The following is a 72,089-nucleotide window of genomic DNA, read 5'->3' on the forward strand; positions in this document are numbered from 1 at the left end:
CTGTGCCAGCCTGATCAGGTCTTATAAAAGACGATTATTAGCTGTAATTGCAAACAAGGGTTATTCCACAAAATATTAAACCTAGGGGTTGAATAATAATTGACCCACACTTTTATGTTGAAAATTTATTAAAATTTAACTGAGCAACATAACTTGTTGGTTTGTAAGATTTATGCATCTGTTAATAAATCCTTCTCTTGTTTGAAGTTTGCAGGCTCTAACTTATTGCATCTTATCAAACCTGCTAAATCTGCAGGGGGTTGAATACTACTTGTAGGCACTGTATGATGACTAACTCCAAGGGCTGAGAGAGTGACAGAGGAAGCATCTAGGAAGCTCTGGACTTTTAGACTATCACTGTTGTTTGTTCCAGTTGAGCGAGACCAGCCAACCTGCATGAGATTGATGCCTTTACTGTGCCAGAGGGTGAGGATTGCCAATTTTTTTAGTAGATTATAGTAGATTATATGATAAAATGACATTAAAAAATAAAACTCGACTTCCAAAAATCATGCGCTCATGTAGATACAGTACAGACCAAAAGTTTGGACACACCTTCTCATTCAAAGAGTTTTCTTTATTTTCATGACTCTGAAAATTATAGATTCACATTGAAGGCATCAAAACTATGAATTAACACATCTGGAATGAAATACTTAACAAAAAGTGTGAAACAACTGAAAATATGTCTTATATTCTAGGTTCTTCAAAGTAGCCACCTTTTGCTTTGCTTACTGCTTTGCACATTCTTGGCATTCTCTTGATGAGTTTCATGAGGTAGTCACCGGAAATGGTCTTCCAACAGTCTTGAAGGAGTTCCCAGAGATGCTTAGCGCTTGTTGGCCCTTTTGCCTTCACTCTGCGGTCCAGCTCACCCTAACCATTTCAATTGGGTTCAGGTCTAGTGACTGTGGAGGCCAGGTCATCTGGCGTAGCACCCCATCACTCTCCTTCTTAGTCAAATAGCCCTTACATAGCCTGAAGGTGTGTTTGGGGTCATTGCCCTGTTGAAAACTAAATGATGGTCCAACTAAACGCAAACCGGATGGAATAGCACGCCGCTGCAAGATGCTGTGGTAGCCATGCTGGTTCAGTATGCCTTCAATTTTGAATAAATCCCCAACAGTGTCACCAGCAAAGCACCCCCACACCATCACACCTCCTTCTCAATGCTTCACGGTGGGAACCAGCCATGTAGAGTCCATCTGTTCACCTTTTCTGCGTCGCACAAACACACGGTGGTTGGATCCAAAGATCTCAAATTTCGACTCATCAGACCAAAGCACAGATTTCCACTGGTCTAATGTCCATTCCTTGTGTTATTTAGCCAAAACAAGTCTCTTCTGCTTGTTGCCTCTCCTTAGCAGTGGTTTCCTAGCAGCTATTTTACCATGAAGGCCTGCTGCACAAAGTCTCCTCTTAACAGTTGTTCTAGAGATGTGTCTGCTGCTAGAACTCTGTGTGGCATTAATCTGGTCTCTAATCTGAGCTGCTGTTAACCTGCGATTTTTGAGGCTGGTGACTCGGATAAACTTATCCTCCGCAGCAGAGGTGACTCTTGGTCTTGGTCTTCCTTTCCTGGGGTGTCCTCATGTGAGCCAGTTTCTTTGTAGTGTTTGATGGTTTTTGCCACTGCACTTGGAGACACTTTCAAAGTTTTCCCAATTTTTCGGACTGATTGACCTTCATTTCTTAAAGTATTGATGGCCACTTGTTTTTCTTTACTTAGCTGCTTTTTTCTTGCCATAATACAAATTCTACCAGTCTACTCAGTAGGACTATCAGCTGTGTATCCACCAGACGTCTGCACAACACAACTGATGGTCCCAACCCCATTTATAAGATAAGAAATCCCACTTATTAAACCTGACAGGGCACACCTGGAGAAGTGAAAACCATTTCTGGTGTCTACCTCTTGAAGCTCAGCAAGAGAATGTGCCAAGAGTGTGCAAAGCAGTAATCAAGGCAAAAAGTGGCTACTTTGAAGAACCTAGAATATAAGACTTAGGCGGGCTTTGCACGTTGCGACATCGCAAGCCGATGCTGCGATGTCAAACGCGATAGTCCCCGCCCCGTCGCAGGTACGATATCGTGTGATAGCTGGCGTAGCGAAAATTATCGCTACGCCAGCTTCACATGCACTCACCTGCCCTGCGACCGTCGCTCTGGCCGGCGACCCGCCTCCTTCCTAAGGGGGCGGGTCGTACGGCGTCATAGCGACCTCACACGGCAGGCGGCCAATAGCGGCGGAGGGGCAGAGATGAGCAGGATGTAAACACCCCACCCACCTCCTTCCTTCCGTAGAGCCGCCGGCGGCAGGTAAGGTGAAGTTCCTCGCTCCTGCGGCGTAACACACAGCATCGTACCATCACTGCAGCACAATTATGGAAAAGTCGGAGCTTGCAACGATGATACGATAACGACGCTTTTGCGCTCATTTATCGTATCATCTAGGATTTACACACTACGACATCGCAAGTGACGCCGGATGTGCGTCACTTTCGATTTGACCCCACCGACATCGCACCTGCGATGTCGTAGTGTGCAAAGCCGCCCATAGTTTTAGTTGTTTCTCAATTTTTTGTTAAGTATTTCATTCCACATGTGTTCATTCATAGTTTTGATGCCTTCAATGTGAATCTACAATTTTCAGAGTCCTGAAAATAAAGAAAACTCTTTGAATGAGAAGGTGTGTCAAAACGTTTGGTCTGTACTGTACATACAGTTGACCAAAAAATAAAAAGCTATGGCTCTTGGAAAAATAAAAAAAAATATTAAAGCAAAAAAAAAAACAACCCAAAAAATGTCTTTAAAGGGTTAAGTGACGTACTAGCCACTAAGATCAAGTTTCTTGCCTCTTCGCCGATATATCAAACTTCCAACCCTAAACTCTAAGATCTTGTACAGTGACAGAAGAAATCAGCACAAGGTGGATATCTAAAAGCTGCACTATAAAGCTGCGCCCCATCTTACTTTCCACATTGACAGCAATATAATCTTATTGTAAAGAACATCTTTAGGTTCAGATATAAGGAAATGTTATTCAGAAGCAACAAAAGACTTGTAAAACTCAAAGGCCAGAGGCTTAGAATTAGGAAACAATAACTCGTGCCAAGTTCGCTGGTTTTAAACTGTCTCCATTTGCGACACCAAGTAGTTTTCACTTAATAGCACCTTTGAAATAATAGGATGAGTGGAGCAGCTACTGTGCCAATTCACAGTTATTATGACTGGGATTTTTTTTAGATTTTTTTTCAGTAACAATTACTTAAATACAGATTCTTGTTCTACTTTTAAACATTATGTACTATTCAATCGTGTCTTTTTTTCACCCTGTACCTTAGCTCAACACATCTTGAGATGTGCGTCAGAAAACGAGCAACTTTCAAAACAACAAGCCTTTGTGATGTTCTGTCCTGAGAGATCCATGCAATTTTTTCTTTTTGTGGTCCCCCAGTGGTTGTGATGTGAGTTGAAACCAACCAGCATGTCAAGATATTGTATTGAATTTTGTTTTGTGAGAAGTTGAAGCCTTTAAAGGGGTTCTTCAACAATGTGACATACTTCAAACTGCAGCCCATCCTATACATGTACTAACCAAAAGGAGACAGCCGCCCTTTAGTGTTGTTGACACGCCCGCCCCAGGGTCGGGGGACTCAGAACCGGGCTGGACTTGTCCGGGGATGTCAGCTGTGGTGGGGTCCGGTTCCGTGACCCTAGCAGTGTCTTTCGGAGTAAATAAAGGGTGGTTTTAAATTAAAGAATATAAAATAAAAAGAGTTTTTGTCGACTACGCCACTTGAGGTGTGCGGCCAGGTTATTTGGGGCCACCGCTACAGGTTTCAACTGGGGCTGATGGAGTGATGTAGCCTGGATGGTTAGAGCCCTCCGCAAGCAGGGACGGGCCCCAGCAGTGGATGATGGGGGTTGTAGTGGGGAACAGACTATGTAGGTGCGTGCCGTCAAGGAAGCAGCCCCCACCAATATTGTAGTCTAACTTGCCTTGTTTACTTTGCTGTGGTGGTACCTGAACCCGCGGGTGCCGGTCCCAGGTGTATCCGCTCCCCTTGTTCTCTGTCCCAGCTGTGACCTGGGATTGCTGTCCTCCATGCACACTTGTTGTTGATGGGCTCCCGTGGCCAAAAGCTGCTTAGGAACCTCTCTGTTTCTCTTGGTCCTATTGCAGGCAGCCTGGACTATTTAAGGGGTTCAGTCTCCAGTCCCCTCTTTGCTGCTGATGCTTCAGATTCTTTTGGTGGTGAAGAACCCTGGAGATTCCTTCACCTGGCAGAATTGACAATGTCCATAAAGGCTCTCACTGTCCTAGGGATCTGCACCCTGCCTTGTGCTGAGGTCTGTGAGCTCAGTTCCGTCCTTCCATGGACACGCTGCGGTTCCTGGAGTCTAGTACTTCCACAGGGGGCCAACAGGTCCTGGAGTTACCGGTTCCTCACCTCACGGTCCTCTCTCCTTTTCACAGCACTCCGTTCTCACTGCAGGTCTTTTTCTGTCTTTTCACTTTCTACTCCTTCTGACTACTACTCCTCTCCTCCTCTACTTCACTTCCTTCTTTCACCTCATTCTGTGACTGACTTTCACAGACTCTCTCCTCAGACTCTCGTGACAGAGACTGCTTCCTTCAACTCTCCCTAACAGACTGCACAAACTTCCTCCCGCCTTTTCCAAATGACCACTGGCCCCTCCCCCTCACTGGGTTTTTCTCTACAGGCTGGGTGGTGCTATCCAATCAGTGCCCTCCTCTTTTACCTGTTACTAGGCAGTCTCCCAGGTTGGTGTTTTGGTTGTGTGTGTGGCCTGAAGGTGCTGGTGTACTTACTCTAGCATGGATATTCAGGGGTTTGGATTTCCATGGGTTACATTTGTGGCACCTGATACCTCAGGGGTGCTACACTAAGATATGTGTAACAATAAATATGGGAATATAGAAATGCAATACTGCTATGAAAAACATGTAAAAATTGGAGTATTTAGCACAAAAAATGGCCAATTTTATGTGAGTCCAACAGCCAGCGGCAAGGCGACCTCTTTTTGTTTGGTCCCTATCAAACTACTGTCTCTCCTTGGGTTAAAAAAAACTACAATTTATGGGCGGATAGGAACCTGCAATTTAGAATTAAAATAGCCTAAGCCTGAAGAGCAGGAGTGCTCAATCAGAAGGCATAACCCTGTAATCTAAGAAAAAGACTGAAGGCACATCCCATCTTTATTGTGAACAGGTGCAAACTGAACATGAAACATAGTAACTAAAATGAGACAGTTGTACTCTGCAGTGCAAAGGCATGGAACAATGAATATGGGACATGCATTACTGCTATGAAAAAATTTAAAAATTGAGATACTTAGCACACAAAAATGGCCAGTTTTGTGTGAGCCCAACAGCCAACTGCTGACCTCTTTTTGTTGCGCTCCTATCAAACTTATGCCTCTCTTTGGGTTAAGAAAACCTACAATTTATGGATGGATAGCATACATCCTATATCCTAGATAACATACATTCTTACATCCTACACACTTGCCAGGACAGTAAAGGCTAAAGAGTGAAGAAACAAAGCTCCCTGTCAGGGGAGTAATATCTAAAACCCACAAACATCACTCAACCAAGGAGCAGGTCTGTGTCATGAGATGAAATAAAACATTTTGCTGACTGAGGACAAGGAACATTTTTTCTCCACACTCATTCTTCTTATTATTTATTATTATAGTGCCATTTATTCCATGGCTCTTTACGTGTAAAAAGGGCTAGACATAATACCATATTTTTCCAAAATAAAAGAAAAAGAGGGTGCGCTCCTGTGTAAAATCTAATGATAACTTATTACGTGTGCAGTGTGATGGTCACACTCACCTGATCCTGTTGTACATCAGGTACAACACTGGGGAGACAGCCGAAGGGAGGTCCACGGTGTACCGCTATGGCATCAGCGGGGATCTCGTCCTTTCCAGCCCGCAGTATTTCCAGCTCAGGCCGCCGCTCACGCGATCGATATCCCACATGGAGAGCACAGCCGTCAGACCAGCGCTGAGCTGCAGCTCCTCCTTTGTGGTGGACGGACCCGTAGAAATGATGCCGGTGACTCACCGGCCCTTCAGAGGCTTGATGTGATTCAGGCAGAGTCTTGGAACAGCTGCAGCAGCCCCGTGCACTCCAGGAAGGAGAATGAGAATGGATTTGGGGATGATGAAAAAACCACGGTGTTGGCTGCGCTGCTATTAAAGTTCATAAAGATGATGGTATTGTTCCAAAAAACTTTTTTTATTGCAAGATTATAAGCCACAACGCGTTTCGGGGTTAAATGTTCCCCCTTCCTCAGGTAGCAACAATCATATGAAGTGGTATGCCTTATATATACATAAATATGTAGGTCCCCACACCCCTTGATTAATTCAACATATGGATCATAATGATCAATCAGCAGGGTTTTCAGGGACCTCGCCTCACAAAAATCAATTGTACATATTCACATTTAACAGCGATGTTCAAGAAACCACAAATATATTTTATCTCAAGTATATTGTGATACCCTCATCATTAAAAAAATCTTTTGAAATATATTTAAAAATTAATAAACATGAATAAAAAACTCATCAAGGAAATTACTTTAAAAACAAGAAAGTATGAAATTTAGATTTTGAGATTTAAAATTTACAAATAGAGGGTGAAAATGGATTAAATTAAATATAAATTAAAAAAAAAAAAACAAAAACAAAAACAAAAAAAAAAAAAAAAGAAACAAGAAAAATTTAACTATACAGTTCTAATACAGGGCTAAAATATTAATTGTTAAAAGTGAGAGTGATAGCTCTAAAAATCCATAGAAAGGATCGCTAACTAAAACAGGTCATAATCCATAATTTATAGTGTTTGACATATGAAAAATACATTTGCTGAAAAGTAACTGCCTATATAGTAATTAAACAATATTTTAACCTCAATTTTATTTTATTTATGGTGCTAGTGAAAATTATGCTCTATTTGATCTGCTCAGTCATTATATTGAGGCCTTCTGGATTCAAAGTGGCTAATTTAAATATCCAGAAGGATTCGCGTTCCACCAACCTCCAATACCTAGCTGTAACATCAGCCATAACCTGCTCAATAATCACCATTTTGACATTGTCTCTGTCTTTATCATGTTCCAATAAAAAATGCCTGGAGAGACTGTGGGTTACTATACCATGGCGAATATTGTATCTATGACCATTTAGTCTATTGTGTACCATTTGCGTTGTGCGGCCTACATATTGTAGGCCGCACGGACATTCTAATAGATAAATGACATAGGAGCTGGTGCAACAGAGATGTTGCTTTATTAAGAATTCCTCTCCTGTTATATTTGATTTGAAGGATTGTACGCCATGTTTTAATGTTCTGCAGCATAAACATCGGATTTGTCCACAATGGAAATTCCCGACTGGTTTGTTAATATCTAATCCATTTTGAGGCAACTGAGTTTTTTTTTAAAATTGTTGTTTTGCTAGGTGCGATTAAATTTTTGAGGTTTTTACTTCTCCTAAAAATAACCTGAGGTTTATCGGGTAAACAACCCGAAAGGATCCTGTCCCCTTTTAAAATATGCCAGTGTCTCCCTACAAGCTCCTTTACTTTACCATACGAATCACTAAAGGTAGTCACTAAACAGCTTTCGAAGGTGGTTTCATTTCCCTGTACTCCTATATTTGTCTTTTTCCCTTCAATAATATCCAAACATTTATCTTGATCCAATAGGAGGCTTCTTTTGTAAGCATCAGTCAATATTTTTTTCGGATAGCCTTTACTACTGAAGCGACTTTGCAATATTCTAGCTTCAGCTTTGAAAGAAGCAATATTGGTACAGTTCTTCCTGATGCGCCAATATTGCCCATACGGTATATTTTTTATCCATGTAGGGAGATGGCTGCTTGAAAATTCAAGATAACTATTGACATCCACCCTTTTAAAAAAGGTGGAAGTTTCAATAGTGTCCTCCTCATTGAATTTGATATTAAGATCCAGGAACTGGATAGATTTCCGGGACATTGTGGCCGTAAATCTTAGCCCCCATTCATTCAGATTGAGTGACTTTACGAAATTTTGAGCACTTTCCTCAGAACCTGACCAGACAAAGAACAGGTCATCTATGAATCTACGATAAAATACCATGTTCTCCAGCGCTAGGGGGGACTGTGCAATATGAAGGGACTCGAAGCACCCCATATACAGATTTGCAAAACTGGGGGCAAATCTCGTCCCCATTGCACAGCCCTTCAATTGTCGGTAGGTCCTTTCCTCAAAAGTAAAGACATTGTGATGTAAAATAAACTCAATGGATTGCAAAATAAATTCCCTCTGAGAGGTTGGAAGTGAGTCATCCATTGCCAGATAGGATTCCACACTTTTCAACCCCAACTGATGATCAATGTTTGAATATAACGCAGCTACATCCAATGTAATAAAAAGACCATTCGGAATGGCAGGTAGTTTTCTCAGTAGCCTAATAAGGTGTGAGGAGTCTCTTAAATGTGAATCTAGTTTGCCGACATATTTTTGCAAAAAAAGGTCAACATAATGTGACAAATTAGCCGTAATAGAATTGATTCCAGAATGATTGGTCTTCCCGGCGGGTTGGTAAGGCTTTTGTGGATTTTCGGGAGAAAATAATAAAAAGGTACTGAATAATGCTTAATGTCCAGATACTGTCTCTCCCTTTTATTCAGTATCATGTCCTCACCCGCCTTTTTAATCATAGTTTTATACACAATGAAGTACTCAGGGGATGGGTCTTCTATTAGGGTCTCATAATATTCCAGATCTCCTAGTTGTTTCAAACCCTCCTCCACATACCATTCCCTGTTCATCAACACCACCCCTCCCCCTTTATCCGCAAGTACAAGTGAAAGGCAACAAGAATTTTTATCCCCACCACCATAGGGGAAATAATATTGAAACTTTTCACCAACTTCTGCTTAAGGATATCAGAGAATTCCGGTGTAAATTTAAAAATGATAATCTAACAAGGGAAGAGAGGCGTGCAATATATTCTCTCAAAAATAATCATGGATTGATAATAAGAAGTGCGGATAAAGGGGGAGGGGTGGTGTTGATGAACAGGGAATGGTATGTGGAGGAGGGTTTGAAACAACTAGGAGATCTGGAATATTATGAGACCCTAATAGAAGACCCATCCCCTGAGTACTTCATTGTGTATAAAACTATGATTAAAAAGGCGGGTGAGGACATGATACTGAATAAAAGGGAGAGACAGTATCTGGACATTAAGCATTATTCAGTACCTTTTTATTATTTTCTCCCGAAAATCCACAAAAGCCTTACCAACCCGCCGGGAAGACCAATCATTTCTGGAATCAATTCTATTACGGCTAATTTGTCACATTATGTTGACCTTTTTTTGCAAAAATATGTCGGCAAACTAGATTCACATTTAAGAGACTCCTCACACCTTATTAGGCTACTGAGAAAACTACCTGCCATTCCGAATGGTCTTTTTATTACATTGGATGTAGCTGCGTTATATTCAAACATTGATCATCAGTTGGGGTTGAAAAGTGTGGAATCCTATCTGGCAATGGATGACTCACTTCCAACCTCTCAGAGGGAATTTATTTTGCAATCCATTGAGTTTATTTTACATCACAATGTCTTTACTTTTGAGGAAAGGACCTACCGACAATTGAAGGGCTGTGCAATGGGGACGAGATTTGCCCCCAGTTTTGCAAATCTGTATATGGGGTGCTTCGAGTCCCTTCATATTGCACAGTCCCCCCTAGCGCTGGAGAACATGGTATTTTATCGTAGATTCATAGATGACCTGTTCTTTGTCTGGTCAGGTTCTGAGGAAAGTGCTCAAAATTTCGTAAAGTCACTCAATCTGAATGAATGGGGGCTAAGATTTACGGCCACAATGTCCCGGAAATCTATCCAGTTCCTGGATCTTAATATCAAATTCAATGAGGAGGACACTATTGAAACATCCACCTTTTTTAAAAGGGTGGATGTCAATAGTTATCTTGAATTTTCAAGCAGCCATCTCCCTACATGGATAAAAAATATACCGTATGGGCAATATTGGCGCATCAGGAAGAACTGTACCAATATTGCTTCTTTCAAAGCTGAAGCTAGAATATTGCAAAGTCGCTTCAGTAGTAAAGGCTATCCGAAAAAAATATTGACTGATGCTTACAAAAGAAGCCTCCTATTGGATCAAGATAAATGTTTGGATATTATTGAAGGGAAAAGACAAATATAGGAGTACAGGGAAATGAAACCACCTTCGAAAGCTGTTTAGTGACTACCTTTAGTGATTCGTATGGTAAAGTAAAGGAGCTTGTAGGGAGACACTGGCATATTTTAAAAGGGGACAGGATCCTTTCGGGTTGTTTACCCGATAAACCTCAGGTTATTTTTAGGAGAAGTAAAAACCTCAAAAATTTAATCGCACCTAGCAAAACAACAATTTTAAAAAAAACTCAGTTGCCTCAAAATGGATTAGATATTAACAAACCAGTCGGGAATTTCCATTGTGGACAAATCCGATGTTTATGCTGCAGAACATTAAAACATGGCGTACAATCCTTCAAATCAAATATAACAGGAGAGGAATTCTTAAAAAAGCAACATCTCTGTTGCACCAGCTCCTATGTCATTTATCTATTAGAATGTCCGTGCGGCCTACAATATGTAGGCCGCACAACGCAAATGGTACACAATAGACTAAATGGTCATAGATACAATATTCGCCATGGTATAGTAACCCACAGTCTCTCCAGGCATTTTTTATTGGAACATGATAAAGACAGAGACAATGTCAAAATGGTGATTATTGAGCAGGTTATGGCTGATGTTACAGCTAGGTATTGGAGGTTGGTGGAACGCGAATCCTTCTGGATATTTAAATTAGCCACTTTGAATCCAGAAGGCCTCAATATAATGACTGAGCAGATCAAATAGAGCATAATTTTCACTAGCACCATAAATAAAATAAAATTGAGGTTAAAATATTGTTTAATTACTATATAGGCAGTTACTTTTCAGCAAATGTATTTTTCATATGTCAAACACTATAAATTATGGATTATGACCTGTTTTAGTTAGCGATCCTTTCTATGGATTTTTAGAGCTATCACTCTCACTTTTAACAATTAATATTTTAGCCCTGTATTAGAACTGTATAGTTAAATTTTTCTTGTTTCTTTTTCTTTTTTTTTTTTTTTTTTGTTTTTGTTTTGTTTTTTTTTTTTTTTTTTCTTCAGAAAATTTTTATTTTTTTTTTTTTTTTTCAGAAATTTTTTTTTTTTTTTTTTAATTTATATTTAATTTAATCCATTTTCACCCTCTATTTGTAAATTTTAAATCTCAAAATCTAAATTTCATACTTTCTTGTTTTTAAAGTAATTTCCTTGATGAGTTTTTTATTCATGTTTATTAATTTTTAAATATATTTCAAAAGATTTTTTTAATGATGAGGGTATCACAATATACTTGAGATAAAATATATTTGTGGTTTCTTGAACATCGCTGTTAAATGTGAATATGTACAATTGATTTTTGTGAGGCGAGGTCCCTGAAAACCCTGCTGATTGATCATTATGATCCATATGTTGAATTAATCAAGGGGTGTGGGGACCTACATATTTATGTATATATAAGGCATACCACTTCATATGATTGTTGCTACCTGAGGAAGGGGGAACATTTAACCCCGAAACGCGTTGTGGCTTATAATCTTGCAATAAAAAAAGTTTTTTGGAACAATACCATCATCTTTATGAACTTTAATAGCAGCGCAGCCAACACCGTGGTTTTTTCATCATCCCCAAATCCATATTTTTCCAAAAATAAGACACTGTCTTACTTTTTTTACCCCCCAAAATAGCACTAGGGCTTATTATTGGAGGAGGTCTTATTTTTGGAGAAACTTGGTTGAGGGGTAAGTTTATCCCCCCCAAAAAGCAGACACCCCACTTCCCAGGAGACTCATACTTACCAGACCCGGACGTCTGCGTGCCTCCCAGGTCCTCCTGTGGTCTCTGGTGGGTGCTGCACGCCGTCCTCCCCTGCTTCTGGCTGACGCTGACTGACACTGACACACACACTCATTATAACCAGCGTTACAGAATACGTCCGGCTGCTGGGCATGATGGGAGGAAGTCACGTGTGTCCGCAGGTCCTGTTGCAGCAGGTCCTTGCGCTCCACTGCACAATCTCTCAGGATTCTGTCAGCCAGAAGAAATCAGCGTCGCTGGATGTGGTGAGTATGTGTGCGATCTGATGTTTATGTGTGCGATCTGATTGTGTGCGCTCGGATGTTTGTGTGTGTGAGAGCTGATGTGTGCGGATGTGTGATCACGGCTGGTCCTCCCGCTCGGAGTCTAGTGAGTGTGATTGCGGGGTGCCCGATGTCTGTAATGATGTGTCCTGCAGTATCTTTAACTTTTTTATCTGCACGGACACTTCATTATTGATCTGCGGCTAGGGCTTATTTTCGGGCGAGGGCTTTTATTTAAGCCTTGCTCCGAAAATGCTGAAAATCCCTGGTAGGGCTTATTTTTGGAGGAGGTCTTATTTTTGAAAAAACAATTACAATGATCATGAATAATACAAGGCACAGACAGATACAGGAGGAGAGAGAAGCCTATCCGTGAGGGCTCACAGTCTACAAGGGATGGGTGAAGATACAGTAAGTGAGGGTAGAGATGATCGTGAGGCGCTATAGTGGATTGAAGAGGATGAGTGAGGATACAGTAGGTGAGGGTAGACCTGGTCATGCAGCGGCATTGTGGAATGAAGGGGATAGGTGATGATACAGTTGGTGAGGGCAGAGCTGGTCATGCAGCAGTATAGTGAATGAAGGGCATGAGTGAGGATACAGTAAGTGAGTGTAGAGCTGGTCATGCAGCAGTACAGTGGACTGAGGGTTACTGAAGGTTGTAGGCTTGTCGGAAGAGGTGGCTCTTTAGGTTTCTTTCGAAGGTTTCCATGGTAGACGAGTGTTACGAGGGGGACCCGGGGAAGCGTGCCAAGATGGGAAATGGACTGCTTCCGCCGGTCAAGGTCCACTGTGCGGTGTAAGGGACCGCCGCTATGGTGGGTGAAGAGTGAGCGGGTTGCTGCTAGCGATCGTCTGGAATGTCACAGACGATCTATGTACACCGATCTGCCCTAACCCGTGAGGGTTGTATGGCACAGATCTCACGGCTCGGTGTACCTGTTGCACGGGGAAGCACAGAGGTGCCCACGCACATGTGCCAGTGGAAGTCACGAGAATATGGCACGAGGGTAGCACAGAGGTGCCCACGCACGTGTGCTTTCAATAACCAGGTGAGTCCAATGGAGACTTGAGGAGCTCACCTGGGACAGGAACACAGCCTGTTGACGGGGGTACTGCCGGAGCAGCAAGGCAGGAACACGGCCTGCAAACGAGGTACTGCCGGAGCAGCAAGGGCCAAGCCCACAAGAGACAGTAATGCCTGAGCAGTGGCGTGGCAGCACGCTGCCAGACATCCAAACATAGAAGGACGGTAGCGCGCCGCCATGATGGCAGGGGGAGCTTTTAAGGAGGTGCAGCTCCACCCGAGGGCGGGCGCGAGGCGGAGATGACGGACTTGACCCAATCAGGGTCCACGACGTCCCAGCCTGGCCAGTCAGGATTCACCACGTCACCAGCCTTGTCATCAAGCCGTGTGACGTCAGTGAGCGAATCAGGACCCACCACGCATTGCACATGCTCACCCTCCTGCCTCTGGGAAATAGAGGCGGGATCCTCGGTCTCACAATGTGCAGAGATAACGGGAATCTCACTGCTTCCCTGAGCAGTAAACCTCTGCACATTGCGCAGCCTCGCAGACCTTCGGGGCCGCTGAGCAGGAGAGTCTGCGGCAGGCCAGGAATGGGAGACCGCTTCACTCCTTGTAACAGGAGAACCACTAGGTGTCACCCTTCTGCTGCCTCTCTGAGAAGGTATCTCCTGCACACTGCGCAGTCTGGCAGACCTTTGGCACTGCTGAGCAGGAGTGCTCGTGGCAGGCAAGGAATGGGAGACTGCCTCAGTCCTTGCCTCAGGAGAGCCACGAGATGTAACAGACAAGAGTCTGATATGTTGGGGTAGATAGTTCCATAGTAAAAGAGGCAGTGGAGAAATCTTGTATGTGATAGTGAAAAGAGGAGATAAAAGAGGACTGAATGAGATCTTGTGAGGATCGAAGATTGCGTGCAGGTAGGTATCATATCTCCATGCTCAGTCCTGCTATATAGCTGTCAGTATGACAGTGGAGCAGGTATATAAATAATTGTGGAGGAGGATTAAACTGGAGAAGAAATCCTTTGTACTCATTCAGCATGAAGAAGATTTTTTTTTTTTCATGTCACAGCCCTACCCTGACTTAAGGCTGCTTTACACACAACGATATTGCTAGCGATCTCGTTAGCGATGTGACGCACCCAGATCGTTGTTACGATTTGCCGAGATCGCTCATAGGTCGTTTTTTAGCGGTCACACGTACACATCTCACAAACGACGCTACATCATTCAGCCATATATTGTTTGACAAAGGCGGTCGTGTGGATGTTGTTCGTCATTTGCAGGGTGTCAAACGTAGCAATATGTCTGCTGCGTTCCAAACGACAAACAATATTTTTAAACTGAACGACGTGTCAACGATCAACGATTTTCACCCTATTTGCAATTGTTCGCACGTAGGTGTCACACGCAACAACGTCGCTAAAGATGACGAAAGTGCGTCATGAAAACCGTGACCCCGATGACATATCGTCAGATAAATCGTAGCGTGTAAAGCGTCCTTTAAGGGGGTGTTACATGCAGCAGGTGAAAGCACCCGCCCCCGTCGTTTGTTCGTCACGGCAAATCGCTGCCCGTAGCGCACAAAATCATTCGGAGCCGTCACACGTACTTACCTGCCTAGCGATGTCGCTGTTGCCGGCGAACCACCTCCTTTCTAAGGGTGCGGTTCGTGCGGCGTCACAGTGGCGTCACTAAGCGGCCTCCCAATAGAAGCGAAGGGGTGGAGATGAGCGGGACGTAACATCCCGCCCACCTCCTTTCTAAGGGGGCGGTTCGTGCGGCGTCACAGCGGCGTCACTAAGCGGCCTCCCAATAGAAGCAAAGGGGCGGAGATGAGCGGGACGTAACATCCCGCCCACCTCCTTTCTTCCGCATTGCCGGCGGCCGCATGTAAGCTACAGTTCCTCGTTCCGAGGTGTCACACATAGCGATGTGTGCTGCCTGAGGAACGACGAACAACCTGCAAGCTCAACAATCAACGATTTTTTAAAAAGGAATGACGTGTCAACGATGGACAATAAGGTGAGTATTTTCCATCATTAACAGTCGCTCATTGCTGTCACACGCAACGACGTCGCTAACGATGCCGGATGTGCGTCACGGAATCCGTGACCCCGGTGATATATCGTTAGATACGTCGCTGCGTGTGACGGGGCCTTTAGGCTACAATATTGTTACCCTGACACATTAAACACAGGTCTCTGAAGCTGTGTGTGTTCAGTTTTCTGGCTATCATGATGACACATAAAAATTGAAATCTTGTAATTTTCACACTGGCCACTGGGCCTTTTAAGAAGTCTAATTTTCAGGAAATAACAAAAGTGCATAATCACAATAGTCAGGCCCTGACCCTATCTTTTGTATTAAAGTGTCAAATGAGCATTTGTAAAGGTTATTGTGCAGGGGAGAGCAGGGTCAGTTGTAACATCGCCTACTGTGATAAGTGGACACTGTGTTATCAGCTGTGTATAGAGGCAGTCAGTGTCACCAGCTATTGTAATCCTGCCTCTGTAGATTAGAAGCTTGCTGAAAACCTTTCCTCAAAGCGCAGGAAATGAAAAAAAGTCTAGTGGCCACTGTGAAAAATTCTAAATTATATATATATGTATATATATATATATATATATATATATATATATATATATATATATATATATATATATATATATACTGTATATACAGCACAGACCAAAAGTTTGGACACACCTTCACCACCAAAAAAGTTTTCTTTATTTTTAGGACTCTGAAAATTGTAGATTCACATTGAAGGCATCAAAACTATGAATTAAAACATGTGGAATGAAATACTTAAAAAAGTGTGAAACAACTGAAAATATGTCTTATATTCTAGGTTCTTCAAAGTAGCCACCTTTTGCTTTGATTACTGCTTTGCACACTCTTGGCATTCTCTTGATGAGCTTCAAGAGGTAGTCACCGGAAATGGTTTTCCAACAGTCTTGAAGGAGTTCCCAGAGATGCTTAGCAGTTGTTGGTTCTTTTGCCTTCACTCTGCAGTCCAGCTCACCCCAAACCATCTCAATTGGGTTCAGGTCTGGTGACTGTGGAGGCCAGGTCATCTGGCGTAGGACCCCATCACTCTCCTTAGTCAAAAACCCTTACACTGGAGGTGTGTTTGGTGTCATTGCCCTGTTGAAAAAAAAATGATGGTCCAACTAAACGCAAACCGGATGGAATAGCACGCTGCTGGAAGATGCTGTGGTAGGCATGCTGGTTCTGTATGCCTTCAATTTTGAATAAATCCCCAACAGTGTCACCAGCAAAGCCCCCCCACACCATCACACCTCCTCCTCCATGCTTCACGGTGGGAACCAGCCATGTAGAGTCCATCCGTTCACCTCTTCTACAAAAACACGGTGGTTGGATCCAAAGATCTCAAATTTTGACTCATCAGACCAAAGCACAGATTTCCACTGGTCTAATGTCCGTTCCTTGTGTTCTTTAGCCCAAACAAGTCTCTATTGATTGTTGCCTATCCTTAGCAGTGGTTTCCTAGCAGCTATTTTACCATGAAGGCTGCTGCACAAAGTCTCCTCTTAATAGTTGTTCTAGAGATGAGAAGGTGTGTCCAAACTTTTGGTCTGCACTGTATATATATATATATATATATATATATATATATATATATATATTTATATATACAGTGTGGCCACCCATATCCTGTCCACCGCCATTAGCTTGAGAACGGCGGCAGCTATAGGCATAGAAGTGGTGTCTAGGTATAGTAAAGTAGCCATGCGATACGCAATGAAACCACCTATAGCGCCAACTGGTGGAAAACAACGGAGTTAGCATTTTTATCTTGAAAACGGAACAAAATAGAGAAAAAAAAGTGAATTAAAAAATTGTAGGGCATCATCAATTCAATACGAATCGACACCTTGCATACAGAAATGTTTTGATATGAAACACATGACCCCCCAAAACATTGAATGCTGGTCACGCATATGGTACTTATTTAACTTTGATGCACAAAGTGGCCCCCGTCAGCTGCAATGCACATCTGGACTCTGCACAGCATACTGTATCTCGCTACACGTTGTGTAATATGGTAGGTGACACGTTTGCACAAGCATCTGTGATACGTTGTCGTCGTAGGTCCTGCAATGTTGGTGGAGGGGTCGCATACACCTGCTGTGTGATGTGACCTCACAGAATGAAGTCCAGTGGGGTCAGGTCAGGTGAAGGTGGAGGCCACTCCACACAGCCACCATACCCAATGACTTGTAGGAAGGTCTCCATGAGGTTTCGCTTCACGTCCGCAGCCTTGTGAGTTTTACATGTTCTAATCATAGCATTTCTGTATGCAAGGTGTCGATTCCTATTGAATTGATGATGCCCTACAACTTTGTAATTCACTTTTTTCTCTATCTCGTTCTGTTTTCGAGATAAAAATGCTAACTCCGTTATTTTCCACCAGGTGGCGCTATAGGTGGTTTCATTGTGTAGCGCATGGCTACTTTACTATACCTAGACACCACTTCTATAGCTATAGCTGCCGCCGATCTCAAGTTAATGGCGGTGGACAGGATATGGGTTGGACATACTGTATATATATATGCAGCATATATATATATATATATATATATATATATAGTATATATATAAATAAATATATATATATATATATATATATATATATATATATATTTTATATATATATATATATATATATATATATATATACATAGATTTATATGTAATTTGTTTATTTATTTTCAATAAAGATTCTACTATAAAAGAACACTGTCTAACTTTTTTATGAACATGTATCTGAAACAAAAAACCTAATTTAAATAATGATTAATTTTCTTATGATAGCTTCTCTCTAATGAAATACTTCAGAATGAAATAAAAATATATCCCTTTAATTTCTAAAGTAAAATGGGTGCATTAAAGCAGAGTTTTACACTCTATACTGGTGCGGTATTATCTCACATCATCCCCCCCCCACTCTGACTTCCCTGAATTCTACAGCATCTGCTGTGTGGCTGGAAATAAGTCAACGTGAGTCTCATAGATGCGTTAAAATTAAATATGGATCCATCCGAAGTTTGCGGTAGCTGCGCTTTGCTGAAGCCGTGCCAGTTTGTAGCAGATTTTATGCCTTGCAGCAGGATCAACATTGAGATTACTCATATGCTGAGTACAGTGATATGATATATGTATTTACAGCATATGACTATATACAAAAACAGAGAGGACTTGAGTGGACAATTAGATCATCAGTGGTCGTGGAATAAAAATGGAAAAAATGCAAAAACAGAACAAAAAATCATGCAACGAAGACTACACTACTCAAAATCTAATTGTAACCATACTACTAAAATGGAGCGTGGTTCTGTAATATATGGAGGACAAGGTATTGCAACAGTCAGTTACCTCATAGGGACCGTAGTGATAGCGAGGAATTGGGTACTATACTTTGTCAATATTAGAGATGAGCGAACCAGCCGTGGTTCGGCTCGAGTTCGGTTCGTCGAACGGAGGTCTCGTTCGAGTTCAGTTCGGCGAACGTTCGACGAACCGAACTCGAACCTATAGGATATAATGGGAGGCAATCACAAACACATAAAAACGCATTATAAATGTACACAAACAGTTAATAAACATTGCCATAACACTTACCGGTCTCCGCGATCCCTCCTGCACTCTGTCTCCTGCCGCTATTCCATCCGATGATCGCTGAATCCTCCCGGTGACCAGCACTGCCAGCAGTGATGCAGGACCTATCGTGACGTCAAAATAGCCATGTGACCAGTCACGTGGCTATTATCTCATTGGCTACAGACTGGTCACATGACTATGACGCGTCATGTAGGACCTGCGAATGCATCTCTCCGGTACACGGTGCACATTTGTGTATCGCCGTGTACCGGCGACATGCTCTAGCACACGGTCGACTCCCCGTTCCGTTAGGGACCGGCTGACACAGCCGGTCATTAACGGAGATCACCGTTGCCATAGCAACGCAGTTAGCGGTGACGTCACCGCTAACCGCTGCTCCGGGAGCACCGTTGCTATGGTAATGCGTCTGTCAGCGTTACCGCTGTTACCGCTGACAGCCAGCAGCACTGATCACTCATGGAGTGAAGGCTGCACGGGAAGCAGCGTCTTCCCCCATGCAGCAGTGATGGAGCAGAGCTGCATTTGTTGAACGAGAAAGACAGAAGACCATGGATCGTGGAGGGCTGACAAGGGGTAATAAAGATGGAGTCTCTAATGTGTCTGTGTATTTATTTCTATTAAAGTATTTTTTCTCTATGTGGTGTCTTTTTTTTAACCCTTTATTGGAGATTCTTAATGGCCGGGTCAAACGTGCCTGACATTAAGAATCTCTGACTTAATACTAGCTAGTAAAACAAAGCTAGTATTAACTCATTATTACCCAACAAGCCACCCGGCTCCAGGGCTGTTGGAAGAGTTGGATACAGCGCCAGATGATGGCGCTTCTATGAGAGCGCCATTTTCTGGGGCGGCTGCGGACTGCAATTCGCAGCAGAGGCGCCCAGAAACCTCGGGCTAACCTGTGCTGCAGATTCCAATACCCAGCTGCTTAGTTGTACCCGGCTGGACACAAAAATGAGGCGAAGCCCACGTCATTTGTTTTTTAATTATTTCATGAAATAAGTGAAATAATTAAAAAAAACGGGCTTCCCTATATTTTTGGTTCCCAGCCGGGTACAAATAGGCAACTGGGGGTTGGAGGCAGCCCGTGGCTGCCTGCTGTACCTGGCTAGCATACAAAAATATGGCGAAGCCCACGTCATTTTTTTGGTGGGCAAAAAACTTCTGCATACAGTCCTGGATGGAGTATACTGAGCCTTGTAGTTCTGCAGCTGCTGTCTGCTTTTCTCCAGACAGACAGCAGCTGCAGAACTACAAGGCTCAGCATACTCCATCCAGGACTGTATGCAGCAGTTTTTTGCCCCCTGAAAAAATTATGTGGGCTTCGCCATATTTTTGTATGCTAGCCAGGTACAGCAGGCAGGTACGGCTGCCCCCAACCGCGGAAATGTACAACAGAGCTCGCTGTTTAGATGTATTTTCTTGTGGCGTATAACAGACTCTCATGTTTGGTAGTCGTTCAGCAGGGAAACTATAAAAGCAAATCCCTCCATTTGGAAATGTAGTATATAGCTCTCCTGATCAATTATGTTCCTTACCTCATGAGCAGGATGTTGCAGTAATAATAATAATTTATTAATTTATATAGCGTTATTAATTCCACAGTGCTGTATGTCTTTGGAGTGTGGGAGGAAACCGGAGTAGCCGGAGGAAACCCACGCAAACACGGGGAGAACATAAAAACTCCTTGCAGATGGTGTCCTTGGTGAGAATTGAACCCAGGACCTCAGCGCTGCAAGACTGCAGTGCTAACCACTGAGCCACCATGCCGCTCATTTAGCTTACTGATGCATAACCACCACTCACTGTGTCTGAACACAGGAAGCTGAGCTGACAGCCGCTCTGTGCATGCGGCAGCATCTATTGTGAAGGAGAGGGCCGTGGGGGGATCAACGCTGCACAGGTACCGTGGGACACCGGGGAACACCGGTGGGGTTATAGGGGGTGACTTGGCAGGGCCTGGGGATGAGTTTTCTGTAGCATGTGTCGCACATGTGACAGAAATCAGAGGAGTAGGGTGAATGCGGCGGGCGCGCTGCTGTGCGCGTGGCCATCTTGGATTTCTGGGAGGACATCAGGGGGGGCACTTTAGTGACACCGGGGGACCGGAGGGGACCGGGGAGGAGATTTATCATGTTTGTTCATGCCAGATGGGAGATAAATAATTTTTTACCGGCGCTGTCATTTACTGTAGCGTGATCATCGGTGTACGGTGTATACCTGTGATCACGTGAGCGGGGACCAGAAAAACCGTCCTGAATCATGATCTCCAGGGTCTCAGCTAGCCCTGAAACCCCGGAGATTTTCTGACGCTGGGGGGGCGTTATTCACTTATTTCTGCCTGCTGTTTATAAATGGCAGATCAGAATAAGGCTACATTAACACGACCGATCCATTTTTGCGGTCTGCAAAAAGCAGTCCGCTTTTTTCACGGGTGCATCCGTGTGGCATCAGTTTCCGTTCCGTAGATGGTCCGTATGTCATCTGTTTGTCATCCGTGTGCCTTCCGTTTTTTTTGTGTACTGCAAAAAAACTGAAGGAGGGAAAATACATAAATTTACCCAGGATCCATAGCTTCATCCTACATGAGACGGTCACATGTTCCCTCCAGTGCCATTTTCTACTGGGTTTCACAGCGTAGAGCGCTCTGGTGATTTTCCTGTGCTTGTACACTTCATATCAGTCTTTTCTGTCATTATAATGGCAGAAAGACACATAATGTCCCACTCTCCTGCATTTTGTAATTTTGCAGCCTTTGGTGCCTTTCATGTGGCACTAAGGGGTGTTTAGCTTTGTATTTAGCCAAAAAAAAAGAAAAAAAAAATGACGTAGGGTTCCCCCTATTTTTGTAGCCAGCTAGGGTAAAGCAGACGGCTGCAGCCTGCAGACCACAGCTGGCAGCCTCACCTTGGCTGGTAATCCAAAACTGAGGGCACCGCACGCTGTTATTTTAAATTAAATAAATAATAAAAAAAAAAAAACCACGTAGGGGTGCCCCCAAAATTGGATCACCAGCCAAGGTAAAGCAGACAGCTGGGGTCTGATATTCTCAGACTAGGAAGGTCCATGGTTATTGGACTCTCCTCAGCCTCCTAAAAATAGCAGGCCGCAGCCGCCCCAGAAGTGGCGCATCCATTAGATGTGCCAATTCTGGTGCTTCGCCCCAGCTCATCCCGTGCCCTGGTGCGGTGGCAAACGGGGTAATATATGGGGTTAATACCAGATGTGTAATGTCACCTGGCATTAAGCCTTGGGGTTGGTGAGGTCAGGCGTCTATCAGATACCCGACATCACCAACCCAGTCAGTAATAAAAAAAATAGACAAACACATTTTTATTTGAAAAAACACTCCCCAATACATTCCCTCTTTAACCAATTTATTAGAAAGAAAAACAAATCCAGGTCTGCTGTAATCCAAGGGGTTGCCATGACGATCCACACTGTCCCAGTCAATGAAGAGCAGGATGTTCCCCATTGGCTGGGAGAGCAGTGCAGTGACCTGAGCTAACATCAATGGGTCAGCCCAGGTCACTGCAGGGGATGACAAGTGCTGCTGTCAGCGAGGTACATTACCTGCGCTGATCTCCTGCACTGCTGACAGCACCTGTCACTGAGTTCAATGACCGCCGCCTTCACAGCCAAGTATCGCAAGAGGCCCGTGACGTCACCGCCAGTCAGTCTCGGGTCGGAAGCGAGAGAAGGTGATGTGACAAGCGGCGGCCATGGAGGACAGTGACAGCGCTGAGGTCGGGACTTCATCACCGCAGGTAAGTTGAGCGGGACCATGTGTGCAGAGTGCCAGGTGGGCGGAGCCTAGCGGGGTTTTGTGTGCAGAGTGCCAGGTGGACGGAGCCTAGCGGACCGTGCATGCAGAGTGCCAGGTGGGCGGAGCCTATCGGGACCGTGCGTGCAGAGTGCCAGGCGGGCGGAGCCTAGCGGGACCGTGCGTGCAGAGTGCCAGGCGGGCGGAGCCTAGCAGGACCGTGTGTGCAGAGTGCCAGGTGGGCGGAGCCTAGCGGGACCGTGCGTGCAGAGTGCCAGGTGGGCGGAGCCCAGCGGGACCGTGCGTGCAGAGTGCCAGGCGGGCGGAGCCTAGCGGGACCGTGCGTGCAGAGTGCCAGGTGGGCGGAGCCTAGCGGGACCGTGCGTGCAGAGTGCCAGGTGGGCGGAGCCTAGCGGGACCGTTCGTGCAGAGTGCCAGGCGGGCGGAGCCTAGCGGGACCGTGCGTGCAGAGTGACAGGTGGGCGGAGCCTAGCGGGACCATGTGTGTGCAGAGTGACAGGTGGGCGGAGCCATGTGTGCTGGCGGCGGAGTGCGAAGTGAGTGGAGCCTAGCGGGGTCATGTGGCGCTGAGGACGTCAGTCTCGTGGACTGCATGGCTGGGGACAGGTGAGTGTGAGTGTGTGTGTGTGTGTGCACGTGTGTACATGCCCCGTGCAGGAGGGGGCGGAGTGAGCTGAGCGGGGAAGTGTGGGCTTCCTGCACGTAACTAGGATAAACATCGGGTTACTAACCAAAGCGCTTTGCTTGGAAACCCAATGTTTATCTTGGTTACCAGCTTCTGGCAGGCTGCCAGCGATGGCTCCTGCACACTGTAGCTTTAAATAGCCCTGCTTTTTGCTGCTAGAAAGAATCGTTCTCGAACGTAACTAGAACTATCGAACTTTAGCAAAAAGCTCGAGTTCTAGTTCGATCTAGAACAGCCCCAAAATCACTCGAACCACGAACTGGAGAACCACGAACTGCGCTCAACTCTAGTCAATATGTCACCATTGATTGCTTGGAGAAAATTCACCATGACTATGTGTGCCCAAAACGCGTTGATATCTCTATGGACTTTTTGAGAATAATTACCGTGTTCCTTTTAATGGTTTCCCAATAAATATTGAATATTTTACGCCCTCCATCAGAGCTGGATACAATTTTTGGGAACTATACTGTGTAATCTGCCTGTCACAACACTGTTACAGCTGTTATCTGCTGCCCCCATTGATAGTACCTCAGTGAATTCAGACACTGTCTCACAGTTATAGATACTAGTGACAGGTTCTGGCCCAGAGTCTCTTTGCCTTGAGACTCTGCAGATTAAATGTATTCCCTTTCCTTTGGGGAGGAGAGGGTTAATGTCAACATTCCTTGCCAGCAAGCATTCTCATTACCTTCCCAGGTGTTTCCGGTTTGGACCACTCCCAGTTCCTACGTATAAGCTCTTCTCCCAGTAGAGGGTTCCGGTTATTCTCTTACTCATTTGGATGCTTGGCCTGGATGTGGAAGGAGCTGGTGGAGCCTTCTCTGCAAGTTGATACGTAGGCTGCAGTCTTGGTGCTGACTGCAGCAGTCTGTTGTTGTATCCCCACCATTTGTTTTACCATCTCTCACCTGCCAGCTCACTAGCCAGGGCTCTTACAGAATTAGAAACACACAAGGTCCAAAAACATATTAAATTAGCCTTCAAAGAAGCAACTATATCACAGAAAGCACCCTAAGGTAAATTACCTGGGTATTTTGAAGAAACGCTAAAAAATAAATTCAAAAGGTTTTTTCATTCCATCATTTTTTATTTTTTATTCAAACAAACACCACACCACAAAGGAGATTATGTTACATCCAAAAAACTGTCACAGGTTAGAAAGGTTTGGCAATACATATCCTGCTATGCAGTAATCATCAATTTTTTAAAATTTTTGTTTTTTATATATATATATATGGTTTGATTCATACAGTGCAGCGGCTCATCATACTGGCAAAGAAGTATTGAATTTTGCCTCTGAAAATATCAATTAACCGGCTGAATTTTACATGTGGAAAGCAGTAATAGGGGACATGAAATATCGGCCTCTATTTTATAGACATATGTCTAAACATAACACCAAACGACTAGGGGAGGAACTTCCATACCAAATAGTCTAATATTATGTTCAAGATACCTCTCTGGCAAAAAAATTCTACTAACAGCCGATAAATAGATAATACTAGCGGTTTCACCTAGGTTTAGGCATAAACGCAGTGACACACTAATGGCAGTATATGTCCGACAATGTCACATGGCATCGCACCTGGGTTTAGGCATACAATACAGTGACACACTTCTGCCTATCAATCCACAAGTAAAGCCGTAACCAGCCTTTTGCCACACAAAGCTGTAATAAGTGTGGCCAAAAACTAATATAAATTCACAGTGTATGACCGATAGTGTCACACAGCACCGCACGAATCATATATACCATATTGCTTTAACATCATTGTACATTAAGACGTTAGCCTAACTCTAATAATACCTGAGCAGTGGATGACTCTCTCCTTTCCCCAAAAGGAGATCAATGATTTTTTCCACTTTTTCGATCGTTGATCGTCGCTCCTAGATGTCACGCGCTGCGATGTCGCTAACGATACCGGATGTGCGTCACAAACACCGTGACCCCGACGATATATCGATAGCGATGTCGCAGCGTGTAAAGCACCCTTTAAAGTACCACTCCAGCAATTTTATTTTTTTTCACTGGTATCACTAATGTAAGTTCCCTAATCAGCTGTAGACTTTTGCTCTACCCGTAGTCCATGATCTACTGGACGTCAGAGCTAATGGTCACAAGCTTTCAATGTAAGTCTATGAGAGCCTTGTTCTGGCCTCATTCTAGCTCTGATAGACTAAGGCGGGCTTTGCACACTACGACATCGCAGGTGCGATGTCGGTGGAGTCAAATTGAAAGTGACGCACATCCGGCATCGCATGCGACATCGTAGTGTGTAAAGCCTAGATGATACGATTAACGAGCGCAAAAGCGTCATTATCATATCATTGGTGCAGCGTCGGCGTAATCCATAATTACGCTGACGCGACGGCCCGATGTTGTTCCTCGCTCCTGTGGCAGCACACATCGCTGTGTGTGAAGTCGCAGGAGCGAGGAACATCTCCTACCGGTGTCACCACGGCTTCCGTAGGATATGCGGAAGGAAGGAGGTGGGCGGGATGTTTACATCCTGCTCATCTCCGCCCCTCCGCTCCGATTGGCCGTCTGCCGTGTGACGTCACAATGACGCCGCACGACCCGCCCCCTTAACAAGGAGGCGGGTCGCCGGCCAGAGCGACGGTCGCAGGGCAGGTGAGTGCATGTGAAGCTGGCATAGCGATAATTTTCGCTATGCCAGCTATCACAAGATATCGTACCTGCAATGGGGGCGGGGACTATCGCGTGCGACATCGCAGCATCGGCCTGCGATGTCGCAACGTGCAAAGCCCGTCTTAGAGAAGAACAAACAGTGGAGCGTTCCGACAGGTCACACTTAGCAGAACAGGACCAGAATGGTGCCGAAAACAGAAGAAGTTGGTGGCTGGTAAGTAATTTACTAGGAGCAGGGAAATTACATTAATGATACCTCTCCAGTTGTGGGGAAAAAAACCTCGTGAGTGTCGCTTTGATTGGAGCGCTGGAGGTCGCCGAGTGCTGTGCTTTGTTGGTCTTCACTCTACACATCCTGATGGTCGGTCCTCTTTAAATCTATTTATTAATTTGTATAGTTTGCCTTGTGAAATCTGATCACAAATCCACTTTAAGGCATACAATAACAAAAAAAAATCATAGTTTTCTTTTTCTTTTAAGGTGATTTTATTTATTAAGTTTATGTTTTAGATCAACCTTTAGAAACCAAACCCCATAGAATAAGTTATGCTTCAGTCTCTTTGTTCCCTTGTGTTGTCTATACTGCACCTATGGCCATTATTGAAGCGCCAATGGAGTGTGTAAGGCCAAACAAATGAGAAGGAGGAAATGTCAATAAGAAACATGTAGAAGCTGAATTGATTATATGGTTCCCAAATGCTCCATTTAAGGATTTTTAAGGCGAGATATCCTACATAATAATGTGTTATTGGATTAGGAGAATGAACTCATATAAAAGCAGGTGTTTTATGGCAATTTTGTACCAATTAGGATCCCATGGAGAAGAAGATTTTAATCTTTTAGTAGAGAAACTAGGAAAGTAACTCTTCTTGTGACACAAGGCTGTATGATTTGAAACAGAACAAGGTGATATTTTTCCATCTCACTTGAAAAAAATAATTAATTTAGAAATTGATGGCTGCAACACGTCTCAAAAAAGTTGGGACAGGGCCATGTCTACATTATGTAGCCTATGAAAAAGACTGATGGCACTTCCTACCTTTCTAATGTGAACAGGTGCAAACTGAACATGAAACATAGTAACAAAAAGGAGACAGCTGCACTCTGAAGTGCTAAGACATGTGTAACAATGAATATGGGAATATAGACATACAATACTACTGTGAAAAACATGTAAAGATACTTAGCACACAAAAATGGCCATTTTTATGTGAGCCCCACAGCCAATGGCAAAACAACCTTTTTTTGTTGGGTCCCTATCAAACTAATTCCTTTCTTTGGATTAAAAATCCTACAATTTATGGGTGGATAGACACCTACAACTGGAGAACTAAAATAGCCTAAAGGCTGCTTTACACGCAGTGACATCGCTAGCGATGTCGCTCGTGAAAGCACCCGCCCACGTCGTTTGTGCATCACGGGCAAATCGCTGCCCGAGGCGCACAATATCGCTAACACCCGTCACACGGACTTACCTTCCTAGCGAAGTCGCTGTGGGCGGCGAACAACCTCTTCGTTAAGGGGGAGGTTTGTGCGCCGTCACAGCGACGTCACACAGTGGGCGACCAATAGAAGCGGAGGGGCGGTGACAAGCTGCATTAACAACATGCCCACCTCGTTGCCGGAGGATGCAGGTAAGCTGTTGTTCGTCGTTCCTGGGGTGTGTCACATGTAGTGATGTGTGCTGCCTCAGGAACAACGAAAAACCTGAGTCCACAATGACCAATGAGATTTTGAAAATGAACGATGTGTCAACGATCAACGATTAGGTGAGTATGTTTGATCATCAACACTCGCTCGGAGCTGTTACACGCAACGACGTCGCTAACGACGCCAGATGTGCGTCACGAATTTCATTACCCCGATGACATATCGTTAGATATGTCGTTGCGTGTAAAGCCCCCTTTAGGCTAAAGAGTAGGAGCTCAATTAGAAGACATGACCCTGTAATCTAAGAAAAAGACTGATGACACTTTCTACCTTACTAATGTGAACATGTGGAAACTGAATATTAGGCCCCCTTCACACATCCGTGAAAAAACACGCACGTGTGTTACGTCCATTTTTCGGGTCCGTTTTCTGTTTTTGTGTCCTTTTTTTGTGTCCATGTGCCATCTGTGTGAATGCCGTATGCTAGCCGTGTGTGCGTGTTGATTGCCCGTTTATGCGTGAGAGAAATAACTGACATGTGTATGTGTTGTCCGTGTGAATTTATGCGTGTTTGTGATGCACAATGTCGTACATACATACCCGCTGACAGAAGACAGAGTCGCGCGTAGAGAATGAACTGGGGTGAACTTCACCCGACTTCATTGTCATACCGCGGCTCTGTCTGTGTCGCGTCCTGATTAGTGGTTACCTGTGAAGGACTCACCGGTGACCGCTAATCACCAGAGTGACTGAATGGAGTACCCCTCTCGCATACTCACCGTTCCCCGATCTCCGGCGCGGCGCTGCATGGCTGTTCTCTAAACTCCGGCGGCTTTTCCTCTTTTGAAAAAGCCGGCCGCTCATTAATCAATCTCGTATTCCCTGCTTTCCCCGCCCACCGGCAAATATGATTGGTTGCAGTGAGACACGCCCACACGCTGAGTGACAGCTGTCTAACTGCAACCAATCGCAGCCGCCAGTGGGCGTGTCACTATGGAGCAGAGAAAAAAATAAATAAATAATTAAAAAAAAGGTGTGCGGTTCCCCCTCTATTTTAATACCAGCCAGATAAAGCCATACGGCTGCAGGCTGGTATTCTCAGGATGGGGAGCCCCATGTTATGGGGAGCCCCCCAGCCTATCAATATCAGCCAGCAGACATCCAGAATTGCCACATACATTAGATGCAACAGTTCTGAGACTCTACCCGGCTCTTCCCGATTTACCCTGGTGCGTTGGCAATCGGGGTAATAAGGAGTTAATGGAAGCCCATAGCTGCCACTAAATCCTAGATTAATCATGTCAGGCGTCTCCCCGAGATACCTTCCATGATTAATCTGTAAGTTACAGTTAAAAAACAGACACACCCGAAAAATCCTTTATTAGAAATAAAAAACACTAACAAATTCCCTCCTCACCAATTTATTAACCCCAACAAAGCCCTCCATGTCCGGCATAATCCACGGTCCTCCAGCGTCGCATCCAGCTCTGCTGCATGAAGGTGACAGGAGCAGCAGTATACACCGCCGCTCCTGTCAGCTCCACGCAGCAAATGAGGTGAGTAGCGCGATAAGCTGCTGTCAGTCAGTTAACTCACGGCCACCGCTGATCGCGCTACTCACCTCATTTGCTGTGTGGAGCTGAGCTGTCACTGAGGTTACCCGCGGCCACCGCTGGATCCAGCGGTGGCTGTGAGTTACCTGACTGACAGCAGCTGATTGCGCTACTGACCTCATTTGCTGCGTGGAGCTGACAGGAGCGGCGGTGTATACTGCTGCTCCTGTTACCTTCATGCAGCAGAGCTGGATGTGACACTGGAGGTCCATGGATTATGTCGGACATGGAGGGCTTTGTTGGGGTTAATAAATTGGTGAGGAGGGAATTTGTTAGTGTTTTTCATTTCTAATAAAGGATTTTTCGGGTGTGTCTGTTTTTTAACTGTAACTTACAGATTAATCATGGAAGGTATCTCGGGGAGACGCCTGACATGATTAATCTAGGATTTAGTGGCGGCCATGGGCTGCCCTTAACTCCTTATTACCCCGATTCCAATGCACCAGGGCAAATCGGGAAGAGCTGGGTAGAGTCCCAGAACTGTCGCATCTAATGTATGCGGCAATTCTGGGCGTCTGCTGGCTGATATTGTTAGGCTGGGAGGCTCCCCATAACGTGGGGCTCCCCATCCTGAGAATACCAGCCTGCAGCCGTATGGCTTTATCTGGCTGGGGGGTCTTAAACATAGTAACAAAGGGAGACAGTTGCACTCTTGTGCTAACATATGTGTAACAATGTATGTAGGAATATTGACATGAATTACTGCTGTGAAAAACATGTAGAGATTCTTACCACACAAAATTGGCTAGTTTTATGTGAGCTCAACAGCCAATGGTGAGGTGACCTCGTTTTGTTGGGTCCCTCTCAAACTAATGCCTCTCTTTGGGTTAAAAAACCTAAAATTTATGGGCGAACAGGAACCTAGAAATGGAGAATTTAAATAGCCTGAGACAAGAGCAGGAGTGCTCAATCAGAAGGCATAACTCTGTAATCTAAGAAAAAGACTGACATGTACATAAGCAATACATGTGTTATATAATGTGGTTATGTCTGTTTGATACTGAAGTAGCTCTTTTATTTTTATTTTGTGTATGTTGAGATATGCTACATATTCTTTGTTTATATTTTTTATTTTAGTGTATTTCTGATGAAGGTCTGAGAGACCGAAACGTCAAATATTTGTGATTACGCAGACATCTTGATTGGATAAAATCCACTATCAATATGCTGAGTACCGGATTGTTTAATTTATTTGTATGAACAAGGTTGGACCCGATCCGTGCACCATCTCTATTTGACTTGGAGTGCCGTTCTGCTACTATCAGTCTTGCAATCAAAGCTGTAATGGATGGCCAGATATGGAGTCTGAAAGTAAAAAGTTCAAAACATTGTTACTCTTTTGCTGATCAGTGTATACTATATAAAGCTTCTGTGTTTCAATGGTGATCACTCTATTACTTGTACACTATATACTATATACAGAGTTCCTATGTATAATGTCATGGGTAATTACTATATTACATGTACTCTATACATTATATACAAAGCTCCTGTGTATAATGTCACTGGTGATTCCTATATTGCCTGTGAAGTGACACTATATACAGAGCTCCTTTGAATAATGTCACTGGTGGCCACTGTATTAACTGTAAACTTATACACTATATGCATAGCTCCTGTGTATAATATCACTAGTGATATATTAGTGGCATTAGTATTGTGGTTTTTATTATTGCTCAGTATTGCAATATTCAGTCATTATGTGGTGGTAACAGGTGGTCTAGTCATGGAATTGTGACATTTCTCTCTTGTATATGGTACTATTCGGTCACTATCTTGTGGTAATATGTGATCTTGTCAAGGTATGGTAGTACTTGTAACTTGTATGTGGTATTATTTATTCAATATGTGGTAGTAATATTTGGTATGGTCATAGTGTGGTGGTATTTTTCCCTTGAATGTGGAATTCAGTCATTATGTGGTGTTAATATGTGATCTGGTCATAGTGTAGTGGTATTTTTCCCTTGTACGTGCTATTATTTGGTCTTTGGGGTAATATGTCATCCAGTCATGGTGTGGTGATATTTATCACTTGTGGTAGTATTCGGTCATTATGTGGTGGTAATACATAGTCTGGTCATAGTGTGGAGGTATATCGCACATATATGGCATGTGGCTGCTGAGGTCAAAAATTAGGTGGACTAGACAACTGAGGTAGCAGATGGACAGGTGGCCATCCTTTCCAATTTGAACAGAGTTCTTTTAGTACTAGTTTTAAAAATTTGTAGAAAACCCTTTAATAATATACACCATTCTAAGAAATGACTGACAGCGACTAGGACAATGTGAACCTGACAGGAGACAATGAGATTGTAAATGAAGGTACAGGTGGGATAAAAAAGGAAAAACCCTTTTAGTTTTAACTGCCATTACATTTTTTTGTACAGTTGAGGAAAGTGCCGGAAAATAGATGTAGCTAACAAAATGAGGGTTTTAAAATGGACATGGATTTAAAGTGTGTGTGGTTCCTTAACACAAACAGGGAACCTGGTGTTATTAGTTTGAATCCCACCCCTGCCCTAAACGTATCTTTATGTAATTTATTTCCAATCTATCCAAATGTGTAGTAAATGTTATTTTTTGTGTTTTATTTATTTTATCCATAAGAATATGGAATTACAAAGAAGATGTCAGATAAACACTGTACTGTACATTATAGCCTAGAAGTCACAATAGGCAAAGTCTGAAAACATCAAGGCTGAGAACAGGCTGGACAAAATGTAAATCTATAGATTAATTACGAGGCCAAAACATCTCTGTGTAAAAGTAATTGATCAACTTGCGCAAGACAAGTTGCATTATTAATTAATCTACTGATTTGTATTAGTATGGATGGTTGTACAGTCATGGCCAAAAGTGTTTGCACTCTTGAAATTGTTCCAGAAAATGAAGTATTTATCCCAGAAAATTATTGCAATTACATGTTTTATTATACACATTTATTTCCTTTGTGTGTATTGGAACAAAACAAAAAATAACTGAGTAAAAAAGTCAAATTGAACATAATTTCGCAAAAAACTCCAAAAATGGGCCGGACAAAATTGTTGGCACCCTCAACTTAAAATTTGGTTGCACGCCCTTTGGAATAAATAACTGCAATCAATCGCTTCCTATAACCGTCCACAAGCTTTTTACTCCTCTCAATTGTAATTTTGGACTCTTCTTTTGTAAACTGCTCCATGTCTCTAATATGTGAAGGCGTCTTCTCCCAACAGCAATTTTAAAATTATTCCTCAAGTGTTCAATGAGATGTAAATCTGGACTTATTGCTGCCACTTCAGCTCTCTCCAACACTTTGATTCTATTCATCTCTTGGGGCTTCTTGAAGTATGTTTGTGGTCATTGTCCTATTGAAAGTCCCATAACCTAGGATGCAAACACAGCTTTCTGACACTGAGCAACCCAAAATCCTTTGGTAGTCTTCAGAATTCATGTCTTGCACACAGTCAAGGCATCTAGTGCCAGAAGCAGAAGAACGAGCCCAAACATCTTTAAACCTCCACTGTGTTTGACTGTAGGCAATGTGTTCTCTTCTTTGTTCTCTCCATTTTCAATAAACAGTAGAATGATCTGTTTTACCAAAAAGCTCTACATATGATTTTCACACTGTGGAATTGTAAGAGGTGGTAAAATCCCTGCGGTACAGTATGTTGGTATAATATGTAATGTGTATGTCTATGTTACTATGTTAAATGTACTGTATTTTTATGATGCAAATTGTGTTAAGGAAATGTTGGAGTATGTCAAGTAGGATGTAATCTGAAGATACAGGCTTGAGAATAGGGTTCTGACTGAGAAAAGAGAGTGGAGTGCTGGTTTAGGTACGAGGGCTCCCTCTTGAATGTCTGGAAATGATGGCTCATGGCCGATGGCTATGCTGGGATACTCCAACAGAGGGTATGAATGTGGAGCCATGTTGTGGGAAGAGGGAATAACTCATATAGAACTGTAGGCTGAAGTCAGGAGGACTGGAATAAAATAATAATAATAATAATATAATGATATATAAATAAATATAAAAAGGACAGAATGAGAGGGAAGCTGTGGCTAGAAGTGACAAGAGTTCCTAGGAGAGGAGATACCCCAGGAAAGAAGGAAGGAATTTTAAATGCTCTGTATTCCAGTTTTTGGAAAAGAATGTTCTTACAAGTCAACAAAGTTGTGTTGGTAAATTCTTGGTGTTTCGTGTTTCCTATGTATAAGCAAAGGAAACGGAGACCAGAGAATCATCTAGAGATCATGTAGCACAAGTGAGTGAACTGCGCCACACTCAGTACAGCAAACATAATCAGGAACACATTCTCAATGTGAGGTGCCAGGGCATGAGGGTACAATGGTGCTGCCTCGCCCACGACTACCGCCCTCTGGCACCTTACAGAATTAAGGCAGCGTTACACACTACGATTTATCTGACGATATGTCGTCGGGGTCACGGATTCCGTGCCGCACATCTGGAATCGTTAGCGACATCGTTGCGTGTGACACCTACGAGCAACTCCGAACGATCGCAAATAGGTTGAAAATCATTGATCGTTGACACGTCGTTCAGTTTCAAAATATTGTTCGTCGTTTGGAACGCAGCAGACATATTGGTACGTGTGACACCGTGCCAATGACGAACAACATTCACACGACCGCCTTGGTCAAACAATATATCGCTGAACGATGTTGCGTCGTTTGTGAGATCGTTGCGTGTAACCGCTAATAAACGACCTATGAGCGATCTCAGTAAATCGTAACAACGATCTGGGCGTGTCACATCGCTACTGAGAACGTCAGCTAAATCGTAGCTTGTAAAGCGGCCTTTACAGTTATATTGCAGTTTCCTTTTTTACTTTTAGAGGATTTTGAGCTCTTATATTTATGCCTGTCTTAGAATTTTACTGTAATGTACTGGTCCACTTTGCTTTTATACATATGTTATGCTAAATATGTTTAGGTTATGTCATTGTTTTGATTCTAAATTAATAATTAAGAAAAAGGTTCTTATGTAAAGTAGGCATGAGGCAAATCTTATTTATTAACTCTCTTGTGAGGTATAACTATCTAGTTTTAGGGCATAAAAATAAAAAATTTGAAACTATATTTTTGCCAAATTTTTTATATTTTTATAAATAAATGCAAATCATATTAAAGCAGACATTTCAGCCTCAAATTTGTACCTCCAGGAAGAACACTGCACCGAAACAACGGAAAGATGTTTTTGTGCATTTTTTTGCCAAGAGATGCAGATTTGGTGCTGAAATTTTACACCATATTCCTGCACCCAATCTACACCTCCAGGGAAAAAATCAAATCATAACCGCATGCATTATGATGTGGTATTGATGCAATTGTTTTGCCATAAGGTATAGATTGGATGCAGGGAAATGGTGTGAAAATTTCAGCAACAAATTTGCATCTCTTGGCAAAAAAAATGTGGTTTTCTTCAGGCCTGTGAATTCAGTGAGCTCACTGAGGTCACTGAGTTTAATAAGGTTTTCTGAGGTCAGGTTACCTGCAATCACAGATGGAGGACTATAGGAACCTCGAGCTTTGACCACAAATAAACTGAGTGACGTCAGCGCTCATCACTGCTGCTCAGGTCTCTCCTGAAGCCCACATCATGTGATCATGTTCTATGCCTGTGCACTTCAGGAGTGTAGAAGAGCTGGAATTGTCATGGAACCTCGTGTGAATTACATCTGGGTTTTGGGTTTAATAATTTGGAGAAAGAGAGAAAGATGGTGGTTTGTTTTTTTTTATTTTATTTCCAATAAAGGATTTTTTTGGTGTTTGTGTTTATTTCTTTTCAGTTACAGATTAGCAATGGGGGGGTCTTCTAGACCCTCACCATTACTAATCTAGGGTTTAGTGGCAGCTGTGAGCTGTCATTAACTCCTTATTACCCAGATTGCCCTCACACCAGGGCAATCGGGATGAGCTAGGTAAAGTTCCGGGATTGTCACATCTAATGGATATAAGAATCCTGGGTCGCTGCAGTTTGCTATTTTTAGGCTGGGGTCCCTATAACCATGGGTATCCTCAGCCTGGGAATACCAGCCTACAGCTGTCGGCTTTATCATGGCTGGGTATCAAAATTGGGGGGGACCGCACATCATTTTTTAAAATTATATATGTAAATAATTGAAAAAAAAAAAAGGTGCATGTGGTCGCTCTTATTTTGAAACACAGCCAAGATAAGCACATGGCTGGGGGCTCCAGCCTTAAGCCATATGCTTATCTGTGCTGGCTATCATAATATGGGGGCACCCTATGCCATTTATTTATTTATTTTTACACCAATATAGGGGGACACACATATCGCCTCTGATTGTTTGCAGTCAGACACGCTGTCACACAGGTTGGGGGCGCATTTGACTGCAACCAATCAGAGATGTCGGCACTGCCGGTGAGTGGGGGAAGCAGTGGATATCTATGTGGGTTAAAGAGCAGCCCCGAAAGTAGCATTACAGCCACGCAGGAAGCTGGTAAGTATAACGTGCTTGCTATAATCCCCTTATCCCTTCTACCACTTCTGGTCCCCATAAACTTACATTGAGACCGGCATCTGGGCAAATATCCATGATCAATTCTGGGCCTGAACTGTTTTTTTTTTTATAAACCAATTTGGACCCGCCGATCTGCGGGTCCGCTCATCACTAGTCAATGTCTTTCAGTACTAAATGCTCCTTCTTCAGGACAACAGAATACCTAATGTAATTGTCCTGAAGAAGGAGCATTTAGCTCTGAAACGTGTTGACAAATGAAATCATATTTGTCTTCACCCTGCTCCTGGGTCTTTCAACAGCAATTCAGAATTTACCCCTTTCTTTCTCTAGGTATTTGTTATTATCGAAGAACATTATTAATTTCAAACCAAAAGGAAACCCTGCTTAGGTTTGGCCAGTGATGGAAAAGGGTAAAGTGCCAACCTTTTCTAAGGGCTTTCACTACCTTCATGATATGTAAGCCGTTACACTTTTCTAACCAATAGTAGGTCAGATTAAAAAAAAAATCTCTAAAGTCAAATCTTAATCACATTTTTCACTGCAGAGATAGAGACCTGTCAACTTTCATGACCTATAGTAAATATTCAAGTGATTTTCAGAATTTACAGTATTTTCCTAGTACGTGTGATAAATAAATGTAGTTCTTGCTCCATCAAGATGACAAAAAAATGTATCAGACTTTCTTTCTGCACATCTCAGAGGTAAAAATCCATCCAAACTAAACGCAGAAGAGATTTTTTTTCTAGAACTTTCTAAATCATGGGCATTTCTAATCAAATGGTGCAAGCATCATTTCTAATGCAAATCCTCCATTATTCTGACAGTATTATTAAAATAACTTCTAAACCATTCCAAGATTAAACCTTTTCATGCCAAGCCAGAAAATTCAGCTCCCCAGCTAACAGAAGACTTTTATTATATTCGGCTTTTTAAAAAACCCTTCGCCTCTTGTAAATACTGGCAGTTTCATTTCTGTACATGGGAGACTGAAATATTTAGCATTCAGAATTAGTGTGATGGAATACAAGAGCATCTGTATTCTCACTTTCTTTTCATAACTGAAAGAGATGTTCTAATCAATGATTAAAATGTCAGTGTTCCATAGACAGAATATTGGCTTCTGAGCAAGCTTCATTGTCTAGAACGTTCCTCGGGTAGCAGAATGTCTATCCCGAAACTGGTTTGCTATGGTCAAAGCAAGAAACAGGTCTAAAAGCTGCTTTACATGCAGCGACATCACAGGTAAGCTGTTGTTCGTCGTTCCCGGGGTGTCACACGTAGCAATGTGTGATGCCTCAGGAACGACGAACAACCTACGTCCACAACGACCAACGAGATTTTGAAAATGAACGACGTGTCAATGATCAACGATTAGGTGAGTATTTTTGGTCGTTAACACTCGCTCGCAGCTGTTACACGCAACGATGTCGCTAACAACGCCGGATGTGCGTCACGAATTCCATGACCCCGACGACATATCGTTAGATATGTTGTTCCGTGTAAAGCCCCCTTAACGAACCCTCTGGCTCTTCAGCCTTTGCCTAATTTATTAGGATGTTTTCCAACTGAACCCTCAAATGGAGCCCCAATGAACTGTGCTGAGGAGGCACAGATGTCAGAAATGGCTGAAAGGCAGAAAGTGTAGGGATGATCATAAAAGAAGTGCAGTCAATATATGGCATAAAGGATTGGGGTACTAGATACAGTTGAGCAAAAATAGTTTCTAAGCCCTTTTCCAATGTTTAGTCAAGTCCCTCATGACAGTTGAACCAGCCGCCATGGAAGCCCATGGTGGGAGTGGCTGGGAATCCTTACACAGCCGGTACACCGGAGTTTCTCCCAGACACCCTGCTGCTGTGATAAGGCACCAACACTTCACCTCACTAACGCCATAACAGATTCACTACAGCCCTGGCACTTACTCTGCCTTGCTCCTGCCCACAAGGCATCCATTACTGCTCTACAGAGCTTTCTAGTGTCCACCCCAGGATCCATTTTGCCCAAATGAAGGCTCTGAATGTAAGAGCCGGAACATTAGCAAAACTGGTGGTGTGGCTCTTTTGCAGAAGTAATTTACAAATAAATTGTATTATTTCATCACAAACTTGTGTATGCCAGAAATCTATAATATTATTAGTGAATTGATGACACGCCCACCGAGGCTGTGGGGCACTCGGAACCGGGCCGGTTCTGTTGGGAGGTCATGGCAGCAGGGCCTAAGTCCGTGACCCTGGCGGCGTCGTTTTTAAGTGAGTGAGGAATGAGGGATATTTACAGGGGAAATGAGTGGTGGTACTCGGCCAGGTATGGCCAACGCTGCTGGATGGGAACGCTGGGGCAGATGGTGACGCAGCAATGAGGGTACAGCTCCTCACAGGTGGAGCTGGGCCCCAGGGCAGAAAGTGCCGTCCTTTTAGCAGATGAAGTGCATTGAATAGCGCGGGGCTGGTGGCGCAGACAAGGAATCCAGGACACAGCGGGATGCAGTCATTAGCTCTTTTACTCACAGTTGGCAGTTCCAAATTATCATTGGCCGGGCGGTCAAATACTGCCCTTGAAATGCTGAGTCCTGCAATTATAGGATCCAGCCAATCCCCAGGTATTTCGGAGGCACAAAACCAGTGTTCCTTTCTGTATCCCTTTCCTGGTTGTCTTCCTGCTCTGGCTTCACCCTCCTTCCCTGCGCCTCACACACAGTGCCCTGAGCTGGTGTCTGGGGGTCTTGCTTGGGAGGCTCCTCTGTACTATCCCTTATATCCCTTAGCCCTGTTTGGTTACCTTTTCAGTGGATTTGTGTGTGGCTGTGGCTTCAGCATATGAAGATACCTCAGCCTCCGGTTTGCTGGTTGAGCCTGGTTGTTTTCCACTAGTCTAGGGGCTGGTTTCCCTTTCTGGCCTAGTCCCTCCACATCAGTGCGTTGGATGTGGATGCGAGCCCCATGGGTGGATCTTTCACTATTCATGACTCTGGGACCACTTCTTCCTCTCCTTCTGATCTTCTTCCTTGTCCTGGGACGAGCTCCTCCGGCTCCAGTCCTGAGGACTTCTCTCCTCCGAACCACACCACTGTTCTGTGTCTTTCCTTGTTCTACCTTGTTCCACCCACTACCTAAGCCCCACATCAGACTGGCTCCTGGACTGTGCTCTCCCTTAGGAGCAATCTTGCCCTCACCCTGGCCTGATAGGTGTGTCTATGCTATGAGTGTGTGGACAAAGACCTGTGCTCTCTCCTTACCAGAAAATGGGATACAACACCACTGGTTGAGACATAGTACCCCTGTGGTGACTGGGCCCTCAGGAGCGCCACATTAACATCTGGTACTTGCCAGCTAAGGTTGCCTGCAGCATGCGCCCTGCAAGGGCGTACTGCCCCATTAGCAACAGCACCCACATCCAGCCAGGATCCCATCTTTCATGTAGCATGCAGAGGGACAGAAAATATAGTCTACCATCCCACGCTATACAGCTGACCAATGATATCATTGGGCTGCACCAGTTAGTATGGCGTTCTGATGATCATCACTATAAGGCCATGTGCACACGCTGAGTATTTGGTGAGTTTTTTACCTAAATATTTGTAGCCAAAATAAGGAGTGGATGATAAATACAGAAGTGGTGCCCGTGTTTCTATTATACTTTTCCTCTGATTGTTCGACTCATGGTTTTGGCTACAAATACTGAGGTAAAAACCTCACTAAATACTCAATGTGTGCACATTGCCTTATGCCGCGGAAACACACAAAAAACACATGTGCATTTTTTTACCTGCAGATCTTCCGCATCTAACATAACTCTATAGGGAAAATCTGCACAGAAAACTCAGACATTGACATGTTACAGATTGGAAACACGCACCGCAGCTCAGTTTACGATGACTAGAAAACAAGCACAGTGGGCAAGAGATTTAGATAAATCCCTGTTTAGATAAATCTAAATAAATTTAGACGCTGCTTTTTTGATGCAATGAAAATATGCAACAACAAAAACTCAACAAAAACTCATTGTGGGAACATAGCCTAAGGAAGCAATATGTTGAGAAATTTGACCATACTTACCAACAGTCCCAATTTCACCAGACCAAATCCAGCAAAATGGACCATGAATGATGTAGAGTTAAACAAAACACGACCAAAAATAACTATTTGTGTGATGTTCTTGGAAGTTCCTTGAGGCGAGGCCTAAATGTTGTAAATGGTTGGTGAGCAGGGTCAGACTGAGGTAGCAGGGGCCCACCAGTAACATTAACTCTGGGGGCCCACTGATCAAATATTACATTCACACATTTACCTATGCTTCTATATACTAATATACTGGGTAGTTTGTAAAATGAATAATAAGATGCTTCCTTTGTCTGTAAGTGTACAGGGGCCCACCGGAGGATTCTCCGGTTCTCCTGTAGGCCAGTCCAACTCTGTTGGTGAGTATGCTTGTCTGAAGTGTGAGAATGATCCGAGGTGCTTCACACTAATCTCAAACTGATGTTGACTTATAGTGATTTAGAGACATAAAGGCCGCTTTACACGCAACAACATCGCTAACGAGATGTCGTTGGGGTCACGGAATTCGTGACGCACATCCGGCCTCAATAGTGACGTCATTGCGTGTGAAACGTACGAACGACCGCTGACGATCAAAACTACTCACCTTATCGTTGATCGTTGACACGTCGTTCTAATCCCAAATATCGGTGCTGGTGCTGGATGCAGGTTGTTCGTCATTCCTGAGGCAGCACACATCCCTACGTGTGACACCCCAGGAACGAGGAACAACACCTTACCTGCGTCCTTCGGCAACAAGGTGGGCGTCACTTTCTTTCAGCTGCTCTCCACCCATGCTCTTCTATTGGGCGGCTGCCGTGTGACGTCGCTGTGGCGCCGCACGAACCGCCCCCTTAGAAAGGTGGCTGTTTGCCGGCCACGGCTACGTCGCTAGGCAGGTAAGTCCATGTGACAGGTGTTAGCGATGTTGTGCGGCACGGGCAGCGATTTGCCTGTGACGCACAAACGACGGAGGTGGGTACGATCAGCAGCGACATCACTAGGGATGTCGCTGCGTGTAAAGTGCCCTTTACAGCTGATCACACAAGATGCCATTTTATAATCCTTAAACAAATATTAAACAATCTTTTTCCTATTATAGTGTCTGCCTAAGATAAGTAGTGTTCTTCTTCCGGGACACCCACTGATCAGCGGTAATCTTAAGAATATCCCAACAGCAGCAAGTCTTCTTCAGTGTAGCATCACTGCTGAAGAAATTAGGTATGGAATTTTTTTTTATTACTATTATTTTTAGCTTCAATTTTTAGAAAAAATGTCTTTAAAAATTTAACAAGAGATCCAGTTGCATTGCAATTGTCAGCAACATCATGAGAAAATTCCAATCATAGAACAGCAATGATATTCCTTGAAGGAAATGACAATGGCTTTTACCGCGATTCAAAAATAGTTCCTTAGATTTTGAATGTAATGTGACAGACATAAGAGCAATTCATAAGCTCTTAACCCCTGATTTAGTGTGAAATCTGTGCAACTTAGAACTGAAGCGCAGACATGGTTCATTGCTGGATAAATGGTCAAGAACCATTGGCTTCTCAGGTACAGGAAGGATTAAAAATTTCTAACATTTGTTTTATATATATATATATATATATATATATATATATATATATATATATATACTAGAAGGTGGCCCGATTCTACGCATCGGGTATTCTACAATTTACGTATTGTGTAGTTAATGTATGATTTTTGTTATATATATATATATATATATATATATATAGATGTTGTTGTGTGTAGTTACCAAGTGTTTGTGTAGGGCGCTGTACATGTTCTGGGTGTTGTCTGGGTGTGGTGGGGGGTGAGAGCGGTGTTGTTTGTGTGTTGCGTTGTGTGTGTTACGTTGTTTGTGGAGCGCTGTGTGTGTGTGTTGCGCGGTTTGTGTTGGTGTGGGGTATGTGTGTGTGTTTTGGTGGGAGGTATGTTTTGTGCAATGTGTGTGTTGTGCGGTATGTGCGTATATTTGTGTGTGCCACGCTGCTTATGTGTTGGGTGTTGTGTGTGTGTGTCGCGGGCGGAGGAGGGGACGCCGCGCTCTCCCACTGCTCGGGTCCGGCTGCCGCTGCGGCTGCTGCGGCCTGCTGCTGCTGCTCGGTGGCTCGAGCGATGGGCCGGATCCCGGGGACTCGAGCGGCGCTCCTCGCCCGTGAGTGAAAGGGGATTGGGATTTGGGACAGTTTATTGTCCGTGACGCCACCCACGGTTGTGGTGATTAAGTGGACACCACCGCTGCTCTGTCTGGGGAGCCCGGGAGTGATGGTATGGAGCAGCCAGTTGTTGATTTGCCCCTCCGTGGGTAGGGGGTTTTGGTGGTCCCGGGGCCCAGTGATGGGGTTGGTATGGTGGACAGGCGGGTATGGGGCCTGTGGAGGTGCAGGGGCGCAGGGGCAGCGCTGTGCTGCACGGCACGGAGGCCAGTAAACACGACACAGTTCTTGGTAACCAAACGGCTGGTTGGACGGGTCCCTCGGACGGTTACGGTGCTGATGTTCCCTGCAGTTAGCGGTGACGGTCTCTTCCCTGCACCTATGTAAAGTCTTTTTGGTAGCGATGGGTTCCCACCGGTTACCCGCTCCCCGGCTTGGATATGGGCCGGAGGAGCCCCTCTCTTGCCCGCAGGCCCTGGCCCTGGGAAACTGGTGCCTTGGCGGTGGCGGTGTCTCCCCTTAACGGTCGGACTGTTGCCTTCAATCGGGACTTGGTTGTTAGGAGACAGAGGTCCCCTTCACTGACGGATTTGGCAAATTATGGTGACTCCTAGCCTTGCCGGGATCCGAAAGGCCCCTGCCCTGGTGCTGACTGTTCTTCGTATACTGCTCCGGTACCGCCGGGTCACCACCCGTCCGCGGTCCTTCCAGCAACCTCCAAGCAGTCCCCCTGCAGACTATCACCGCCGTCTGCTGACCTTGCTGTCTCAGTCCGGGGCACACACCCGGACCAACTTCAGGCTTGCTTAACTGTCACTTAGTTTTCCACTTTAACTCCTCTTACAAGCTCCTCTACCACTTCCTTCTACTTCTTCCTCCTAAACTGTCCTTGCTTCCCAGACTCCAGTCTGGCTTCAACTTCAACTCTCTCTGCCTGGTTCTCCCACCTCCAGGGCTGTGAACTCCTCAGTGGGCGGAGCCAACCGCCTGGCCCACCCCCTGGTGTGGACATCAGCCCCTGGAGGAAGGCAACAAGGATTTTAGGTTAGCCTAGATGTACCTGCCGGGAATGTGGGATGCATGTGATGTTGTGACCTGTGACTCCTGGCTTGCCCAGGGCGTCACATGTGCGGCGTTGTCTGTGTGTGTGGGTGTCTGTGTAGGACGGTGTTTGTGGTTCCCAGTGTGTGTGTGGTGTGTTGTGCAGTGCGTGTGTGGGTGTGTGTGTGTGTTTTGGGGGGAGGTGTGCACCCCCCATCGTGCTCCATCCCCCATGCTGCGCACCCCCCATCGTGCTCCATCCCCCATGCTGCGCACCCCCCATTGTGCTCCATCCCCCATGCTGCGCACCCCCCATCGTGCTCCATCCCCCATGCTGCGCACCCCCCATCGTGCTCCATCCCCCATGCTGCACAATCCCCATCGTGCTCCATCCCCCATGCTGCGCACTCCCCATCGTGCTCCATCCCCCATGCTGCACAATCCCCATCGTGCTCCATCCCCCATGCTGCGCATTCCCCATCGTGCTCCATCCACCATGCTGCACACTCCCAAACGTGCTCCATCCCCCATGCTGCGCACTCCCCATCGTGCTCCATCCCCCATGCTGCGCACTCCCAAATGTGCTCTATCCCCCATGCTGCGCACTCCCCATCGTGCTCCATCCCCCATGCTGCGCACCCCCCATCGTGCTCCATACCCCATACTGCGCACTCCCCATCGTGCTCCATCCCCCATGCTGCGCACCCCCCATCGTGCTCCATCCCCCATGCTGCGCACCGCCCATCGTGCTCCATCCCCCATGCTGCGCATCCCCCATCATGCTCCATCACCCATGCTGCGCACCCCCCATCGTGCTCCATCCCCCATGCTGCACCCCCCCATCGTGCTCCATCTCCCATGCTACGCAATCCCCATCGTGCTCCATCCCCCATGCTGCGCATTCCCCATCGTGCTCCATCCACCATGCTGCGCACTCCCAAACGTGCTCCATCCCCCATGCTGCGCACTCCCCATCGTGCTCCATCCCCCATGCTGCGCACTCCCAAACGTGCTCTATCCCCCATGCTGCGCACTCCCCATCGTGCTCCATCCCCCATGCTGCGCACTCCCCATCGTGCTCCATCCCCCATGCAGCGCACCCCCCATCGTGCTCCATCCCCCATGCTGCGCACCCCCCATCGTGCTCCATCCCCCATGCTGCGCACTCCCCATCGTGCTCCATCCCCCATGCTGCGCACCCCCCATCGTGCTCCATCATCCATGCTGCGCACCCCCCATCGTGCTCCATCCCCCATGCTGCGCACTCACCATTGTGCTCCATCCCCCATGCTGCGCACCCCCCATCATGCTCCATCCCCCATGCTGCGCACCCCCCATCGTGCTCCATCCCCCATGCTGCGCACTCCCCATCGTGCTCCATCCCCCATGCTGCGCACTCCCCATCGTGCTCCATCCGCTATGCTGCGCACCCCCCATCGTGCTCCACAGTCACACATCAGACAGTATACACGCACACATCTGATCGCATACACTCACACACACACCCCACTTCTCCCTGTGCCCACCAGTGGGCGGTCCCAGCAGCTGTGTTGCACGCCGTGCTCCTCTACCGACACTCACAGATCCGATCGCATACACTCACACACACACACACACATCAGAACACACTCACATACATCCGATCGCATACACGCACACATCCGATCGCATACACTCACACACACACACTGACGATATTGCACATACGCGCTCACACACTCACAACATCCGGAGATACCACATGCTACCGGCCATGTGATCCTCCGGCAGGTCCTGGAAGGTCACTGCACGCACAGTATCGCCGCCGAGAAGCAAGCGATATCACGGGATGTTGTGAATGTGTAGATGCGATCTGATGTGTGTGTGAGGTTTGTGTGAGAGTGAGTGTGATCTGATGTGTGTGTGTGTGTCTGTTCTTATGTGTGTGCGTGTGTGTGTTCCGCCGCTGCAGGACGTGGATGCGATCTGATGAGTGTGTGAGGTGTGTGTGAGAGTGAGTGTGATCTGATGTGTGTGTCTGTTCTTATGTGTGTGCGTGTGTGTGTGTTCCGCCGCTGCAGGACCTTGATGCGCTCACCTCGGGGCGAGAGGCCATTCCGTGTGGGGGCGGAGCCTGGGCGAGCGGCCAATCCGTGCTGGGGGGAAGGAGCCGAGGCGAGGCGAGCGGCCAATCCGTGCGGGGGGAGGAGCCGAGGCGAGTCGCCAATCCGTGAGGCCGAGCGGCCAATCCGTGCAGGGGGGGCAGGGCCATGGCGAGCCCAGCGGCCAATCTGCTGTTTGTCACCGTAAGGACACAATTTTGGAGCAAGACAGACAGACAGACAGACAGAATAAGGCAATTATATATATATATATATATAGATATATATAGATATATATATATATATATATATATATATCTATATATATATCTATATATATATATATATATATATATATATATATAGATATATATATATATATATATATATTGTGAGACTGTGACCGGGGTTATCTATGACGGCCGGTATGTCTCGCCCCGGTTGTGCTCACTCCATGATAGAAAGTAAATCCACTCTAGGGTTAATGCTGTTTCCCTACAGGCTGAAGGAAGGGTTAAATGGAAACAGGAACAAGGGCAGGTGTGCCGGGTGTGAGGGAGTGAACAGAACTCCCTGAGTTCTCGGCTGGAGAGGCACATGTATATTGTTGTGGACTTTTGTTTGGACATTAAACCGTGTGCTGTGAACCTTAATGCCTGGATCCCGTGTCTTCTGCTGCGCAGCTGACCACGCTACCTCACATATGGTGGAGAATCGGCGGGCATGCCAGCCCGGTGAGGTGTAGCTTCCATTTCTGGTGACCCGGTAGCACATGTCCTGGATTCAAGCGGCTATACTACAGGCCAAACCCGGCAACGCCATGGAGGACATACTAAAGCAGCTGACTCAGGCTACTGCACAGCAACAACAGATGAATACACACCTGCTCCTGACGTTGGATCAACAGCAGCAACAGCACCAGCAATCCTTGAAATTGCAGGAACAGAGGCACCAAGAACAGATGGTCCTCCTGGCCAAGTCGATCCGTGCCGGACCGGCAGCAACAACCCCGGGACCGGGTGACGACGGCAGCGTCCGGAAAGCGGTGAGACAAGCGTTGCAAAAGATGACCCCGGGGGATGATGTAGAAGCGTTCCTGGCGGTGTTTGAGCGGGTGGCCGAGCGGGAAAAGCTGCCGACCCCCCAGTGGGCTGAGGTATTGTCGCCCTATCTGACGGGGGAACCCCAAAAAGCGTACCTGGACCTCTGTACCGAGGACGCCATTGACTATGTGACCCTGAAAGCCGAAATACTGGCTCGGTTGGGGGTGAATACCTATGTACGGGCTCAGCGGGTAAATCAGTGGTTCTATGAGGAAGCCAAACCCGTACGCTCCCAGGCCTATGACTTATTGCATCTTGTAAAAAAGTGGTTGCAGCCTGACACTCTGAGCCCGGCACAAATGGTGGAAAGGGTAGTAGTGGATCGTTTTGTGCGCACTTTACCCGTCACCGTTCAACGGTGGGTAGGACAGGGTGACCCGAGTACCCTGGACCAATTAGTGTCCCTGGTAGAGCGGCATGTGGCTACGCAGGACTTGATACGGGACACTGAGACTTTGCGTACCGCCCGTCGGTCCGGCCCCTCCAAGCCTAGGGCCAAGGACCCACCGCTGACAACGGTGCAGGAGTCCCCTACCGTCCCGTCAGAGGCCGCGCCCGCCATTCCTGAGGTCCGGAAGGTTCTGTACCCTAAACGACAACCCGTCAAGGGGGTTTCCGTCCCCATTAGATGTTGGCGGTGCCAGCGGGTGGGACATATGGAAGCCCAGTGTCCACTCACCACGGAGCCCATGGATTGTGGGGTTACCCGGCGGGGTTCAATGTATGCTCAGGTGGTGTGTACCGCTGACCTGGTCTCCCCAAAGACGGAGCCCCACTTGTGCCAAATACAGGTGAATGGATGCCCGGTTACAGGATTGTTGGATTCCGGGAGCTAAGTGACCCTTGTGCGATCCACCTTGAGGGCTACAGTAAAGGCCACAGGACGTACCGTGGGGGTGGTTTGCATACAAGGGGACCGCCGAGACTATCCCACGGGGATTGTCACCATCACTGCACCTTGCGGTCAGGTGCAACATGAGGTGGGACTTCTTAACACTCTTCCTTATGACGTGATCCTAGGAAGGGATCTGCCCTATTTTTGGACTTTATGGAGGGGACCCCCTAAGTCCCCTCAGATATTGGTCAGTCCGGGACCTGAGCCCTACAATCCTGAATCCGGGACGCCTGCCGTAGGGGTCACCATGATAGGGACAGAGTGTGAACCCGATAGGTCACCCCTAGAGGTATTGGCAGGAGAGGCTGAAATGGTCGAGCCCATCCCGGAGTTGGAGGCGTCCCCGGATACGTTTGGGACAGCCCAACTCCAGGACCCTACGTTAATACATGCCCGGAGTCGGGTGACAGTAGTTGACGGGGTGGCAGAGCTGCCCGGTGCCCAGGTAAGGTACCCCCATTTCGCTCTTAAGCAAGATTTACTCTACCGGGTAGATGAAATACGGGGCGTGGGGGTAGAACAGTTGGTGGTGCCCCAGCCGTATCGCCGGCGGGTCCTCGACTTGGCTCATAAACACCTGATGAGTGGCCACCTAGGGGTCAAGAAAACGCAGTAGAGAATATTGCAAAGGTTCTATTGGCCCGGGGTTTTTGGGGAGGTAAAACGGTTCTGCGAAACCTGCCCGGAGTGTCAGCTTATCGCACCCCTGACCCATTTTCGCAGTCTGTTGGTACCGTTACCCATTATAGAAGTCCCTTTTGAACGGATAGGGATGGATCTGGTGGGGCCCCTCGTAAAGTCCGCTCGAGGGCACCAACACATCCTAGTGATCGTTGACTATGCCACCCGGTATCCCGAGGCGATACCTCTCAGACATACTGCAGCAAAGCTTATAGCTCGGGAGTTGTTGGCTGTGTTCTGCCGGGTGGGGTTGCCCAAGGAGATCCTTATGGATCAGGGGACTCCATTCATGTCTAAAGTGACCAAAGAGCTATGCCGGCTACTCCAGATCAAGCAGTTGCGTACGTCTGTGTATCATCCTCAAACGGACGGTTTAGTCGAGCGTTTCAATAAAACCCTGAAAACCATGCTCAAAAGGGTGATTTCAAAAGACGGGAAAGACTGGGATATGATGCCTCCCTATTTGATGTTTGCCATCCGTGAGGTGCCACAGGCATCCACGGGGTTTTCGCCTTTTGAATTGTTATACGGGCGACATCCCCGGGGATTGTTGGACCTGGCAAAGGAAACATGGGAGCAAGAGCCCACCCCCCATAAAAGTGTGATTGAACACATTTTGGGTATGCAGAACCGCATAAGCGCGGTCATGCCAATTGTGAAGGAGCATTTACAGGAGGCTCAGGCCGCGCAAAGCGGCCGCTACAATAGACAAGCCACCGTGCGGACCTTTAAACCCGGGGATCGGGTGTTGGTATTAATCCCCACGGCGGAGAGTAAATTCCTGGCTCAGTGGCAAGGCCCCTACGAGATAAAGTTAAGAGTCGGGGTGGTTAACTATAAAGTATTGCAGCCCGGTAGGCGGAAACCTGAACAAATATACCATGTCAACCTATTAAAACCTTGGCAGGAACGGGAAAGCCTGATGGCTGTTTTTTCCCCATCTCCCTCCTCTTCGGGTCGTTCACCTCCGGCTCCAGCGACCTCCGGAGAGGACGAACCGGAAGTAAGGATTGGAGAAGCCCTCACCAAGACTCAGAGGCGAGAGGCCAGACGGTTGGTTCAGCAGAACCCCGATGTCTTCTCCGAGCTGCCCGGTAGGACCAGTCTGATACGACATGATATTGTCACCGAGCCCCACCTGAAGGTACGCCTGAAGTCATACCGGGTACCGGAGGCTCGACGACAAGCCATATCGGAGGAAGTAAAGACAATGTTACGCCTGGGGGTCATCGAAAAATCCCGGAGTGAATGGGCTAGTCCGATTGTCCTAATACCAAAACCCGATGGCTCCTTAAGGTTCTGCAATGACTTTAGGAGATTGAACGAAATATCCAAGTTCGATCTCTACCCCATGCCCCGGGTGGATGAGCTGATTGATAGGCTGGGACAGGCGCGATATTTTACCACGCTCGACCTGACCAAGGGGTACTGGCAGGTGCCACTGACGGAGTCCGCCAAGGAGAAAACCGCTTTTGTTACGCCGGAGGGTCTCTTCCACTATGTTGTCTTACCTTTTGGGTTACATGGCGCTCCGGCCACGTTCCAGAGGTTGATGGACTTAGTGCTGGAACCCCACCAGGCGTATGCATCAGCGTACCTTGATGACATCATTATTTACAGCTCCGATTGGCAGACCCACTTGGAACAGGTACAAGCGGTGGTGGACGCGCTTCGAACAGCCGGATTGACAGCCAATCCCAAGAAATGTGCGTTGGGACTCACGGAAGCCCGCTACTTGGGCTACGTGATAGGCCAAGGAGTGATTAAGCCCCAAATTAACAAGGTTGAGGCGATCCAGAAGTGGCCTAGACCCCTGACCACGAAGCAGGTTAGGGCCTTCCTGGGTATCGTGGGGTACTACAGGAGGTTTGTAAATGATTTTGCGGGACTATCAGCCCCCTTGACGGACCTTCTCAAAGGCAAGAAGTCCGTCATGGTGCGCTGGACTCCGCAGGCCGAGGACTCCTTCCGGGCCCTGAAGGGGGTCCTGTGCGGACAGCCCGTTCTCGTACACCCTGATTTCCGGAAGGAGTTCATAGTACAGACTGACGCCTCAGAGGTCGGCCTGGGGGCAGTGTTGTCTCAGGTGGTTCAGGGGGAGGAACACCCCGTCACCTTCTTAAGTAGGAAGCTCACCCCTCCCGAGCGGAATTATAGCGTAGTGGAGAAGGAGTGCCTGGCGATCAAGTGGGCCTTGGAGTCCCTACGCTATTACCTGCTGGGACGGCAGTTTCGCTTGGTGACGGATCACTCTCCACTGGTCTGGATGAGGTCCGCCAAGGAACGGAATGCCCGGGTTACCCGGTGGTTCCTTTCTCTGCAGAACTTCCGGTTTACGGTTGAACATAGGGCCGGTGGGTTGCAGGGCAACGCCGATGCCTTGTCCCGCGGCCCGTGTTTGATGGCGGGAGTTCAACCCCGCACGCTTGAACTGAGGGGGGGGGTATGTGAGACTGTGACCGGGGTTATCTATGACGGCCGGTATGTCTCGCCCCGGTTGTGCTCACTCCATGATAGAAAGTAAATCCACTCTAGGGTTAATGCTGTTTCCCTACAGGCTGAAGGAAGGGTTAAATGGAAACAGGAACAAGGGCAGGTGTGCCGGGTGTGAGGGAGTGAACAGAACTCCCTGAGTTCTCTGCTGGAGAGGCACATGTATATTGTTGTGGACTTTTGTTTGGACATTAAACCGTGTGCTGTGAACCTTAATGCCTGGATCCCGTGTCTTCTGCTGCGCAGCTGACCACGCTACCTCACAATATATATATTTAACTACTTCTGGACTGTTCATAGACTTTAAAGGTCTGGTTAGTCCACATTGGGCTCTCTACATAATAAAACATCAGGGTGCTGCTCATGATTTTCCAGCTGTTGGAGTGAAGAACCAGATGTCAAACATGGCCGGACTCCATATAGAGAAGGCAGAGAGGGTTTATTGCTCTCTCTGCCTTCTAAATCACTTTACACACAATGCAAACAAAGTCTTGCGTATATAGTTGTCATGCTATGTACGGGAAAGTACCAAGCAAGCAGTGAAAGGTAAGAAGGGAAGGGAATCCCTGCGTCTATGGAAGGCGGAGATTGTGACCGCTGACCAAATCTACTGCTGGTCCCTGAGGTCCCTCACCACCCTAGATAAATTCCGCTCCTCTGCGCCGAGCCTGATTCCTGATCTTAGGTATCCCTAGTGATGCACCCTAAATAGGGAATGTATGGGATGAGCTCTTAGTCAACCCCACTAATCACTAGAGAAGACACAAGGAGGACACACGGGGAAAGTGCATGAACTACTTATCCACAGATGACTCAGGCAGAAGTTCAGCAAAGCTTCAACTACAATACCACATAGGAGTACAAGCCACCTGCTTGCAACCAGAGCATGTATGAACTGAATAATATCATAAGCACCAGTCCAGGGAAGACGGCAGTATTTAAGCACCAAGAGAATACTGATGATCATCAACTGGACAGAAGTTTAGCTGCCTTGGGTCCTAAAGGGGAAAAGATTAAAATCTAGCAGGAAAACTACCTAGTACAATGAATAGTAACAGCACGAACAACAGAAAGTCAGGGAGAATTTTACACAGCCAAATGCCGTGACCTTCTACTGCCAGAAACCACATGACTGTCTGTCACCCATGACACACCCATACCCATAGTATAGGAAGCGATGACAATGGTTCCTCCTCCAAACTCAGTGATCATATGATTGATGGGTATAGAAAGGAAGCAGGAGTTCCTGGGTTCAGGGAGACCAAGTTAACTCTGCTATGCAGACAAGAGACTGAATTTGTGATATAACACAGCCAGAATTTAAGAGAAAATCAGATTTAAAAAAAAAAAATATTTAAATGTTGAAATGCACTTAAAAGTCTTATATGAAGTTATAGTTGGCACAATGAAACAATAAATGAATAAAAAGAACAAAAAAAATCATTATATATGAAATAAAAAATATTATATAAAATAAAAAAATATTTTGATATATAAAAATAATTGTTGCAGATAGGGGAATACATTTTAAAATTTATTTTAGAAGTTTTTTATAGTCATATAATAAATAAGAAAAGTGAAAAAACACGCAAATTTTCTCTATTTTTCCACTGATATTGGCAAAAGAAAAAGAAAATAATGTAAAAATGAGACCCCACTTGTGAAAAAAAGATGCAAAAATTATTTGAACAACCTGAACAAGAGAAAATTTTACAAACTGTTTAAACCGAGTGTAAGATAAAACCCTAAAGGCCCCGTTACACGCAACGACGTATCTAACGATATATCGCCGGGGTCACGGATTTCGTGACACACATCCGGCATCGTTAGCGACGTCATTGCGTGTGACACCAACGAGCGACCGTCAACGATGGAAAATACTCACCTTATTGTCCATCGTTGACACGTCGTTCATTTTCAAAAAATCGTTGATTGTTGAGGACGCAGGTTGTTCAGCGTTCCCGTGGCAGCACACATCGCTACGTGTGACACCGCGAGAATGACAAACTACAGCTTACCTGCGGCCGCCGGCAATGAGGAAGGAAAGAGGTGGGCGGCATGTTCCAGCCGCTCATCTCCGCCCCTCCACTTTTATTGGGCAGCCGCTTAGTGACGCCGCTGTGACGCCGCACAAACCGCCCCCTTAGAAAGGAAGAAAGGAAGCGGTTAGCCGGCCACAGTGGCGTCGCTAGGCAGGTAAGTCCATGTGACGGTTCCGAGCGATGTTGTGCGCTACGGGCAGCGATTTGCCCGTGACGCACAAACGACGGGGCGGGTACGCTCGCTAGCGATATCGCTGCGTGTGATGGGGCCTTAAGAATGAGCGGAATAATTTCCAAAGCCAAAAACAAAACATCTGACTAAATTTTAATCCTTTAGTTGTCTTCTGCTGTTTTTGGTACTTCTGAAGACATCTAAGATATTGTTGCAGTTAACCCTTTATAACATTTGGACGGGGTCACCATGGATTTGTCAATCCAGTAGAGGATTTATGGAGCTGATAGTGATAAGTGAGGGCAGAGTTTTATAGTAGTTTCTCTTGAAGACACTTATGAGGGCACCTGAAACTTGTAAAACCTCCAAAAGTGTCAAACATCCTTTTAAGTTACTGCCTCTGTTGCCTAATAAATATCTTTCACAGGTTTTCAGGTTTTACAACCAATATTGTGTCAACTATCTCCATTAGGGTTGGTGCAAAATGATTTGCAGGATTTGGTCAGTTAGCCACATCAGCAGTCTGTTGCCACTTGCTGAAGACCAGAGAATGGCCTCCTAACTTCCGGCATCCAATCTGCCAATCACTTTAGGCGATGGTGCACCTGACCCTGTTTTCCTTCCCGTCACAATAACCTTTGCACATGCTTATTAGATGCTTTAATACAAAAGATGAAATCAATGTCTAATAATTTTATGTACATGTATTGTTTTCTGAAACAGGAAGTTAGAGTTTAAAACAGCTCAAAAGGTAAATTTAAAAGCTCAAAGTTTTCTATTTTTTTTATATAGATTGTGATATGGGAATAAAATAATCACTGCCAAAAATGCTCATTAGATGCTTCAGTACAAAAGATGAGCTCCCTGTCTGATAATTATGGCTATGTACAGTACATGAGTTGTTTCCTGAAACAGGAGTTAGAATGTTACGTCCCCACCGGAGTCTGCTCTAGCGACTTTTACTTTGATCACCAGGCGACACCGTGTCCCTGTCGTGGATAGTGCTGGTGATGGGAAAGGAGTCAATGCCAGCGGCGCTGGTGGGCGCAGGCTCTGCTCATCCACTGTGCTGGGTTTTCTTGGGATCTGCAGTACCACTGGCTGACTGTACATGGCGTGTGTCTTCCAGCTGAAGTACTATCATTGCTACAACCAATGGGAAGACACCACACCCTTCTTATTTCCCCTCCTCTCTGCTGACAACTGCCAGAGATAGTTCTGATTTCCTGGCTTTTGTTTTGCCCTGTTCTGTTTAGTGATTCTGGTGTTCTGACTTCTGCTTGTTTCCTGACTACCCTCCTGCCTGCTGTTTATGCACCTCGTTGCTCGATCCAGATTTGAACTCTGCTTTGTGTTTTGCTACGTCCTTGCCTACCAATTCTGTCCCTGTTTTGCAATTCCTGGTTTGACCCTGCCTGACGACTACTCTCATCGGACTGCAGCCTTCCACAGGTAGTGATCACCTTGGGCCCGGTGTAATTCCAAATCCCTGTATAGCGGTTAAAGGGTATCAGGGTTCTGGGGGTCCTGCTTGGCTTCCCTCTATCCTGTCCATTACAGCCCGTCTGAGTCTGTGGAGCCAGGCAGGCGTTACATTATCTCTGACCCATCTAACAAAACAAAAAAGCAGAACAGGGACAGAATCGGCAGGCAAGGATAACTAAACAGAACAGGGCAGAACAGGAGCCAGGAAATCAGAACTATCTCTGGCAGTAGTCAGCAGACAGGAGGGGAAATAAGATGGGTGTGGTGTCTTCCCATTGGTTGTAGCAATGATAGTACTTCAGCTGGAAGATACACGCCACCTACAGTCAGCCAGTGGTACTGTTGATCCCAAGGAAACCCAGCACAGTAGATGAGCGGAGCCTGCGCCCACCAGCGCCGCTGGCATCGACTCCTCTCCCATCACCAGCATTATCCACGGCAGGGACACGGCATCGCCTGGTGATCAAAGTAGAAGTCGCTGGAGCGGACTCCAGTGGGGACGTAACATAGAGTCTACAAAAGCTCCAATGGTCAGTTTAAAACCTCAAAGCTTTCTATTATTTTATACAAATTGTGAAATGGAAATAAAATAAACACTGCCAAAAATGCTCATTAGATGCTTCAGTACAAAAGATGAGCTCAATGTCAAATAATTATAGCTATGTACATGTGTTGTTTCCTGAAACAGGAAGTTAAAGTCTAAAACAGCTCCAATGGTCAGTTAAAAAGCTCAAACATTGCTATTGTTTTACAAAAAATGTGATATGGGAATAAAATAAACATTGCCAAAAATGCTCATTAGATGCTTCAATACAAAAGATGAGCTCAATGTCTAAGAATTATCGCTATGTACATGTGTTGTTTCCTGAAACAAGAAATTAAAGTCTAAAAAAGCTCCAATGGTCAGTTGAAAGCTCAAAGTTTTATATTTTTTTATACAAATTGTGATATGGGAATAAAATAAACATTGCCAAAAATGAAAAAAAATATATTTAACAAGAAAAAAATGATTTATTCAATAGGTTATTTTCTTATAAATACCTTTAAAGGGGGCACAACTGAGTTTGACACACACTGTTATAGGCAGAATATTAATTTCTTTTTGTTCCGTCTGGAAGGCTTCATTAAAATGTAATTTATCCAGAAAAAGATGCAACTATTTCCCTCTTCCTATTTCGAGTTGTGTTTTATTTCCTGATTTAATCACCGCTCACAATATTGCTTTTATCACACATCTGAGATGTCATTTGTGTTCCTGTCTCACATTTTGAGAGGTTTTTATTGGTTTTAGAATGGAGGAAACCAGAATGTGATCCACTTCTATTGTCAGTTGGGGAACTTTTCATGTAATTCTTCTGTATAATTATGTGTGTTTATGGCTTATTATTAATGCAAAGTTCTCTATCAAAAGGTCACATTAGCAAGTAATTTATTTGATGTATTTTTTTTCCTTTGTTCTATAAAATTGTTGAGATCTATAAAATGCGGGAATAAATTCATGTAAGCGAGCGTTCAGGGCGGCTGACAGGCAAAAATGATAATCTGCTCATTATTTCATTTGTCGGATATAATTAAAATGTCACTTAAATATATTGGGATGTCACATTTGCCATAAATATTTTTATTTAAAATATTATTTGTGGTCCAGTTTGCAGGAAAGAAATGTGAACATTGAGAATGCCGGAAAATATGGATATTGCGTCACTACGCGGATTGTAAAAAAATACGTAAAATTATACATCGAAATTATCACTACTGGTCACTTTTTATTAAATGCACTTAGTCAAAAAGTAAATTCACTGACCTGGAGGATTAAACAGTTAAAAATACTTTATTTATTGATATTAAAAAGTTATATTGATGTTTTCCACGGTGCTTTCGAGCTGATCTGTTTAGCGTTATAATAGCCTATTTTGTGCACAAAGTTTACTAGCACCCCTAGGTAAATTAAGGTGCTAAATTATGAAAAATAAAAAAATAAAATAACTTAGTCTTAAAGGGGTGGTTCACCACTCTGCAATAGTGGCCACATCTCTGTAAAACTGATAGGGAAGGCCTTATCTAAATACTTGTTCAGCCAATTTTACCTCTGAGCGGTGCTATTGCGGTCAGCTCATCCCTATGAAGTGATCCCCAGACTCCATGATCTCTGAGATGGGGTAATGTCACGTCAATTTCCAGTTGACCTGACATCCCCGATGGGCGGCCCCAGTCGTCCTGAGTGACTGGGCTATGGGAGGAGTTTCATGACTCGTCATAGCCCAGCATCGTCCCTGCTTGTGGTGCTCTGCAAGAGAGCGCAGAAGATGCTGGACTGTGATGCTAGGCTCTGATGAGCTGTGAAATGCTGCCCACAGCCCAGTCCTGCCTCGGGGATGTCAGATCAACTGGAAATTGGCGTGACATCACCACATCCCAGAGGTCATGGAGCCCTGGGGGTCAATTCATGGTCATGAGTAGACCGCAATAACGCCACTTGGAGTCAGAATTTGCTGAACAAGGTATTTCAAAAAAGCCCTCCCTGTCAGTCTTATAAGGATGTGGCCACTATTGCAGAGTAGTGACCCACCCCTTTAAGCAATGCTAGTATCCTTTATGTGTATAAAACCACTCATACAAGGTATCTCTTAGTGAATGTAGCTACCACTGAAAGTTATCAGTTAATTTGGGATAATTACTAGTGATTAGTGAGTATGTTCAGCACTGCTCGATACTCGATGGAGCATTGGGCGGCTTGGGTTCTCGTTACTCAGCTGAGTATCGCGGGTGCTCAAGTGCCATGCTCGAGTCTCTGTCCAACATGTTTAGTGGCTGTTAGACAGCCAAGCAAACATGTGCATTGCCTTCCATAAACGGTAATGCCATAGACATGTTAACTACTGCCATTACTAATTGGCTCCCCACGTCACATCATCAGATCTTATGTAAGACCAGTGGCAAGATGCTTGGCACACTATCCTATGGAAGCAGTTCAGGGAGAATTGATGTAGGACAAAGAGCTTAGATTAGAGCAAAAAAGCAACTGTTTTTCTCTTATCAGTATGTCCAATTGTTTATCTAAACTAAAGAGTTTATTACCCTGTGATTACCAATAAGGGACTAGAAACTCATTCCAAGGCAGTCCAACACGCCCTTTGCTGTCAATGCACAATCTCAATCGAGCGCCTGGTGTGGGCGGTGTCAGCTATCTTAGCCCTGCTGTGTTTCTGAATCTAAATTCTTTGATTTTTTTCAGAATGGCTTCAGACAGTAATCTATGTGATACACTGTTGGATTCAGAATCTCCTTGCCTACATTATGTTGCTGTCAGATATGGTAGTAAAAACCTGCTGGTAAATTTTCTTTAATTCATTTCCCCCCCCCCCACCTAAGCAAAACCTGCTGTAGTGTACCCATTTTTGTACCATTTTTCATACTATTGTCTTATTTTGTGCCCTTTGTGCTCCCCCACCAAAGGTACCAGGACATGAGTATCACCCCACCACCATAGACAGATAGCGTGATGAGCTACTATATCCAAAAAACACAGATCCACAATCAGTAAAAAGAACATATGCTTCAAAAGTTGTTTTTTTTTCTGGAACAAAGAGACTCTAAAAGTGAATTTCAAGTGTCCATGGATCACTCTTTAAATAATTGGTTTTCTTTTACTTTGTGTCTAAAGATGAAGAGCTGAGAGCAGCGATAGACGAGATCTGATAGAGGATTGTGCTGGAGAGGCCGGGCTGCTGAATGGAAGTGTGTTATCAGTGAGTCATTTAAGATGGGGTGAATGATGTCTAACAGGACTTGAATCATTTCCATGTACAACTAGAAAAAGTCGCGGCGTAAGGAGCCTATTTATTAAAGACGACAAAGCTGTTCCTGCAGTTTTTAGCCACAACAAAGCACTTCACCATTAGTTATCTCCTTAAGACTGGGATGTGAAGTATGCTCAGGAACACCGGCTGATTTATTGTGGATTTGGTCGAACACACCATGGACCATTAATGTACTTTTAGATACTATCTGCTTATATAACGGGAACATTTCTTTATGGATTGTGATGAACAGATCCGTACTATATTATTCTCTACATGCTTAGGTATGTACATATAATAGATGAGGCCGCGTAGCCGGAATTCAAAAAGGTATCCCATAATGGTGTCCAAAATGTAATGTCTCAGGACAGAAGGGCCTAGGGTTTGTTTTCCTTTCTACGCCCTAAAGACCGCTTTACACACAGCGACATCGCTAGCGATGTCGCTGGTGAAAGCACCCGCCCCCGTTGGTTGTGCATCACGGGCAAATCGCTGCCTGAGGCGCACAACATCACTTACACCTGTCACACATAACTATATCCAAAAAGAGAGCCACATGGGTATACCTTATGGTCTCATATAAGCCATGCTGGTATAGGGTATAATTTAACCCACCAGTGTGGCCACGAGACAGCACACTCCAAAATGTATAGTCAAACAAGAGCACTAGGAGTTTTAGTGCAAATAAGAATTTTATTAAATTATTACTAAATAGTACAGGGTAAATATAGGACATTCAAAGCACAAGATGAGGGAATAAACACTTGGGTCCCACGGACCACCTTTGTACAGATAAAAGTCAGTATGGTGGGGTTTATAGTAAAAAAAGTCACCAATAAAGTTACAATTAGGGAAGCAAAATGTAAAATACAGAGACTAACTCATATGGAACAAACCCATAAATAGTAAAAATGGGCTAGTTAGACTGTAATAAAATGCCAACAGAGATGAAGCGTTGTAGTTAGGCCATATACAAAATGGGTTGTAAAGTACTGTTGAGCGCTTACCTAATGCAAGCGGTATATTACCGCAAAACGGCCGTCGGAGGTCCCCCTCAGGACTGGCTCCCCTGCACCACCCTTGCATTAGGTAAGCGCTCAACAGTACTTTACAACCCATTTTGTATATGGCCTAACTACAACGCTTCATCTCTGTTGGCATTTTATTACAGTCTAACTAGCCCATGTTTACTATTTATGGGTTTGTTCCATATGAGTTAGGCTATGTGCGCACGTTGCGTAAAAACATGCAGTTACGCTGCGCTTTGTAGCGCAGCGTAACTGCATGCGTCCTGCGGCCCCTGCACAGTCTATGGAGATTGTGCAGGGGCCGTGCGCACGTGGCGTCTAAGAGCGCAGCGCTTCGGCTACTGCCGAAGCGCTGCGCAAAGAGAAGTGACATGTCACTTCTTTCCTGCTCTTTGCCGGCAGCTCCTGCTCTGTCTATGGCAGGAGCTGCAGGCAGAGCGCATGGAATCGGCGCTCACTACGGACATTTCTGCAGCGATCTAAAGCGCACATGTGCTCTTCAGATCGCTGCAGAAATTTCTGCAGGGCTTGTACGCAACGTGCGCACATAGCCTAAGTCTCTGTATTTTACATTTTGCTTCCCTAATTGTAACTTTATTGGTGACTTTTTTACTATAAACCCCACCATACTGACTTTTATCTGTACAAAGGTGGTCCATGGGACCCAAGTGTTTATTCCCTCATCTTGTGCTTTGAATGTCCTATATTTACCCTGTACTATTTATTAATAATTTAATAAAATTCTTATTTGCACTAAAACTCATAGTGCTCTTGTTTGACTGTCACACATACCTGCCTAGCGACGTTGCTGTGGCTGGCGAACCACCTCCTTTCTAAGGGGGTGGTTCGTTCGGCGTCACAGCGGTGTCACTAAGCGGCCGCCCAATAGAAGCAGAGGGGCGGAGATGAGCGGGCCGAACATCCCACCCACCTCCTCCATTCCTCATTGCGGGCGGCCGCAGGTACGGTGATGTTCCTCGTTCCTGCAGTGTCACACATAGCGATGTGTGCCGCCGCAGGAATGACGAACAACCTGTATCCTGCAACAGCAAAGATAATCGGGAAAGGAGCGACGTGTCAACGATCAACAATTAGGCAAGTAATTTTGATCATTAACGGTCGTTCCTGCGTTTCACACGGCAATCCAGATTTTCTTTGAAGCCATGTGCCGTGATATACAGGCCCTTAAGGTGATACCATTCCAACAAAACAACCTCAATAAGGCTGAACAAAGGGCTTTGTCTAATCTAAGAAAAAACAACTCATTCATTATCCGTGAAGCGGATAAGGGCGGCAACGTGGTGTTGTGGCCCGTTGAATTATATCTGAAAGAGGCCCATAGACAGTTGGGCAATCAAATCAATTATGCAATTCTTCCATCAGATCCCACTGATGCCTTTAAGGTGAAATTGGACAAACTTCTTGCACGTGCCTTTGATCTTGGTATAATTTCGAAACGTGAGAGGGATTTTCTCACCACACGCCACCCTACAACGCCGACGTTCTATATGCTCCCAAAGGTACACAAGTCTTTGGTGGACCCTCCGGGGAGGCCCATAGTATCCGGCATAGGGGGCATATATGAACGTCCGTGTATTTATGTGGACTTCTATTTGCAGCCATATGTCCTCACTTTGGATTCATACGTCAGAGATTCGTCGCACTTGATCACCCAACTCGAACAGGTGGAGGTACAGGCTGGTACACTCTTGGTCACCATGGACATCGAGTCGCTATACACGTGCATTGAACACGATTTGGGAATTCAAGCAGTCACCTATTTTCTGGATGAGGTGATAGAAAACACGATTCGTTTCTTCTTGAACTGTTACATTTTGTTTTACAAAATAGTTTTTTCGTGTTCGATCGTGTTTTCTATAAACAAGCATCTGGGACCGCGATGGGTGCCCGCTGTGCCCCCTCCTATGCCAACCTGTTTCTGGGTTGGTGGGAGGAGACACAGGTGGCACCCATCGCTTTGTTCCAGAGGCACGTGTCAAATTGGTTTAGATACATCGACGATGTTCTCTTTCTCTGGACAGGTGACCGTGCGTCTTGTGAAGATTTCATTGCCCAGTTGAATGAGAACCCGTGGCATATCCGACTTTCTGCAAGTATATCAACAACAATGGTGGAATTCCTTGATTTGAGGGTTATGTTGGAGAATAACCATATTACAACATCCCTGTTCCGGAAACAGACGGCCACCAACAGTGTGTTACATTACTCCTCTTTTCATCCGAGACATGTGCGAGACGGGATACCCAAGGGGCAGTTTTTGCGAGTCCGCCGCAATTGTACCGATGTCACCACCTTCAGGAATGAGGCACAAGATTTGACCACGCGATTTATCAAGAGAGGATACCCACGCAAGGTTGTTTCTAAAGCCTTCCAACATTCAGCTAACACCCCACGGTCCGACACGTTTCGGGGCAGACTGAGAACTGAGATTGGCACTATAAACCTGGTGACCACATATAACAACCATTGGGATAAGGTACGACAGGTTCTTACAAAAAATTGGAATATCCTCCTTAGTGAGCCCAGGTTGACTCCATTCATCAGCGCCCATCCCAAATTGACCGCAAAACGTGCGATGAATTTGAAGGATATGCTTTCTTCTAGTCATTTTAAGAGACCCACCATTCATTTGGGTCGGGGACACAAACTTGTTGGGTCTTTCCCGTGTGGGGACTGTACCATTTGCCCTTTTCTTGTTGCTGACAGTTGTGTTCGCATTGGTGTTTTTCCAGGAACCATCACCACCAAATTTTACTCAAATTGTCAAAGTAGGAATGTTGTGTATCTCCTGATTTGCGAGTGTCCAAAACTTTATGTCGGACAGACCACACAGGAGCTTCGCCGCAGGATCCAGCACCATTTCTCTGACATCGGTCGAGCACAAAAAGACCAAGCTCAAGGTAAGCCCATTTCCTCTGTGGCTAAGCACTTCCTTGACTTACATGGTTGCTCGTTTCGCAAGGTCCAGATCCTGGTATTGGATCATGTTCAAATGAACATTAGGGGGGGCAGGGTATCTGACGAATTATTGAGAAGGGAAGCGAGATGGATATACCAACTTCAGAGTCTCTCCCCCCAGGGATTGAACGAGGAACTTTTGTTCACCGGCTTCTACAAGAAGTAAATGCTTGGTCTGCACCAATCACATGGGATATTCCCAGTTGGATGTGGCATCCCATTCACTTGGGGATTTGTGAGAGTCTCACCGCATTTACACCAGTATTTTTGGTGGGCCCGGCCTCTCACCCCTTCTCCCTTCCCTTCCCTTCCCCCCCCCCTTTCACCCCCCCCCCCCTCCCTCCCCCCTCTTTCCACCTCCCCACTTTCTGGTGTGGATACAATCTTGATTATGTATTTACCTTTTTGACATTCCAGGGTTCTGACCATATGGGCTTGGCTCCAGTTGCCCTGAATGGGGTCTGTCGACTACAGTTCGTGAAGAATTCATGTACACACAAATAATTACTTTTGGACGTCGGTTCCTTGATGTCCAGTGATGTGCAGACTGGAGTCTGTTCTTCTGGGCTTTTCCTGCTTTCTTGGTCCTTGGAGCTGTGGGATTACCCGAACTGTGATCTGAAGCGTTATTTTGTCTACCTTTCGGTGATGGATACATTCAAGTTGCTGACCACTTCTGTGAAGACCTGCCTCAATGGGACTCTGCCATTTATTTGGACATTATCTCTACCTGGCAATTCCCCTCTTTTTGGACACTTATATACAGTGGCGTAACTAGAGTTTGATGGGCCCTGGTGCAAACTTTGGACCGGGGCCCCCCTCCATGTACACAACACTTAGGGTACGGGATAATGATGCTGACACTTGGCTTTTACCCACAGCACCCAGGTTTCCCATGATCTAAAATCCCTCTATCAGCACCCAGCTTTCCCATGCTCTGTCATACATCTTTCCCTCAGCACCCAGCTTTCCCATATCAGAGCATGGGAAAGCTGGGTGCTGAGAGATGTATAGCAGAGCATGGGAAAGCTGGGTGCTGAGAGATGTATAGCAGAGCATGGGAAAGAGCCCTTTTCCCTCAGCACAAAACATTCCCATCCCATACTTGTATCTTTTTCCTCCCTCATATATAGTTCTCCAAATACTATAATGGCCCCCACATAGCCTTCCATATAGTATAAAGGGTCCCACATAACCCTTTATATATTAGAATGCACCCTCATAGTCCTCCATGTATTATAATGCATTTCCCATAGTTCTCCATATTTTATACTGCACCACAGTCGCCCATGCTTTATAATGCACCCCCACAGACCATGTGTAAGGTAGCCTCCATAGTCCACAATATATTATAATGTAGCCCCCATAGTCCTATATGTATTATATATCAGCCCCATAGACCTCCATGTATAATACGCTGCTATAGTCTATGTATAAGGTGTCCTTCATGTTTATTATGCAGTCCCATAGACCTCCATGTATCATGCAGCCAGCACCCCCAGGCCTTCATGTATTATGCAGCCAGTCCCACCAGGGCCTCCATGTGTCATGCAGCCAGCCCCACCAGGTGTCATGCAGCCAGCCCCACCAGGGCCTCCATGTGTAATGCAGCCAGCTTCCCCCGGGCCTATATGTGTCATGCAGCCAGCCCCCCCAGGGCCTCTATGCGTCATGCAGCCAGCCCCCCCAGGGCCTCTATGCGTCATGCAGCCATCCCCCCCCAGGGCCTCTATGCGTCATGCAGCCAGCCCCCCCAAGGGCCTCCATGTGTCATGCAGCCAGCCCCCCCAGGGTCTCCATGTGTCATGCAGCCAGCCCCCCCAGGGCCTCCATGTGTCATGCAGCCAGCTTCCCCAGGGCCTCCATGTGTCATGCAGCCAGCCCCCCCAGGGCCTCCATGTGTCATGCAGCCAGCCCCCCCCAGGTGTCATGCAGCCAGCCCCCCCAGGGCCTCCATGTGTCATGCAGCCAGCCCCCCCAGGGCCTCCATGTGTCATGCAGCCAGCCTCCCCAGGGCCTCCCTGTTTCATGCAGCCAGCCCCCAGGGCCTCCATGTGTCATGCAGTTAGCCCCCCCAGGGCCTCCATGTGTCATGCAGTCAGCCCCCCCAGGGCCTCCATGTGTCATGCAGCCAGCCCCCCCAGGGCCTCCATGTGTCATGCAGCCAGCCCCCCCAGGGCCTCCATGTGTCATGCAGCCAGCCCCCCCCAGGTGTCATGCAGCCAGCCCCCCCAGGGCCTCCATGTGTCATGCAGCCATCCCCCCCCAGGGCCTCCATGTGTCATGCAGCCAGCCCCCCCAGGGCCTCCATGTCTCATGCAGCCAGCCCCCCCAGGGCCTCCATGTGTCATGCAGCCAGCCCCCCCCCCAGGTGTCATGCAGCCAGCCCCCCCAGGGCCTCCATGTGTCATGCAGCCAGCCCCCCCAGGGCCTCCATGTGTCATGCAGCCAGCCCCCCCCAGGGCCTCCATGTGTCATGCAGCCAGCTCCCCCCCAGGGCCTCCATGTGTCATGCAGCCAGCCCTCAGGGCTTCTATGTGTAATGCAGCCTGCCAGCCAGCCCCACCAGGGCCTCCATGTATCATGCAGGCAGCTTCCCCGGGCCTATATGTGTCATGCAGCCAGCAAAATAAAAAAACAAGTACCTCTCAGCTCCTTCTGACCCCTGCGACTGCGGTAGTTATGCCCCTGCCCCCATATGTTACACACCCTGCTCCCTTTACAGCCTGCACCCCCATATCACACACACACCCTGACCCACATATCTCACCATGCCTGTACCCCAACTTACCCCTCTCAAACACTCTGCACCCTTCACATGCTTCTGTCACTGTCTGCAGCCCTCATATCCCACTCACCCTGCAGCCCCTCCCCTCATGTCCCCTCTTTTCTCATTACCACTCATGTGTTCGAAGTATCTTCTCCTGCTTTCTCCCCGGCATCCTGTGTCTCCTCCCACACAGTCACATGGGCGTGACATCATCGCAGGTCCTGATAGGGATGGTTTCCGTCTGCCGTGCAGGAGCACATCTCCTCTGCAGCAGGTTAGGAACGCCTGGTGGCCTCTCCAGGTCAGGGGCCCCTCTGCCCCCCTGCAGACACTGGGCCCCCCTGACTCACAGGCCGGCCCCCTAATGATCTCACAGTCGGCCACTACATAGCGGCACTACACATAGGGGCCCGGCAGCCGGCTCTGCAGAGCGGCTGCCGGGCCCCTATAACCCTGCGGGCCCGGTCGCAGTGGCGACCTCTGCTACCGCGATCGTTACGCCCCTGCTTATATATTATGTGGATATGCTATACTTATATGGGTGACCTGAACACACCCTTTTGCCTGCTCAGTTTGGTCTCATGACCTGCTTGTAATTTCGAGGCGGTTTCTGGCTAGCCCCCTTGTAGGTTACCAACCCTTTAGTGGGGCTTTCTGTATTAATAATTTGGTCTTCTTGGTTTCCTTATGGACCTTCATATGCACATTACCTATTTCATGTATTTAGACTATGTGCTTGTGTCATCCAAGCACATAGGTCTATTTTTGTGCCAATCTGGGATGGGGGTTCGTGTACCTGTACTGTTTCCTGGTTTGTCCTCTGAACAAAGACTTTTTTCTGTGACAAACTCATACAATGGCTGTGTGGTTTCCCTGTAGGCCCGTATTTTGGACAAACAGAGTCCTCTATGCTAGTATGCATTTATATAGCGCATGCGCATTAAGTGGTGAGATAAATATCTTTCGGGAGCAGTATCTATATTCAATTTTTATTGGATGTATGCGTGTGGTTCTGTGCGCACAGATTGTGAGTGCTTGAGTTCTTGCTATTTAGTTATACTGGCCTTAGTGGGCTGTGCTGCCCACTGAGATCATTTCTCTGTTTTCAGATGGGACATTGCTGATATCTCGGCGCATGCGCGATGAGTAGCACTGTTTTTGGCATGGTGTCATATGGAATGTGATGCAGGCCATAAGTGTCGGTGCGTGACATATCAGCATTGTGTGTGCATAACACAGGTACCCATATGATGGATTGATACTCAATGATCCCATAGTGATAACTTAAATATTACCACTGTGCTGTCAGGTTTTTTCATCCCTGCACTTGAAATGTCCCTTCGGGGATCTCTTACTGATACTGCGCATGCGCAGACTTACGTGGATTTCCGTATGTACAAAGTGACTTGCGTTACTTATCTAGCACATATGCACTACCTGTTTCGCAGGCATAGTGTACAATACATATGTCTTTTGTATACCTATTTTACTATACCAAGGGTTTGTTAATCGTGCTTGTGGCGCTGATATTACTGCGCTTGCGTTCGGGCTGTGACGTTTGCCTGCAAAAAGGGACCACATGATTTGATCACATGATTTACAATGGCGGCGCCCATCGGCGTCTTCAGGTTGCATAGCGACCTTGCACAGGAGTTTGCGTTTGGGCTGTGACGTTTGCCTGTAAAAAAAAAAAAAGGGATCACATGATTTAATCACATGACTCACAATGGCGGCGCCCATCGGCATCTTTAGGTTGCATAGCGACCTCTCCCTCCTCCTCCTTGCCCATGCTGGTAAGCAATCTTCTTTGATTATAATGGCTATTTAAGACATACCTACCATAGTGTGCCTCACTTTCCCCTGAGGAAGCTACAACTCCTTGTAGCGATACGCGTGGGGTTTCCACCCCACCCTTCTCATGATATTTGCTCTGCCATTTACCCCGTGTAGGACCCCTGGGTATGTGATTTGCCTTATACTTGTTCCAGACCTTTGTTTTCAGGGCAGATTACTTTCATGCGGCTTTGAGGTATTTGTATGCAGCAATTGTCCTTCTGCTTGCTATTGTTTCATTTAGTATGCCGTGCTCACTGCCTGTCATTAATTGAACAAGGTTTTTTGGCTATCACACTTACTCTGACTTATCATGTGGGGTTTCTCTTTGGCTTGCTGACAGGGTGGGGTGTATTTTGGTGGCTTATATTATTGGCACCAAATGTATGTACAAGCTTTTTGCTTTTTTAATTGTTTTTAATGAACATCTGTGTGTTTGTATGTCCTTTTTGATTAATAAATTGATATTACATGGTCATTTCTGGTGATCCCACTTGTTGCACATTTTCTTTTTCTCTTGTGTATCTAATTGTTTGCCTTGAATGTGCTAGTGGTTGTGATCCCATCTTTAGTTATTTTTTTATTATCTTTGGTGCCCTCCCGCCTGTCTTGTTTACTACGTAAAGTACTGTTGAGCGCTTACCTAATGCAAGCGGTATATTACCGCGAAACGGCCGTCGGAGGTCCCCCTCAGGACTGGCTCCCCTGCACCACCCTTGCATTAGGTAAGCGCTCAACAGTACTTTACAACCCATTTTGTATATGGCCTAACTACAACGCTTCATCTCTGTTGGCATTTTATTACAGTCTAACTAGCCCATGTTTACTATTTATGGGTTTGTTCCATATGAGTTAGTCTCTGTATTTTACATTTTGCTTCCCTAATTGTAACTTTATTGGTGACTTTTTTACTATAAACCCCACCATACTGACTTTTATCTGTACAAAGGTGGTCCATGGGACCCAAGTGTTTATTCCCTCATCTTGTGCTTTGAATGTCCTATATTTACCCTGTACTATTTATTAATAATTTAATAAAATTCTTATTTGCACTAAAACTCCTAGTGCTCTTGTTTGACTGTCACACATACCTGCCTAGCGACGTTGCTGTGGCTGGCGAACCACCTCCTTTCTAAGGGGGTGGTTCGTTCGGCGTCACAGCGGTGTCACTAAGCGGCCGCCCAATAGAAGCAGAGGGGTGGAGATGAGCGGTCCGAACATCCCACCCACCTCCTCCATTCCTCATTGCGGGCGGCCGCAGGTACGGTGATGTTCCTCGTTCCTGCAGTGTCACACATAGCGATGTGTGCCGCCGCAGGAATGACGAACAACCTGTATCCTGCAACAGCAAAGATAATCGGGAAAGGAGCGACGCGTCAACGATCAACAATTAGGCAAGTAATTTTGATCATTAACGGTCGTTCCTGCGTTTCACACGCAGTAACGTCACTAACGAGGCCGGATGTGCGTCACGAATTCCGTGACTCCAACGACATCTCGTTAGCGATGTTGTTGCGTGTAAAGCCCGCTTAAGTCAATTATCTCCAACTGGCCAGCTAACAATCTAGTTCTCCAAGAAAATTTACAAAGGCTTCTGCCATCTAGTAACAAAAGAGGCAAAATCAAGCAGGACTTGATCACTTCTCCAAAAGCATGCTATAATGGTTCCATGGTTTGCGTCTTTGGTAATTTGCGCCTATGTTATATTTAGTATGTCAAATAAGTATTAAATGTCACAAATTTTCTGAGTAAATATATTTCTAAAGCTGCTATTGACATGAATTTCTCACCAGATGTCAGTAACAACAAATCCAATCCACACAGACAAAGAAATCAAACCATAGTTGTCCACAAATTAAGTTATGTGTAATAAAGAGAAATGACACAGCTAAAACGTATTGACTATGCTTACTGAAAAGCCTTTGTTGACGATGACCGCTTTAATACGCCTGTTGTATGTAGAAATTATTAGTATGCATTGCTTAGGTTTGATTTTGGCCCATTCTTTCACAAGAAGTATAATAGCAGGTCTGCTAAGCAGAAAATGTAAAGCCCAATAGTCCAAAAAGTAACAGAAATGCAGCAGGGACTAAAACTTAACTTTTAGTAGTAGCTAGATAAAATAAATGATAATAATAATAATAATAAAGTGCTTGTGCATAAATTGTGCAAACAACAACAACAAAGTGCCACATGGCAGCGTATAGGCTTGATCTCACCCAAGCTTCATCCATGGGCTGGACTGCACATCGGTCCCAAGGTAAGAGGTCACAGGCCGGAAGGATCAGGTGGACAGGTATACTACAAACCCTGTCGTGCCCCGTGAATGAACTTCCGCCCTGACAAGGGCAGCACCCAAATGAGATGTCTGCCCCGCAACCAAAAAACAAATAGTTCCTCCCGACGCGTTTCCCTCTCAGTAATGAGAGTTCCTCAGGGGAGACGGAGGAAAAAATTGGGAGAGATCGACCTGCAGTGGCAGGGATCAGCACAGGCCAAAAAGGTGATGGACCTATGTGTGCTGGGCAAATGGTGGCCATTGGTTGCGGGGCAGACATCTCATTTGGGTGCTGCCCTTGTCAGGGCGGAAGTTCATTCACGGGGCACTATGCGCTGCCATGTGGCACTTTGTTGTTGTTGTTTGCACAATTTATGCACAAGCACTTTATTATTATTATTATTATTATCATTGATTTTATCTAGCTACTAGTAAAAGTTAAGTTTTAGTCCCTGCTGCATTTCCATTCTTTCACACAAACACTTTTCACATCCTGAATGTCCCGAGGATTCCTTCTATGAATTCTGAGCTTTAGTTTGTTCCATTAATTTTCTATTAGATTCAGGTCCAGTGATTGGCTCGGCCATTCTAGCAGCTTTATTTTCTTTCTCTGAAACCAATTGAGAGTTTCCTTGGCTGTGTGTGGGATCATCGTCTTGCTGAAATGTCTATACTCGCTTCATCTTCATCATCCTGGTAGATGGTAGCAGATTTGTATCAATAATGTCTCAGTAATTTGTCCATTCATCCTTCCTTCAATTACTGTATATGAACTTTGCCAGTGCTGTATGCTGCAAAACAACCCCACACTATGATGTTCCCACCTCTACACTCCACTGTTGTATGGTGTTTTTTGGGTGAATTGCCTTTTGGTCTCCAAACATGGTGTTTATTATGGTCTCTAAAGAGTTTGTTTTTGGTCTCATCTGACCAGGCTATATCCTCCCAGTACTTCAAAGGCTTGTATGAATGGTGTTGACCAAACTTTAAACACTCTTAAACATGCATTTTGTTCAGCAATGGAGTCTTGCCTGATGAGCGTGCATACAGGTCATGGAGGTTGAGTGTATTACTTATTGTTCTCTGTGAAACAATTGTACCTGCTGATTTCAGACTTCTTTAGCTCTCCACAGGTGGCTCTTGGACAACTCTTCTGATAATTCTTGTCACTCCTCTATCTGAAAACTTGCAGGGAGCACCTAGTTGTTGCTGGATTATGGTGAAATTATGTTTTTTCCACTTCCGAATTATGGCCCCAATAGTGCTCACTGGAACCTTTCTTAGTTTAGAAAATCTTCTGTAACCAATGTCATCAGTATGTTTTGCAACAATAAGGATGTGACGGTCTTGAGACAGCTCACTGGTTTTACCCATCATGAGATGTTTTTTGTGTGGCACCTTGGTAATGCAACACTTCTATAGGTTATAATGGCTAATATTTTTCACTAAGTGGCAGGATTGCATTCCAATTACTTATAGATTTCAGATGGTTTCAGAGCTTTACATTTCTTCATGTGTTCAATGTTTTTTCCCTTGTGTCATTTCTCATTATTACATATTACTAAATTTATTGACATCTATGGTTTGATTTATTTGCTTGTGTGTATTGGATGAGTTGTTACCGATTTCTTGTAAGATAATCATGTCAATAGCAACCTTTAGAAATGTATTTAATTAGAAAAGCGGTGGCTTGTTCAATACTCATTTCACATGCTGTATATCTATATATGTGAACATGACCCATCCCAATTAGGCTTTATTAACCTCGCGTTTGTCTGTTCCATAATTTTAAACTTAAAACCATAGAGAAAGATACTTTATTAACCAGACTGAGTTTTCTAAATGATTTATTTTTTTTTAAAAAAAGGATGATTCCTATTAAATGAGAGCAAGCAGAGATTCTAAATAACACCAGGAATTGATCCATCAAGAATATAATATTTTTTTTTATAGATTTTCGTTATACTGTACAGAGAAAAAGAAATTATGGCTGAGAAGGCTATACCCCGAGAATTTTCCAATATACATAAATCATCACCTATACACTACATAGTTGATAATTGATAGATCCAATCTAAATCTATAGCAGAGCAATACAAAGATAACTGGAAGCGGCATTGCATTCGGCAATCTACCATCTACTATACACTAGATAATAATAGACTGTGCATGAACACGTCTCTTTCACTCTAAATCTATGGCACAGAAAATACAAGGGCTGAGCACAACTCTGATTTCAGCTCTCTTCCACAGTCTCATATCCTTAGAATGGACTGACTGCTCTATGCAATTGTTCGTGGCAATGATATTGTAGCCAGTAGATAACTAGGAGGTACAATTCCTCTATTCGCATGATTGGTGAGTGTCCTAGTGGAGGAACATGCACCAAAAAATTATTCCCCATCTACCAGAGAACAAATGTTCCTTAACTTGACCGGCAGATTCAATTATAACTGAATACAATTTGATCCAAATCAAATCTGTCCTATAAGAATGTTTATTATGCTCTAAAGTCTAAATGGAGGTCCATTAAGAGGTTAAAAATACTTAAAAAAATTATACACATCTGTCCTTTGCTCACTGTCAGGCTTCTACCAGGGGGCGCAGCAGCTGTATGGAGATGGAACTCCAAAGGGCAGTTAGACAAAAGCCCACAAGAGGGCAGAAGCACCAGAAAGAGTAGTCAGCAAGCCTAAGTCTAAAGCGGGATGTCACGTCAATACAGCAAGCCGTAAACAGGTGGAAGCAAAAAGGGTTAGGTGCCGAAAAGTCATGTCAAAAACCATGCCAAAGTTTGGAAACGTTACCGAGGTCAGAGGCTGGGAGAGCAAGTAAGTACAAGGAGGGGGAGGAGAACGAGACACAGAACGGGACCAGGGTCAGGTAGACAGGGTGGACAAACAGTGCAAGGGAAATGGAGGTCAGGGAGAGGAAAGCTGGGTAGCGGGACGGATCAGGGCTAACTCACAAAAAACAGTTTTGCACACTGCAGAGCATAAACTATTACTGGTGGCATTCCAGAGGAATCCAAACCAAGATAAAGCGATATAAGCCACGGAACAAGGTACAGCTGAGTAGACCCCTCCCACAAGACTTAACCCCGTCAGCGTCCAGCTATAGTCATGACATGCACCCTCTTCCTGTCCGTCTTCCCTTCTTTGGTCCTCTTTTCATTTTTCGACTAGATTTCATGTGTGGCGCCCAATATGACCTAGTGAGGTCCAGTCCAAAATTTAATGGGTAACTTGCTGGGGAGCTGCTGTGGCAGGAAAAGGGAGAAGAATCATTTATTATTTTAAACCTATTTTCAGCCCTATAAAGAATGTAGAAAAGTGATCTCTGAAACCTGAAAAATTTGAATGCCA

Source organism: Anomaloglossus baeobatrachus, chromosome 11 (assembly GCF_048569485.1).
Source record: "Anomaloglossus baeobatrachus isolate aAnoBae1 chromosome 11, aAnoBae1.hap1, whole genome shotgun sequence".
NCBI lineage: Eukaryota > Metazoa > Chordata > Amphibia > Anura > Aromobatidae > Anomaloglossus > Anomaloglossus baeobatrachus.